General features: G+C 45.6%; 4 protein-coding genes across 5 annotated transcripts; all 4 read left to right on the top strand.

The window, feature by feature from the left end:
* Positions 1–16,432: 16,432 nt before the first annotated feature.
* On the top strand, positions 16,433–18,672 carry LOC127331974 (dirigent protein 5). The gene is made up of 2 exons (XM_051358217.2): positions 16,433–17,977; positions 18,400–18,672. Exon 1 carries the CDS (start codon positions 16,531–16,533, stop codon positions 17,137–17,139), a length of 609 nt encoding a protein of 202 aa, XP_051214177.1. The 5' UTR covers positions 16,433–16,530; the 3' UTR covers positions 17,140–17,977; positions 18,400–18,672.
* A 2,208-nt stretch (positions 18,673–20,880) lies between these two features.
* Positions 20,881–21,725, top strand: LOC127331975 (dirigent protein 5-like). Its single transcript, XM_051358218.2, has one exon. The coding sequence runs from the start codon at positions 20,965–20,967 to the stop codon at positions 21,571–21,573; it is 609 nt and encodes a 202-aa protein (XP_051214178.1). The 5' UTR covers positions 20,881–20,964; the 3' UTR covers positions 21,574–21,725.
* A 7,766-nt stretch (positions 21,726–29,491) lies between these two features.
* Positions 29,492–30,401, top strand: LOC127331976 (dirigent protein 5-like). The gene has a single exon (XM_051358219.2). The coding sequence runs from the start codon at positions 29,590–29,592 to the stop codon at positions 30,193–30,195; it is 606 nt and encodes a 201-aa protein (XP_051214179.1). The 5' UTR covers positions 29,492–29,589; the 3' UTR covers positions 30,196–30,401.
* Positions 30,402–49,454: 19,053 nt separating this feature from the next.
* Positions 49,455–52,423, top strand: LOC127331972 (ATG8-interacting protein 2). Of its 2 annotated transcripts, none has more exons than XM_051358214.2 (3): positions 49,455–49,581; positions 49,728–50,504; positions 51,884–52,423. In XM_051358214.2, exons 2-3 carry the CDS (start codon positions 49,743–49,745, stop codon positions 51,965–51,967), a joined length of 846 nt encoding a protein of 281 aa, XP_051214174.1. In that variant the 5' UTR covers positions 49,455–49,581; positions 49,728–49,742; the 3' UTR covers positions 51,968–52,423. The 2 variants fall into 2 exon arrangements, with proteins under 2 accessions (XP_051214174.1, XP_051214173.1); XM_051358213.2 differs by having other exon boundaries at positions 49,455–49,599.
* Positions 52,424–65,926: the final 13,503 nt, after the last annotated feature.

Raw genomic sequence — 65,926 nt, 5'->3', positions numbered from 1 at the left:
TCCCATTGCCATTTATTTTAAACTCTAGCTATAATTATAATATGTGCACAATCCATATTATGATGTACAAGTCAAACTTAACAAAGTGTTCACCAAGCACATGTTATAATTTTCAACCATTCAAACAGAGTGGTTCCTAAATAAAAGGAATAGAGATAAACATTTAAAACCATGTTCATTTTCAATTTAAAATGCATTTCACAAGAACACCAAATTAATCAATTATGAAATGGTTGTTTATGAACAAAACAATACAACAGGTAGCATTATCAAATTGTTCTGATATTAAAATATTTTAGAATCTGCAAAATATCACATAATTCAAATCAAGTTAAAACCAGTAAATAAAAAACAGAAAAAGAAAACAGAAATTTGAAAAAGAAAATGGAGGGAAACTTACCTGGCAGGCCGAGCAGCACCGCAGCAGCCCATCACCACCACGTCCACCAAGCCCAGTATCAGCCCAGCCCAAAGCCACTTACCGTGTGGACTGATGACCCACAAGTATAGGGGATCGCAACAGTCTTCGAGGGAAGTAAACCCCAATTTATTGATTCGACACAAGGGGAGACAAAGAATATTTGAAAGCCTTAACAATGGGTTGTCAATTCAGCCGCACTGGAAACAGACTTGCTCGCAAGAGTTTATCAAGAGGTAACAGTTTTATAGCAAGAGTTGAGTGAAATAACAAAGCAGAGTAACAAAGACAGCAGTAGTGATTTTAGTAAACAGCAGGATTAAAATACTGTAGGCACGGGGACGGATGAACGGGCGTTGCATGGATGAGAGAAACTCATGTAACAATCATAGCAGGGCATTTGCAGATAATAATAAAACGGTGTCCAAGTACAAAGCAATCAATAGGCATGTGTTCCAATTATAGTCGTACGTGCTCGCAATGAGAAACTTGCACAACATCTTTTGTCCTACCAGCCGGTGGCAGCCGGGCCTCAAGGGAAACTACTGGATATTAAGGTACTCCTTTTAATAGAGTACCGGAGCAAAGCATTAACACTCCGTGAACACATGTGATCCTCACGTCACTACCATCCCCTCCGGTTGTCCCGATTTCTGTCACTTCGGGGCCATCGGTTCCGGACAGCGACATGTGTATACAACTTGCAGGTAAGATCAATAAACAATGAATATCATGATGAAACAATAACATGTTCAGATCTGAGATCATGGCACTCGGGCCCTAGTGACAAGCATTAAGCATAACAAGTTGCAACAATATCATCAAAGTACCAATTACGGACACTAGGCACTATGCCCTAACAATCTTATGCTATTACATGACCAATCTCATCCAATCCCTACCATCCCCTTCGGCCTACAGCGGGGGAATTACTCACACATGAATGGGGGAAACATGGCTGGTTGATGTAGAGGCGTTGGCGGTGATGATGGCGATGATCTCCTCCAATTCCCCGTCCCGGCGGAGTGCCAGAACGGAGACTTCTGGCTCCCGAGACGGAGTTTCGCGATGTGGCGGCGTTCTGGAGGGTTTCTGGCGACTTCGACTTCTCTCCGTGCGTTTTTAGGTCGAGGCCGATAAGTAGTCCGAAGGAGGGCGTCGGAGGCCGGCCGAGGGGGCCACACCATAGGGCCGCGCGGGCCCCCCTAGGCCGCGCCGCCTTATGGTGTGGGGCCCTCGGGCCTCCACCTTAATTGTCCTTCTGGCTCCGTCAGTATTCTGGGAAAATAGGGCCTTCTGCATAAATTCCGAGGATTTTCCCGAAAGTTGGATTTCTGCACAAAAACGAGACACCAGAACAGTTCTGCTGAAAACAGCGTTAGTCCGTGTTAGTTGTATCCAAAATACACAAATTAGAGGCAAAACAATAGCAAAAGTGTTCGGGAAAGTAGATACGTTTTGGACGTATCAACTCCCCCCAAGCTTAGCTTATTGCTTGTCCTCAAGCAATTCAGTTAACAACTGAGCGATAAAAGAACTTTCACGAACACATTTGCTCATATGATGTATATATTCTCATGCTATGGCTAATACTTAGGCAGTTCATAATGAGATACATGCAAATAAGATCATCTAACAGCTATGTCAATCATGAAGAGGTACCAACAATTAATAATAAGCATCATGAATCATGCATATAAGCAAGATTGCAATGTTCATAAGAGAGTATGATAAAGTGGTATCTCGCTTGCCTGTATTTGATTGGCAAAACATAAATGCCCAGGCACCTCTGGAGTTCATAGAAAGACTAGAAGTAGTGATTGTCAAAGATAAAAGCATCAAAGTTATACCACAATCAATCATATTTTGAGACAAGCATATTATACTAAGAATGACAGTTGTGCTCTCAAGATAGTGCTCAAAGAAATAATGGAGACACAACATAGAAGTAAAAGATTGACCCTTCACAGAGGGAAGCAGGGATTAACATGCGCTAGAGCTTTTCATTTTTGAAATCAGGAATAAAATCATTTTGAGAGGTGTTTGTCGTTGTCAACGAATGTTAATGGGTACACTAACTACCTCGCCAACCGGACTTCCAAGAGCGGCTCCCATGAATTATTTGCATATTTATGTGGCACTCCTTCCAACCTTCTTACACAAACCATGGCTAACCGAATCCTCGGGTGCCTGCCAACAATCTCATACCATGAAGGAGTGCCTTTTTATTTTAGTTTTATTATGATGATGACACTCCCCCCAACCTTTGCTTACACAAGCCATGGCTAACCGAATCCTTCGGGTGCCGTCCATCAATCACAAACCATGGAGGAGTGTCTATTTAAGTTAATTAATTTGGGACTGGGAATCCCGTTGCCAGCTCTTTTTGCAAAATTATTGGATAAGCTGATGTGCCACTAGTCCATGTGAGAGTCCGTCAAAAGTAAATGACAAGGTTGAAAGCTAAACACCACATACTTCCTCATGAGCTATGAAACATAAACACAAATTGAGAAGCATTTTGAAGGTTTTAAAGGTAGCGCATGAGAATTTACTTGGAATGGTTTGAAATGCCATGCATAGGTATTTATGGTGGACACTCTGGAATAACTTGGTTTTCATGTGTTTGGAAGCACGAGCAGCGTTCCCGCTCAGTACAAGTGAACGCTAGCAATAGACTAGGGAGCGACAAATCAAGAGAGCAGCAACTGTCATAATCATGCTTGCGGCAAAATAAATTAATGGAGGCATAAAAGTGATACAAGAACTCTGAAGCAATATAGATCATCGAGGCTTAATTGACTTTTTGTTCATTCATATGCATGCGTGAGCATGTGCCAAGTCGATATAAATGAATTATTCAGAGGAGGATACCACAATGCCATACCTATTTATGAATAAAACAATGCAAGCAAACATCCATGACATGCTACTCATATTAATAAATTGGAGTTAAACATGAGAGATCATGAACTACTAGACTTTCTCAAATAACATATACCTCACATGAACCAACTAAGCATGCTCACATGGATGAGTATATGTACAAAAATGAAAACAAATAGAGTTCATACCAGCCCCTCACCACAATCAGATTGTCGTAGATCGTCATTATTGCCTTTTCACTTGTATAGCTTGGATAATATGAAACGAAAACCACGCTCCAGCCACCGAAGACCATTGAACTCAAGATGAACTTTACAAACCAAAGAAGAACAGCAAATATTTTTGGTGTTTTCGAATTAGAAAGAAGAACAAAAGGAAACAAGCAAACAAAGCAAAATCTTTTTGGGTTTTCTTGTAGCAAACTAGCAATAGCAAATAAAGCGAAACAAATGTAAGAAACCAAAGCAAACAAATGGTGAAGAGAAACAACAGAAATATTTTTGGTCTTTTTGTGTTTTGGAAAGGAAACAAAGCAAAAACAAGAAATAGCAAACTAGAAGAAACACAGAAAAGCGAGATGGCAGAAATCTGCCAAAACCTGACAGCAGTACAGAAATCGATTTTTACAAAAATCTTACGTTGCTCAGCTCGAAAAGTGTTCAACTAATGAAAGTTAGATAACAACCTGGGGAACCTGCACAAAAATTGGCAGCTCAAAATAACGTTCTGGCTGTGCGCACGAATTTTTCTAGTAACAGTCCAGAATCTGTTTTCAGGCAGCACTTCCCCAAATATCATCTCCCTCTCATTAGAAAACCACTCAAAGAGACTAAACAAGTATGTACAAGTATCCAGCAACCATAATATGCAAAGAATGAGTGATGCCGGTATACCTCCCCCCAAGCTTAGGCTTTTGGCCTAAGTGGAGTTCAACCCCAACGAGGGTCGCTGTTCCTCGCCGGTGGATAATTCATGGCGTAGTCATAGTAAAGTTCCTGTGCAGAAGAAAAGCGTGGAGGCTCCACATGCCCAACATGTTGATGCGAGGAACTTGCTGCATCGGACGATGAGTCGAGGTGTTCCTCGGTCTCCGTGTCGTCTCTTGCATGATGGCCTCCTCCCTCTATGTGTGCATCCAGTGCACCTTCTGTGACCGACCAATCTTCCCTGGAATCAAGGTTAGACAAAACAGGTGCAGGCAATCTTACTAGTTTCTCAGTTTTCTTAGTTATTCTCCAGACTTTCTTATAAAATGTCATCTTGTAAAACAGGTTACCCAAGTTGGAGGAATCAGAAACAAATTCATGTTTAATCATAGAGGCTATGTCAAGTTTTTCTATGGAGAATGGAATATCAAAATGATGAGGTTCTACATTATGAAAAGCTAGTAAACGAGAGGCGATGAGACCTCCACAAATTCCACCTTTCTCACGGTTAGTAGCGAGTCTATAAGCTATCAATGCCCCCAAATTATAAGTCCTACTACCTTGCAGTGCCGCAGCTAGAAAAGCTAAATCCGGGATAGATAGTTTACCGCCAATCTTTTTAGCAAGAACGCATTTAGTAATGAAATAGGCAAAGTAGCGGATAGCCGGGAGCTGAATGCTAGTAATTTTACCACTATCCTCTGAGAAACTCCTTCCATAGCAAATCATCTTGAAGAGGTTTAAGAGTTCTTGCGGCGATCCCCTTATCTTCTCGCATGATCCCCATTGCGGTACTCTAACTGCTGCACAAAAATCACTGAATGGCAAGTTGACAGCTTTATTGTAAATTTTATACTGAACCGTGGGGTTAGATCGCGACCAATTGAACTTAAAGTCCTGCACAAAAGACATAGTTAATTTTGCATATTGTCTTGGCTCTCCTTCAACAAAATCACTCAGCCCTGCTCGAGAAATTAGACTCCGAACATCTTCCAATATTCCCGCGCTTCTCATGAAATCCGCGCACGGGTAGTAAGAGGGGTATACTCCCTCTTCACGATTCACTCTCATAACTTGTTGGACCTCCAATTCTTGTTGGTTAAGTTGATATCTACTCCACTCCATTTTCTGAAATTTTCAACAAACAATATAAAATTTGATTTGGTGACATATAATCAAGGGGAACTACTATAGGAACTTGCTAGAGTACTAATCATGCATCAAAACTAGTTTATACAACTTAGAACAAGCATGCAAGCTCACTAAACATGTTACCTACAGCAGCAAAATATTCAAGATATACTCAACCAAACAAAATTCTACTTGGATAGGTGGAGGAGTCACATACCGGAGAGCAAATGTGCCAAATTTCAGACAGAAATCTGGGCTGAGCAAAGAGATCGAAAAATCCTGAGCTCTTGAGCAAAAACGCGAGTGAGAGAAACCTGGTGCGAGTTTTTTCGGGAGAGAGAAGATGCTGGGAGAAAGAGATGAGATAGTGGGGCAAGGAGGGGCCCACACCACAGGGTGGCGCGCCCCCCTCCTTGGCCGCGCCGGCCTGTGGTGTGGCACCCTGTGGTGCCCCACAGGTCATCCTCTAGTGCTCCCAGGTGCCTCGTCGAAAAATAGGACCAACGGTATAATTTTTGTGAATTTTTGAAAACTTTGAAAAATGCACATTTCTGGGTATTAAGTTTATTATTACTGGCCAGGAAAATTTTTGAAATCTCCAATTAACTAAGGAACTTTGCAAATTAAAAGTACTACAGCAACTAGAGCAAGTGGAGGAAGAAAGAGATGTTGTTTACCTCCTCTATGCATATAAAAAGTATTTGTTAACAAGGTTGATCAAGTCTTGCCACCAAATAAATTTTACATAGCATAAGAAGAAATAAACCTCAAATCAATCATGTTACCTTGAATTGTATTGATATGGATCCAATCACGAGAGTTTGATATTCTTCTTTAGGCTCATATATAGGACAATCAATAGTTCCCACTTTGATAGTTCTCACATTAGAAATAGTATTAACTCCACACGCTTTCTCAATCCTCTTGGGAAAATAAACGGTATGCTCCCTATCATCAACATTGAAAGTAACCTTTCCTTTATTGCAATCAATAACAGCCCCTGCGGTGTTAAGAAAAGGTCTCCCAAGAATAATAGACATATTATCATCTTCAGGCATTTTCAACACAACAAAATCAGTTAATATCAAGCAGTTAGTAGTAACTTGAACAGGAACATCCTCACATATACCAACAGGAATAGCAGAAGATTTATCAGCCATTTGCAAAGATATATCAGTAGGTATCAACTTATCTAAGTAAAGTCTCTTATAAAGAGAAAAAGGCATAACACTAACACCGACTCCCAAATCACATAAAGCAGTTTTAACATAATTATTCTTAATAGAACAAGGAATAGTAGGTATACCTGGGTCGCCCAACTTCTTTGGCACTTTGCCATTGAAAGAGTAATTAGCAAGCATAGTGGAAATTTCCTCATTGGGGATTTTCCTTTTGTTAGTAACAATATCTTTCATATACTTTGAATATGGAGGCAATTTAATAGCATCAGTCAAAGGGATTTGCAAGAATAAAGGTTTCATCCAATCGCAAAATTTATTATAGTGTTCTTCTTCCTTTGATTTTAGTTTCTTAGCAGGAAAAGGCATTTGCTTTTGAACCCAAGGTTCTCTTTCATTACCATGTTTCTCAGCAATAAAATCTTCTTTAGTGTACTTTTTATTTTTAGCATGCTTTTCAGGTTCTTCTTCAACCTCTTCTTTATCAGAAGCATCCTTTTATCATTATCTTTATCATGTTCATTACCACTTTCAGTTTCAGCATCAGAAATAGAAATACTATTAGGATCATTAATAGGTTCAGAGGATTCTACAACATTTTTATGTTTCTTCTTCTTTTTCTTCTTAGAAGGAGCACTAGGTTCAATGCGTTGAGAATCTCGTTCAATTCTTTTGGGATGCCCTTCAGGATATAGAGGATCCTGGGTAGAAACACCACCTCTAGTTGTTACTTCATAAGCATGTTTCTCTTTAGAATTATTCCCCAACAAGTCATTTTGCACTTTAGTGAGTTGATCAATTTGAGTTTGAACCATATGAAAATGTTTAACAAGCATCTTAACATCATTGGAGGTTCTCTCTACAATATCATGCAATTCACTAATAGCTCGAGAATTTTCCATTAAATTATTCTCTACTCTCATATTAAAATTTTCTTGCTTAACAATATAATTATCAAACTCATCTAAGCATTGTGCAGGAGGTTTCGAATACGGAATATCTTCCCTAGTAAAGCGTTGAAGGGAGTTTACCTCAATCATGGATGAAGGGGGAATTATCTCACATATATCTTCTATGGGAGGAAGATTCTTCACATCTTCAGATTTAATACCTTTCTCCTTGAGAGACTTCTTGGCTTCCCTCATATCTTCATCATTTAATTTAATTAAACCCCTCTTCTTTAATATTGGCGTTGGAGTTGGTTCAGGCGTAGTCCAATCATCATGATTCCGGCCTATTTTAGCCAATAATTCTTCAAATATTGCCCTGGAGTTCTTTTCCTGAAAACACAACCAGCACAACTATCCAGGTATGCCCTAGACTCAATGGTTAGTCCACTATAAAATATATCAAGTAAATCATGCTTTTCCAAATCATGATCAGGCCGAGCTCTAATAAGAGAGCAAAATCTCGCCCAAGCCTCAGGCAATTTCTCTCCATCTTCCTGGTCAAAATTATAAATTCTCTGCAAAGCAATATGTTGAGCACTAGCAGGAAAGTATTTACGGAAGAAAACATCAAGCAATTCTTTTGGACTTTTAATAGAATCAGGTGGCAAACTATTATACCAAGTTTTAGCGTCATCCTTTAATGAGAATGGAAAGATTTTAGCAACAAAGTAAGTACGCATCTTGACATCATCAGAAAACAAGCTACTTAGAGTAGATAACTCAATCATGTGTTCAACAGCACTTTCTTTTTCAGTACCACAAAAGGGTGTTTTCTCAACAATAGCTATATGAGATAGATCAAGAGAAAAATCACAATCTTTATCCTTAATGTTTATAGGAGATGTGGCAAACTTAGGATCATGAGACAGTTTATATCTAACAGCATGTTCTGCAAGCAACTTTTTAATTTTTCTTGCATCAGTAGTAGCATTGCATTTTTCAATAAAATCATCATTAAGCTTCACATAATCTTCATCAGGATCATCACTAAAATAATCAAGTTCAGGTGAATTAACAGGTGTAGTAGCATTAGGAGTTTCAGTATTCTCAATTTGTCTAGACCTAGCAATCGTAGCATCTAGAAAGGATCCCAATGAACCACTATCATCAAGCACAGCAGAAATATTATCAATATTATGAGAGTTTTCAGATTCAGCAGAAGTACCCGCATGTGAAGCATGTGGCGGTGAAACAAGTTTATCAATCACAGATGGTGAATCAAGTGTAGCGGAGGTACTCAGAATTGTACCTTTTCTTGTAGTGGATGGTAATATGGCGACTTTAGTATCGCGAGGTTTACCCATGATGGAGAATTTGCAGCGAACAATATCAATCCAAGTGAACTTCCAAATAAAGCTATGCTCCCCGGCAACGGCGCCAGAAAATAGTCTTGATGACCCACAAGTATAGGGGATCGCAACAGTCTTCGAGGGAAGTAAAACCCAATTTATTGATTCGACACAAGGGGAGACAAAGAATACTTGAAAGCCTTAACAGCGGAGTTGTCAATTCAGCTGCACCTGGAAACAGACTTGCTCGCAAGAGTTTATCAGTAGTAACAGTTTTATAGCAGTAGCAGTAGTGAAATAACAGCAGCAGAGTAACAAAGACAGCAGTAGTGATTTTAGTAAACAGCAGGATTAAAATACTGTAGGCACGGGGACGGATGAACGGGCGTTGCATGGATGAGAGAAACTCATGTAACAATCATAGCAGGGCATTTGCAGATAATAATAAAACGGTGTCCAAGTACAAAGCAATCAATAGGCATGTGTTCCAATTATAGTCGTACGTGCTCGCAATGAGAAACTTGCACAACATCTTTTGTCCTACCAGCCGGTGGCAGCCGGGCCTCAAGGGAAACTACTGGATATTAAGGTACTCCTTTTAATAGAGTACCGGAGCAAAGCATTAACACTCCGTGAACACATGTGATCCTCACGTCACTACCATCCCCTCCGGTTGTCCCGATTTCTGTCACTTCGGGGCCATCGGTTCCGGACAGCGACATGTGTATACAACTTGCAGGTAAGATCAATAAACAATGAATATCATGATGAAACAATAACATGTTCAGATCTGAGATCATGGCACTCGGGCCCTAGTGACAAGCATTAAGCATAACAAGTTGCAACAATATCATCAAAGTACCAATTACGGACACTAGGCACTATGCCCTAACAATCTTATGCTATTACATGACCAATCTCATCCAATCCCTACCATCCCCTTCGGCCTACAGCGGGGGAATTACTCACACATGGATGGGGGAAACATGGCTGGTTGATGTAGAGGCGTTGGCGGTGATGATGGCGATGATCTCCTCCAATTCCCCGTCCCGGCGGAGTGCCAGAACGGAGACTTCTAGCTCCCGAGACGGAGTTTCGCGATGTGGCGGCGTTCTGGAGGGTTTCTGGCGACTTCGACTTCTCTCCGTGCGTTTTTAGGTCAAGGCCGATAAGTAGTCCGAAGGAGGGCGTCGGAGGCCGGCCGAGGGGGCCACACCATAGGGCCGCGCGGGCCCCCCCTAGGCCGCGCCGCCTTATGGTGTGGGGCCCTCGGGCCTCCACCTTAATTGTCCTTCTGGCTCCGTCAGTATTCTGGGAAAATAGGGCCTTCTGCATAAATTCCGAGGATTTTCCCGAAAGTTGGATTTCTGCACAAAAACGAGACACCAGAACAGTTCTGCTGAAAACAGCGTTAGTCCGTGTTAGTTGTATCCAAAATACACAAATTAGAGGCAAAACAATAGCAAAAGTGTTCGGGAAAGTAGATACGTTTTGGACGTATCATGGACCGCTTTAAAAATCGTGCAAGAAGAAAGCCACCTTCTTCTTCTTCCCCGGCGTCGACAGCACGCCTGCGCCAGTAGGCCACGACCCCGGCGGCGATAAGGACGACCTGGATGTCGCAGGCCATCTCAGAACCGTGCCCAACTCCTCTCGCGTCCGTCTTATCCCTTCTGCATCAAGATTCACGCTCGAATGCAGCTCACCGTCGCCATCGCATCTCGGCCAGTATCGCCGGCGAGCCGACGAACCAGACCCTCTCTTGCCCTATAAATACTCCTAGAGCACCGCCAGGAAACCCTAGCACCTTGCCGCCCATCCATTTCTTCCCAGAACCTCTCTATCTCTCACATTCTTCCATGTACTGTCGCCGGCGTCGTGGACGAGTTCGACGGAGGAGACCACCCCTAGCTCCGTGCAGTGGCTCGTTGGAAGCGCCTGGCCGCGTAGAGCATCCTGGAGGAGTCTAGCATCGAGGGAAACCAAGCTGATGAAGAATTTTGCCGTTCCCTTTCTCTCGGGTTCGCCGGGAAAGGATCAATCACCGTCGTCTCCGGCGGTTATCGTCATCGCCGACCACACCGTCGTGTTCACGGTAAGCTTGCGCATCATTTGGACCTACCTTTGCTTCCTGGAACCATCTATAGCTCTCAATCGATCATTCGCCGGAGATCACCGCCGCAGGACACTGTCGCCGGCGTAGCTCCGGTGATCCCCTCGCCAAGCCACCACCACCATCATGTTCCTTGTATTCTTCTCGTTCGTTTAGTATCAACCGCGCATCCAGGGAGGCCATATAGCGGCGGCGCCACCGTGCTCTGGCCGCCGGCGGTTAAACGCCGGTGCGGTCAACAGCCAGGGGCGGAGCTACGTATGCCTTGCCTGGTGCACATGCACCAGGGTGAGAAAATTTTGTACGAACTATTGGGTCTAACTTATGCTATGTGCACCAGGTAAACTCAATATCAGTGCACCAGGGAACAACATTTCACACTTTGACACTGTCCAAACAAACATACATACCTTCCATTTCACCTAGCTTGTTGATGTCGTGCACCATGCTATTTTTTCTCTAGCTTCGCCCCTGTCAACAGCCCCAGTCCACTTTGACCAGTCGTTGCCTGAGTGGCATCCGACATGGCCTAGACCCCACCTGTCTGTCTCTGGGTGTGTAACCGAATCGGTATGTTTAGCCTTTTTAGTTAATTTCAAATTCCAGTAAATAGTTAAAACTTTGCAAAATTGTATAAAATTCATTTCAACTCAGAAAATTATGAATAATATATCAAAATGCTCACAAAAATAAACTCTATTCAAATAAAATATAAAACAAAAATGTGTGTCAAAATAAAAATTCACTTATTTTTATCTTTATTAATTATGTCTTTCTAATTGTTTAAAATGCAAATTGAATTCAATAATTAGTGAAGTTTCAAATTTAAATTTTAACTATTCAGTAACTAATTAAAATGTTAAGATTAATTTTCTTTATCATATTTGCATTAACTTAATTATTAGTGGTAATTCATAAACCCTAATTTGCAAATTACCATTTACCATTTTCTTTAAATAGTAATAACTCAAGAAAATACTAAAACCAATCTTAATTTAGTAACTTAAATATTGTGAACTTAAATAATTTTAATTTGCAAGTTATTATTTTTAAAACCTAGTAATAATTGTTAAACCCTTATCTCTGAATTAAACCTAATTAGGAGTTACCCTAATTATTAATTCTCGTGGAAGTTAATAAAATGCCAAACCATTAATAATTATGCTTCAAAGTAATTAGTTACCACACCTATATTTCCAATCATCATTTTAGGAGATGTACCATAATTTAGAAACCCTAGTTTCAATTTGAGTAAGACCTTGATCTCATTATTCATGTGATCACCCTAAATTAGAAGCAACTCTAAAACCCTAGTTACGTGTTACATATGATCATGTGAATTTCACCTTACATAGAGAACCTTATTATGTGACCAACAAATACAAGTCAGGATCTACCAACATAGAACCAATTCACATGAGTCATCATTTCATGTCTTTATTTCCAATTTAAAACCAATATGATTCACTAGTATCACCTAGGTATAAACCCTAACTTGTTAATTGAATTAGTACCATTAATTACCACTCCTATGTACCATACCATTAGGATTAACCTCAACCATCAAACCCTAGTTAAACCATGATGATAAACCCTAATACCAACCTTGTGTAGCAAATCACATCACATGCTTCTATCCAACTAAACCCTACTTAGGAAATGATAAGTCACTTAGCTTAGAAACCTATAAAGATTATTTGGTAAAGCAAATATGAAGCCATAGTAAATCCTAGTAGCTAATTTATAGAACCATCTGGATAACCATCCTTTGATATGATATCATAATCAACCATAGTAATAAACCTGCCCATACTTGTTGTATATAGAACCAATTCAACTTAAGCATCCAACTAGTTCCTATTAGTGGAACTAAATGAATTCAATAGTAAACCCTAGAAAGCCATAGCTCCTATGTATAGTAGTTCATATTCTTATTTAACCTGTTCTTCAAAAGTTATTCTTTTGAAGTACAAATACCAATCAAACCTTAGAAGCCCTAATCCTTCTTTGAAATACTCAATATTTCTTAAACAACATGTTCTTCAAAAGTTATTCTTTTGAAGTATAGTATAAGTAATCATCAACCATGACATGTAGAACTTAAAATTGACAACTGTTCTTTACATATTATTCCATCACTATTCTGTATGTGTATGATTGTTATGATGTCTTATATCACTTGGTTATGATGCTAATATAACCAAACCCTAATAAGAACCTTGTTTGAGAACCATTCTAAAAGTGCAACACACCCTAAAGAAATCTTTACAACTCATCCATCCTAAATCATCGAGGTTAGGTTACGCTCGGGACGATTGCATCTCATACTATGCATTATAGCATCTTTGCCAGTTCTTTAAACATTGTCCTTACCGGACGATGATGGTATTTCAGAATTTGGAGTTATCACGTATCGAAGCTTTTGCCTGCATAATCTTGCAGTCAAGAAAGGCAAGTTCATCGCTTGCTCATGTCATTTGAATATTTGTATCAAACTATATGCAAAGTACTATACTTATCACTCATGCATTGAAAAGCAAAGTATTATTTTACAATTATGAATATGACTATGTGGTGGGCAATGGAACCATGGTATGTGTTGATATGGTGGAGGTTCCATTGCATGGGTTATATCACCCTAGGATTAATTACCAATGCCGTCCAGTGATTCTAGCGCCGTACATATCGCGTTATCCATAAGATCTATAATGGCTCTGGGGAAGTCAGCTGTATCTTTTCCCTTCTGCACGCCAAAGGATTGGTAGAGCCGGCGGGGTGTTGGAGGCACTGCCGTAGGTTGGGATAGCCTTTTAAATCCCCATCCATTAGTGATGATGGCTCTACGATCTATGATGGATTGTCCGGAGTACACCATGAGTAAAGCCGTATTATCGGGGGAAGTCTACTGGAGGTGTGCGGTTGGACAAAAGGGTGGGTTTGCAGGGTCGCGGAGAAGGCAGTGATTGGCTTGGATCTTATACTGGGCCTCACACCAAAGGAAGTCTGGACGGGGACATACTCTCGGCCGGCAACATGGTTAAGATCTCTTGTGGGGTAAAGTAACGCACCTCTGCAGAGGGTATCAAGAATTGTGACTGTCACTCCCTGTTCCAGGAAGGGAACTGCGAACGCGGCAGGAAAGGAACTCCACGAAGTTCTAGTCAACCTGTGAAGACTGACGGGCATAGTTTTCAGAATAAAATAAACCTTTTGAAGAAATGATTACAAAAACTTGCATTGGCCTATGACTTTCTGGTCTATGGCTGTATCTAGTGCATGATACACCTATTTCCTAATATGAACTTGCTGAGTATGCTCGTACTCATTCTATCTCGTTTGAACCCCCTTTCTTAGATCAAGGCACCGAAGGAGAAACTACTGTGGAACTCGAAGACAAAGGAGTCAACTGCAACGAGATGAAGAATCCAATCAAAGAAGTCAATTGAGTCAACTTCTGCATCAGCTATAATGGAAACCTAGACTAGTAATAGAAGGGAACCTTTCCCTAATCCTAGCACCTAAGTAGCTAGATTTCTATAGCAAGCCAGTTAGCTCTTAAGCTTGAGTTAGCAACAAGTTAGACTACGAGTCGTTCTTCTGGAGTTTATTTGAAGTTTTACCTCACTGTAAGGTAGGAGGCTGTGTGGATCTTATGTAAACAGTTCGTGTGTACTTCTATAGACATACCTTGGACTCGCATATGTTTCTGTTGTACCACTCTGAGAGATGTAATATGAGTGGAACGGTGTTTCACTTGTGTTATGTCACCGACTTGTGTACTACACCATGCAGTGGTACGCTGGGTCACCGCAGCGCCGGCCCATCCGGCGCCAGTAGTAGGGTGCGCGACTGCGAGTAACCGAGGCCGGTGTAGGCCGCGCGACGGCGAGTAGGTACGGCCGTTGTAGTTTTAGGTTAACTCGACTAACCATCTCTGTAAAGATGGTCCTTTTGGCCAATCAATAGTAATGAAAAAATCTTTTGCTTACCTAGTCACTGCCGCCCGGGCCCGGATGTACCCAACGCGGACATTTTCCGCGACCGCCGAGCGTCCGCCGCGACGCAAACCTGGCGCATATTTGGGCCAGGTTTGCGTCTCCGCGGACGGCCCGGTCACTTTGCGTCGCCCCGCTGGAACAGGCCCCAGACGCATTTCCGGTCACGGCGGACGAAAACGGTCGCTGAGCGACCGTTTGCGTCGCGCCGCTGGAGATGCCCTAAGCAGCTTCCTTTTCATAGTAGCTGCTGCGCAGCTAGCTCTGTACCGGCCTAGCTAGCACATGAATATCAACAGTAAACATAACTCAAGTAGAAGAAAACATCTTGATATTCTACAATCAATCACCAGAACAATTTGAGCTGAGGCAATCTTGTTCCTAGAGAAACCCAGCAACATGCATCTGGGTTTGTTAAAAGGGCAACCGTACAACATTTCAGCATTACAGTCTGTCGCGCCAGTTGGTTTTGTGAAGTATCTAGGTTCACCTGCAGAAACAATTAAAATCAATTGCTTGAGAAAGCCATTTTTTTTGTAATGCTAGTCTTGCAACTCACGGTAGAGTTTAGGTACGTTGAGCTTGTCGACGAGTAAATATCATAAAATATCGCTTTGAAAGTGTAGTGTTGTACTTTTGTGGGCATATTGCGTGGTAAAGGTGCAGTTTGGTGAAATGTTTCCTAAAGTTGGTTAATATTTAAACTAGCGAAAATCCGAAAAGGGGCAAAATCGCATATTGCCATACATGCACGATTCATCTTCTCTGTATACTGGCCTAGTTAGCACATGAATATCAACAGTAGACATAACTCAAGTAGTATCTTGATATTCTACAGTCAATCATCACAACAATTTGAGTTGCCGCGATTTTGTTACAAGAGAAACCATGCAACATGCATCTTGGTTTCTTACAAGAGCAAACATACAAAACGCTTGATGAGAGCTCGAATCTGGGTTCTCTGAAGTAGCATCTGGGTTCTCTGCTAAGGTAATTAAAACGCTTGAGAAAGCCAAATTTTGTCAGAATGCTAGTCTTGCAACTCACGGTAGAGTTTGGGTACATTGAAGATTGAACTTGTCGAGGAGTAAACATCATAAAACTTATGCCTTGAAAGTGTAGTGTTGTAGTTTTGTGGGCACATTGCGTAGTAAAAGTTCTGTTTGGTGAAATGTTTACTAAAGCTAGTTACAGTAATATTTATACCAGCGAAAAGGCAAAATCGCATATTGCCATACATGCGCGATTGATCTTGTAGCCTTGCAGGGGAAGTTTTTCCACATCCAAGGTATGGCAAATTTGGTTCATAGCAGTTGTCCACGCCCATTATGACGCTGACATGGTACCAACCACCAAGACATAACATTTTGCACATGTCCTAGATTAGTCAGCTGGGACGGCGAACGGACATCAACTGAAAAAATAGTCGTTACTTTTTCCACTCGATGTCTATGCTCGGCAGCTTACTTCGACTGGCGACGGTGTGCTTTCTCTGAACCAATCCCATTATTATTGTGTGCTCCACGTCTCTATAAATAGCATGCAGATTCGAGCTCTCATCACAACAGCTGAACATCAACTAGCTCACCTGGGAGTGCTCTTCAGCTAAGCTTGTGATCCAGAGCTGCACTACTCGATAACAACATGCAAGGCCTCGCGCTCACGTCATCCTCCAGCAAGATCGTGCTCGCGATGTTCCTGCTCGGCTTGGCGGCTGGTGCCGCCGCCGCCGACGGCCGGAGGCGGCACGTCTCCAGAAGCCCCGACGAGCCGTGTAAGAAGATGACGCTCTACTACCACGACATCCTCTACAACGGGGTCAACAACTCAGCAAACGCGACGGCGGCGCCGGCAACGAAACCGACGGCACTGAGCACCGTGTTCAACCCCAACGGCACCTACTTCGGCATGCTGGTGGTGTTCGACGATCCGGTAACGGAGGACAGGGCGCTGCCAGTGGCCGGGGAGGAGCCGGCGGCACGCGCTCAAGGATTCTACTTCTACAACATGAAGGAGACGACCAGCGCGTGGTTCGCCTTCACCCTCGTGTTCAACTCCACGGAGTCTAAGGGCACCCTCAACCTCATGGGCGCCGACCTCATGGACGAGAAGACGCGCGACTTCTCCGTCGTCGGCGGCACCGGCGACTTCTTCATGGCGCGCGGCGTCGCCACCATCCGCACCGACGTCATCGAGGGCTTCTACTATTTCCGCCTGCAGATGGACATCAAGCTCTACGAGTGCTACGTCTGAAACTCTCATCGGACGTTGAAGGTGGAATTATTATGCTAGCACATGCGCGTGCCAATTAGGGAGTGAATAAAATAATGATGGCTTCCCATTCCATACATTTTTCTTTCACGGTTAAATTGTCATGTGAGTTATATATAGCTTCTTTTTATAACTTACATATAGTTCAAATGAAGGGTTTCTCGTGCCACCGTTTACTGTACCATTTCTCATCTTAAATCAATATCAACCAGAAAGACTAATCATTTTTCTTTTGAGAACTCTCAACCTTTATTCATGTATCATCAGGATGAATTTTGCTTCAGTGCCAGTTAAGATCGCAAAACCTCTAGTGGAGCAACAATCATCAACACATCCTACCCAGCCGGGCACAAAAAACCGAAACCGAAGACCGAAGCCGAAATAACCGGGACCGAAACCGAAATACAGGAAAATTCGGTGTTCGGTCATACGATCGGTCTTGCCAGGCAACTGACCGAAATATTTCAATACTGTTCGGTTGTGTCGAGCAAACGACCGAAGCGACCGAAGCGACCGATCATTTCAGCCCAGCAGCCCATTCGGCCACTTTTCTAGCTCCACTCCAGCCTCCAGGCCTCTTTTCACTCTCGCTTCGTTCCTCATTCGACCCTGGACAACACACAGCAGAGAGACCTGCCCTAGGGTTGCGCCGCCGCCCCATCCTCCTGGAACAGCGAGCGCCGCCGCCGTCCGACGCCCCGGCCGACCGGCCAGCACTCCAGGCCTCCAGACGCATCTCCTTCCCGCCGCATCTCCAGGTCTCCAACTCCGCGTCGGCCGGCAGCACGCCACCACAGGGATCCGGCCAGCAAGTGACACGGTAAGAAAAAACCCTCCCTGCATCCAATGTTCTTTAATCTGCTCCGTGAGACTGCTCATCTTCTAGTGTTATTGTGCTACTGTGCTAGTGTCTAGTAGATGGAGATCTCTGATCCGTATTCTATTTCTATGGCATGGTCTCCAACTGCAACTGGTAGAAGATATTAGATCCTCGCCTTGTCATCTCTGGATTGATCTCCATATCTCCATATTATGCATGTTCTATTTCTTTATTAGCTAGTGTTATACTGTTGTAAAATATACTGCTACAATTAGACAGTTAAACTGATGTATTTCGATTGCTGTAAAATATAGTGCTACTGGCTACTGCTAGTGTCTATTTGGACTAATATTTATGTTTAATTCTACTGGTTAGTTGTGCACTTGTTTACTCAGATGTACTTGTCTTCTGTCTGTTTGTAGATGGCATCCGAACCTGAGTATGTTCTTGAGGATGAGCTGAATGCACGTGAACTTGCCCTTGCGAAAGCCCGTGAACATACTGTAGATGCCCATCTAATTAACATACTGTAGATGCCCATCTTATTTACATACTACTCCTGCCCATGTTGTTTACATAAAATCATTCCTGCTGTGCTCCCATTTGTAAACTGCTATTTGTAAGCTGCTCCCATTTCCTGCTGTCTGTAACGTGTTGTGAACTTGTGAATTGTGATATACTGTTCAGTTTCCCCATTTGTGTGCTCCCATTTTTATGTACATGTGCTATCAGCCTGCCATGTTGTGCTAGTTTATTCTTCTGCTAGAAATTATGAAGTGAAATGCCTGAAATAATAACGTGTTGTGCTTCCATTTCTTGTATATATATATATGTTACACTTTCTCTATTTGGTCTATATGGTCATGACCGAAGACCGGACCGAAAAGACCGAAGACCAAATACAGAAAGACCGGAAAGACCGAATGTATTTTGGGTAGCATTTCTGGATGACCGAAATTTGTGAAGACCGAAAAGACCGGACCGAGCAAACCGAACAGACCGAACGCTCGGGCAGATCTGCATCTGTCTAAATGCCAATACCCACAAAAGGTGACTTGTGGATTGTCAAGCCGGTGTTCAAAGCCCATTTAACATAGCGCATAATACGCTTAACTGCTTCAGTGTACCTCACTAGGCCGAGCGAGGAACTGACATACCTTGTTGATAGCAAAAGAAATATATGTGCATGTCAAAGTCAACTATTCTAAACCACCAACAATACTATTGTACCAGCAAGAATCTTCAGTACCCAATGGTGAACTAGTATCTCGAGCAAACCGATCCGTAGGAACCAGTGGATTTGAAGGAGTACTAACTGAATGAGGAAGGTCAAGTGCATACTTACATTCAGTCAGTGTCATGCCCCCATAAGTGTAAGACGCTTCAAGTCCAAAAACTAGGACAACACACCAAGGTCCTTAATAGGAAAAGAGTCAGCAAGAGAGCGTACCAGATGGTTAACAACAACATGATTAGAGCCAACAGTGACAATAACATCAACATAGGCCGGCATGTAAATCTGAACATCATCGTGGGAGAAGATGAACAAAGACGTATCAGTCTTGGAGGAAGTGAAACCCAACTGACACAAATGAGCAGCTAAACGGTGTACCAAGCTCGAGGAGACTGCTTAAGCCTATAGATAGCACACTGTAACTTACATCCATGAGACGGGTGCCAAGTATCCTCAAAACCGGTAGGCTCCTCCATGCAAAAAAGTATTGCTAACATCAATCTGACGTAGGATCCAACCTATATACAACAAGAGAAAGAACCAAACTCACGGTTCCTGGGACTGAACGTGTCATCGTAATCAATACCATGCTGCTGAGAACCACGAGCAACGAGACGTGCCTTGTGCTTGTCAACCGATCCACACTTTGGAGATTTGAAAATAACTACTTAGATCTACACTTTTGTCATTTTTGTGTAGCTTAAAATATAATGTATTTGAAATTGATATTTTACACGTTCGTGGCATACATCCTTGATTATATGCTGATTTTTTCATAATTTTTTGAAACTCAAAAATATGATTTTTATTTTTATTAAAAACAAAATCACGGGTGCCTATGTGCACCAAATCTCTGTCGGAGTGTAGCTTCTCAAGGGAATCAAAGACTGACATGGCTAGCTAAAATAGCGATACAAACTAGGTCTGAACACATATGGCTAGAGGTGGGGTTGCTGGTCAACAAGATGCTCAAATCTCCTGGATGAGCGATATGGGCCGGACGCCACACCGGGAGGAGAAAAATGCTCAACCATCAACACTTAGCATTATAGCCTTCATCATGTGGGTTAGTTTTCTGAAGTAACATCTGAGTTCACTGCAAAATCGATTAAAAGCAATTGTTTGAGAAAGCCATTTTTTGTCAGAATGCTAGTCTTGCAACTCACGGTAGAGTTTAGGTACATTGAACTTGTCGAGGAGTAAATATCATAAAACTTATGCCTTGAAAGTGTACTGTTGTAGTTTTGTGGGCACATTACGTAGTAAAAGTTCTGTTTGGTGAAATGTTTCGTAAAGCTAGTTAATATTTATACCAGCGAAAAGGCAAAATCGCATATTGCCATACATGCTCGATTGATCTTGCAAGGGAACTTTTTCCACATCTAGGTATGTCAAATTTGCTCGGGTCATATATAGCAGTTGTTCACGCCCATGTTGACGCTGACATGGTACCAACCACCAAGACGTAATATTTTGCACATGTCCTAGATTAGCCATCAGGGACGGCGAACGGATACCAACTGAAAAAATAGTCGTCACTTTTTCCACTCGATGTCTATGCCCGGCATCTTAATTCTACTGGCGACTGTGTGCTTCATGTGAACCAATCCCATTATTATTATCTGCTCCACGTCTCTATAAATAGCATGCACGTTCGAGGTCTCACCACAACAGCAACATACACGACAGTGCTCTTCAGCTAAGCTTAGTGTCTAAGAGGTTGAGATCCAGAGCTGCACTACTTGATAACAAGATGCAAGGCCTCGCGCTCACGGCATCCTCCAGCAAGATCGTGCTCGCCATGTTCCTGCTCGGCTTGGCGGCTGGTGCCGCCGCCGCCGACGGTCGGAGGCGGCACGTCTCCAGAAGCCCCGACGAGCCGTGTAAGAAGATGACGCTCTACTACCACGACATCCTCTACAACGGCGTCAACAACTCAGCAAACGCGACGGCGGCACCGGCAACGAAACCGACGGTGCTGAGCACCGTGATCAACCCCAACGGCACCTACTTCGGCATGCTGGTGGTGTTCGACGACCCGGTAACGGAGGGCAAGGCGCTGCCCGTGTCCGGGGAGGAGCCGGCGGCACGCGCTCAAGGGTTCTACTTCTATAACATGAAGCAGACGACCAGCGCGTGGTTCGCCTTCACCCTCGTGTTCAACTCCACGGAGTCTAAGGGCACGCTCAACCTCATGGGCGCCGACCTCATGGACGAGAAGACGCGCGACTTCTCCGTCGTCGGCGGCACCGGCGACTTCTTCATGGCGCGCGGCGTCGCCACCATCCGCACCGACGTCATCGAGGGCTTCTACTATTTCCGCCTGCAGATGGACATCAAGCTCTACGAGTGCTACGTCTGAAACTCTCATCGGACGTTGAAGGTGGAATTAATATGTGCTAGAAGATGCGCGTGCCAATTAGGGAGTGAATAAAATAATGATGGCTTCCCATTCCATACATGTTCTTTCACGGTTAGATTGTCATGTGCGTGGTATATAGCTTCTTTTTATAACTTACATATTTTTGGTGTGGCAACATGTCCACTGATCTCTTTAATTATATATCATCATGGGAGGGTATAAGGGTACAATACAACGTACATGTACATATGGCGCAAACACTGTATACTGATTCTAACACTCTCGGACTCTCCTCAATTTAAAGTAGTACATACAAGATTTAGATTGGTCCTGAAGCGGGCTAACAACTGTCATGTGACTAGTTTAGTAAATACATCTGATCAACTGAAGAGATAAACCTCACCTCTAAAGTACCATCACCTACTCACTCACGCACAAATTGGAAATCAATCTAAATGTGCCTCGTGCGAGCATGGAACAATGAATTTGCAGTTAGGTAAGTATCCCCTCAGTTATTAAATAAACCATAAGATGGGGACACGCTGATGGCAAACTCTAAGTTTTTGAGCAAAGAATCTACTCAAATGGCTTCAACAGCGCCATTTGCCAATGCCTTATATATACTCTTCCTCTTTGTACTTGACCACGAGGCAGTAGGATGTTTCTTCAAACTTCGTGATACAAGATTAGACCCAACGAAGATCGCAAAACCTCTAGTGGAGCGACAATCATCAACACATCCTACCCAGTCTGCATCTGTCTAAATGCCAATACCCACAAAAGGTGACTTGTGAATTGTCAAGCCGGTGTTCAAAGTCCATTTAACATAGCGCATAATACGCTTAACTGCTTCCCAGTGTACCTCACTAGGCCGAGCGAGGAACTGACATACCTTGTTGACAGCAAAAGAAATATATGTGCATGTGAGAGTCAAATATTCTAAACCACCAACAATACTATTGTACCAGCAAGAATCTTCAGTACCCAATGGTGAACTAGTATCTCGAGCAAGCCGTTCCGTAGGAACCAGTGGAGTTGAAGGAGTACTAACTGAATGAGGAAGGTCAAGTGCATACTTACATTCAGTCAGTGTCATGCCCCCATAAGTGTAAGACGCTTCAAGTCCAAAAAATAGGACAACACACCAAGGTCCTTAATAGGAAAAGAGTCAGCAAGAGAGTGCACTAGATGGTTAACAACAACATGATTAGAGCCAACAGTGACAATAACATCAACATAGACCGGCATGTAAATCTGAACATCATCGTGAGAGAAGATGAACAAAGACGTATCAACCTTGGAGGAAGTGAAACCCAATTACCCAACTGGCCCAAATGAGCAGCTAAACGGCGTACCAAGCTCGAGGAGACTGCTTAAGCCTATAGATAGCACGCTGTAACTTACATCCATGAGACGGGTGCCGAGTATCCTCAAAACCGGTAGGCTCCTGCATGCAAAAAAAGTATTGCTAACATTAATCTGACGTAGGATCCAACCTATATACAACAAGAGAAAAAAACTAAACTCACGGTTCCTGGGACTGAACGTGTCATCGTAATCAATACCATGCTGCTGAGTGAAACCACGAGGAACGAGATGTGTCTTGTGCTTGTCAACCGATCCACACTTTGGAGATTTGCAAATAACTACTTAGACCTACACTTTTGTCATTCTTGTGTAGCTTAAAATATAAAGTATTTGAAATTGATGTTTTACAAGTTCGTGGCATACATCCTTGATTATATGCTGATTTTTTTCATAATTTTTTGAAACTTAAAAAATCTGATTTTTTAAAAACAAAATCACGGGTGCCTATGTGCACCAAATCTCTATCGGAGTGTAGCTTCTCAAGGGAATCAAAGACTGACATGGCTAGCTAAAATAGCGATACATACTAGATTACTAGGTCTGAACACATACGGCTAGAGGTGGGGTTGCTGGTCAACAAGATCCTCGAATCTCCTGGACGAGCCTGTTAAACATACGATGTAGTTTCGTATAGGCTTTGGTCTATCCCGACTCGTACATGACCTTGAGTGCCTTCCGTATTGTATAGGAGTTCTCCCTGTAAACGCTAGCACCAAGTGCATATATATATATGAGATAACGAAGCCTCGGGAAAATTATCCGAGTAGACTAAATCATGTTTTCTACATGGTATCAGAGCCAAGAGGTCTTGAGTTCAAGACCCTGCTCGCGCAGTATAAAAAAACAGAAAAAGATTCTGCGGCCTGTGCACCGATCCCACGCTAAAGACTAAAATAGCCTAGACGTGAGGAGGAGTGTTGAATATAAATATAGTACCTAGCCTCCTTCTATCAGATCGGTCTTTTGGTTGAACTGGCTAGTGCATCAATCTTATATGGTATCAGAGCTCCCTCTTCTGATACGTCTACCTGATCGATAGATCGAGAAACACATCCCCAGGCTGCCGTGCTGCCGCTGCCGGTTCTACCATCGCCGCTGCACGCACAAGCGATTCCCGCGTCGTTCTCATGGCTTCGCCGAGTTATCCTCAGCTGAATCTCGGCGCCCCGCTTACGGACAAGCTGACGCGGACGAACCACCCAATGTGGCGGGCTCAGATTCTGCCCGCCATCCGTGGCGCCCAACTTCTAGGGCTCCTGGACGGAACAGATGAAGCGCCGGTGAAGACGCTGGTCTAGGCTGCTGCCGAGAAGGATAAAGAGCCAACAACGATCCCCAATCCTGACTACGCAACGTGGCTTGCGAGGGATCAGACCGTGCTCCAATACATCTTCCAATCCTTGTCTCCCGAGATCATGACGCATGTTCTCCGGCTTGAACTCATTGCCGCTGTTTGGCAGACGCTTGAAGCTATGTTCGCCTCTGTCAGTCAATCCAAGATCACAAATTTGCGGGTTGCAATCACGAACACAAAGAAGCTCAACCTGACCACGTCGGCTTTTCTCACAAAGATGCAACGAATTGCTGATGAGCTTGCTGCCGCCGGACGTCCCGTTCCTGAAGATGAACAAGTCTCTTATATACTCGCTGGTTTGGGTGGGTCTTACAACTCCCTGGTGGCTGCCATTGGCATTAACACAACACCCATGTCTCTCAGCGATCTCTATGCTCATATCCATGCCTATGATGAGCGTCAGCTTATGCTTCAAGATCAGCCAGCCACAGATTTTGAGACCACGGCTAACCTAGCCTCCCGTCAGCAACGTTCCCGCAGCTTCAGCAGCGGTCGTGGTGCGCCTCGAGGTGATCGTCGTGATGATCGTCGTGATGATCGTCGTGATGATCGTCGTTCGGATCGCCATGAAGACCGGCCCTATGGTCAAGGCAGGGGAGGAGGTGCGCCCAGAGGAGGAGGACGTGATCGAGGACGTGGCCGCCGTCGCACCACACCATGGGTCAATGTGACGTGCCAGATATGCAACAAAGAAGGTCATCCCGCCAAGGATTGTTGGCAGCGCTTTGATGAAGACTATGAGTCCTATGAGGACAAGGAGGTTAATGCGGCCTCCTATGGCGTGGATACAAACTGGTACTCGGATACCGGTGCTACTCACCACATCACTGGTGAACGCAACAATCTAACTATGCATGACAACTACAGAGGCTACGACAAGGTTAACACCGCGAGTGGGCAAGGTATGGATATTACTCATGTTGGTAATTCAATAGTTCGTACCCCTGTTCAAAATTTTCATCTTCGCAATATCCTTCATGTTCCCCGTGCCTCTAAAAATCTTCTCTCTGTTCACCGTTTTACCTATGATAACAGAGTTTTCATAGAATTTCACCCCTTCTATTTCTTGATTAAGGATCAGGTCACGAGGAAAATAATTCATAGAGGGCGATGCGTTGGTGGTCTTTACCCTCTTATCTCATCATTGGTGTCATCATCTTCATCACAGAAGCATGCTTTTGTTGCCGTCAAGCTCTCTCAAGCGAAGTGGCATAGTCGCCTCGGTCATCCATCATCTATTATTGTTAGCCAAATAATTAGCAAGAATAAACTCCCATGTGTTAGGGATTCCACTTTAGAGTCAGTATGTGATTCGTGTCAGCGGGCTAAGAGTCATCTGCTACCCTATCCCGTTTCCACTAGTGTGTCGACATCTCCTCTACAATTAGTTTTTACTGATGTATGGGGACCTGCTAGTGTGTCTGTTGGTCGTCATGAATACTATGTAAGCTTTATTGATGATTATAGCAAGTTTACATGGATATATCTTCTCAAGAAAAAATCTGATGTGTTCAATGCCTTTATCAACTTTCAAAAACTTGTTGAGCGTAAACTTGGCAAGAAAATTTTGACCGTTCAGTCTGACTGGGGAGGAGGATATGTAAAACTTCATAGTTTCTTCCAAACGCAGGGCATCGCTCATCACGTCTCTTGTCCCCATGCACATCAACAAAATGGCTCTGCAGAGCGCAAACACCGTCACATTGTTGAGGTAGGATTAGCTCTTCTTGCTCATGCTCATATGCCTCTTAAATTTTGGGATGAGGCGTTTCTCACCGCTACCTACCTCATCAATATGCTCCCAAGTAGAATCATCAACAATGACACCCCCGTCAATCGACTCCTCCATACTAAACCACAATATTCCTCTCTACGTGTGTTTGGATGTGCTTGTTGGCCTAATCTTCGACCATACAATAAGCGTAAGTTAGCTTTTTGCTCCACACAGTGTGTCTTCCTAGGCTATAGTCCTCTTCACAAGGGAGTCAAATGTCTCGAGGTATCTTCTGGACGTGTCTATATATCTCGGGATGTAGTATTTGACGAGGCTGTGTTTCCCTTCAAAACACTTCATCCTAATGCCGGTGCTCTTCTTAAAAACGAAATCCTCTTGCTTCCTCCGAATCTTCTCAATCCTGAACATGGGGAAGAATTTATTGATGATACACACATGACTAATGTCTCTACTAATTCTTCCTCTAGTCCTTCGTGTGTGGTTCCACAGGTTTTTGCCAGAACAATGATGCAACATGGTGAAGATTCTATGCAAAGTGCTGCTCAAAATACTGCAAACAGTGATTCAGAAGGTGCTGAACACGGTGCTGATTTTTCCTCTGGATCGCGAACTCAATCTGCCTCGAATCATCACCCTGGGCAGACCAGCAGCAGGAGCCGTTCAGCGTCTGCAACCGCGGCCGGGTCGGCTGCCCACGACGCATGCACGCCGAGCGATTCCCGTGGTGCCACGCTCGCGCGGTCCCCGCCAGGCAGGACAGTGGGCGGATCCTCTGCGTCTGTTGACTCCGCATCACACACCCGAGCCATGCATCAGGCCACACCGGAGACCTCCGGATCCCCTGCGGCCACTCCGGGGTCCAGCGCTGTCAGCCCAGATTCTCCTGATGTCAGCGACGGGGGAACCGGATCTTCTGTTTCTTCTTCTCCTGTGGCTTCTCCTGTGCAGCAACCGCAGCAACCCTCAAATGTTCCACCTCGACCGAGTACACGGGCGTCGAGAGGTATTGTTAAACCCAAAGAGTATAAGGATGGCACTGTTCGCTGGATTTTGTCAGCCACTACAGATGAACCTGCTAATCTTGATGATGCTCTTAATGATCCAAATTGGAAAGAGGCTATGGATATAGAATATGATGCTCTTATCAAGAATAGAACCTGGAATATGGTTCCACAACGACAGGGCACCAATGTCATTGATTGCCGTTGGGTTTACAAGATTAAACGAAAATCGGATGGATCTATTGATAGATATAAGGCGAGGCTAGTAGCCAAACGTTTTAAGCAGCGTTATGTCATAGATTATGAGGATACCTTCAGTCCAGTAGTTAAAATTGCTACTATTCGACTTGTCTTGTCAATTGCCTGTTTCTAGGGGATGGAGTTTGCGACAGTTAGACGTCAAGAATACGTTCTTACATGGTGTTCTAGAAGAGGAGGTTTACATGAGACAACCACCTGGGTATGAGAACAGATACAATCCAAATCATGTTTGCAAACTTGATAAAGCAATTTATGGACTGAAACAAGCACCTCGAGCATGGTATTCTCGGTTAAGTTCACAGTTACTAGCTTTTGGCTTTGTTACTTCAAAATCTGATACATCACTGTTTATCTATCGCAAGGCTAGCGTTACTGTTTTTATGCTCATTTATGTTGATGATATCATAGTTGCAAGCTCTTCACAAGCTGCAACAGATGCACTACTCAAGGATTTGAGTAAGGAATTTGCATTAAAAGATCTTGGTGACCTTCACTACTTTCTTGTAGTTGAAGTTCAGAAGGTTGATGATGGACTAGTTTTGAGGCAAACAAAGTATGCACAAGATGTTCTTGCAAGAGTTGGTATGGTAAACTGCAAGGGTTCTTCTACACCATTGTCATCCTCAGAAAAAATCTCCGCTCATGAAGGTGACTTGCTTGGTCCTGAAGATAGCACCAGATACAGAAGCATGGTAGGTGCGTTGCAGTATCTTACTCTTACTAGACCAGATATTTCATATGCTGTCAATAAAATATGTCAGTATCTACATGATCCCACTACTCTGCACTGGACTGCTGCAAAACGCATCATGAGGTATATCAAGCATACTGCTGGTGTTGGACTAACGTTTGCCAAGTCACGGTCTACACTGGTTAGTGCCTTCTCTGATGCTGACTGGGCAGCTTGTGTAGATGATCGTCGTTCCACTGGAGGTTTGGCAGTTTTCTTTGGGCCCAATTTGGTTTCCTGGAGTGCAAAGAAACAAGACACAGTGTCGAGGTCCAGTACAGAGGCTGAATACAAGTCTGTTGCTAATGCCACAGCTGAAGTGATTTGGGTACAATCCTTGTTGAAGGAGCTTGGAATAAAACTGACCCAACCGCCATGTTTATGGTGTGATAATTTAGGAGCTACATATTTATCAGCTAATCCTGTTTTCTATGCAAGAGCTAAGCACATTGAGATTGACTTTCACTTTGTCAGAGAAAAGGTGATGAACAAGCAGCTGGAAATTCGGTTCATTCCTTCAAAAGATCAAATAGCTGATGGTTTCACTAAACCGCTTCCAGTTCGTAGCTTTGAGCAATTTAAGCGTAATCTCAACTTGAGAAGTTGTGATTAAGGGAGGGTGTTAAACATACGATGTAGTTTCGTATAGGCTTTGGTCTATCCCGACTCGTACATGACCTTGAGTGTCTTCCGTATTGTATACGAGTTCTCCCTGTAAACGCTAGCACCGCAAAGTGCATATATATATGAGATAACGAAGCCTCGGGAAAATTATCCAAGTAGACTAAATCGTGTTTTCTACAAAGCCGATGGTGCCGATATGGGCGGGGCGCCACACCGTGAGGAGAAAAATGCTCAACCATCAACACTTAGCATTATAGCCTTCATCATGCGGGTTAGTTTTCTGAAGTAGCATCTCAGTTCACTGCAAAATCGATTAAAAGAAATTGCTTGAGAAAGCCATTTTTTGTCAGAATGCTAGTCTTGGTACATTGAACTTAATTGTCGAGGAGTAAATATCATAAAACTTATGCCTTGAAAGTGTAGTGTTGTAGTTTTGTGGGCACATTACGTAGTAAAAGTTCTGTTTGGTGAAATGTTTCGTAAAGCTAGTTAATATTTATACCAGCGAAAAGGCAAAATTGCATACTGCCATACATGCTCGATTGATCTTGCAATGGAAGTTTTTCCACATCTAGGTACGTCAAATTTGCTCGGGTCATATATAGCAGTTGTTCACGCCCATGTTGACGCTGACATGGTACCAACCACCAAGACGTAATATTTTGCACATGTCCTAGATTAGTCATCAGGGACGGCGAACGGATACCAACTGAAAAAATAGTCGTCACTTTTTCCACTCGATGTCTATGCCCGGCATCTTAATTCTACTGGCGACTATGTGCTCCCTCTGAACCCAATCCCATTATTATTATCTGCTCCACGTCTCTATAAATAGCATGCACGTTCGAGCTCACACTACAACAGCAACATACACGACAGTGCTCTTCAGCTAAGCTTAGTGTCTAAGAGGTTGAGATCCAGAGCTGCACTACTTGATAACAAGATGCAAGGCCTCATTGCCACGGCATCTTCCAGGATCGTGCTCGCGATGTTCCTGCTCGGCTTGGCGGCTGGTGCCGCCGCCGCCGACGGCCGGAGGTGGCACGTCTCCAGCAGCCCCGAAGAACCGTGCAAGAAGATGACGCTCTACTACCACGACATCCTCTACAACGGCGTCAACAACTCAGCAAACGCGACGGCGGCGCCGGCAACGAAACCGACGGCGCTGAGCACCGTGATCAACCCCAACGGCACCTACTTCGGCATGCTGGTAGTGTTCGACGACCCGGTAACGGTGGGCAAGGCGCTGCCGGTGGCCGGGGAGGAGCCGGCGGCACGCGCTCAGGGGTTCTACTTCTACAACATGAAGCAGACGACCAGCGCGTGGTTCGCCTTCACCCTCGTGTTCAACTCCACGGAGTCTAAGGGCACCCTCAACCTCATGGGCGCCGACCTCATGGACGAGAAGACGCGCGACTTCTCCGTCGTCGGCGGCACCGGCGACTTCTTCATGGCTCGCGGCATCGCCACCATCCGCACCGACGTCATCGAGGGCTTCTACTACTTCCGCCTGCAGATGGACATCAAGCTCTACGAGTGCTACGTCTGAAGCTCCCATCTGACGACGTCGTTGAAGGTGGAGTAACAGTGTAACACATGCGCGTGTCAATTAGGGAGTGAAGAAAATAATGATGTCTTCCCATTCCATACATGTTTCTTCCACGGTTAAATTGTCATGTGCGTGATTACAACGTAATGACACATATATATATATATCACTCTGTTTTATAATATAAGGCGTTTTAGCATGGAACAGAGGCAGTGTCTTCCTTTTTACTTACATGTGTATCGCTTAAATAAAGGTTTTTCTTCAGTTCCATGCAGGATGTGCCACCGATTAATGTACGGCATTCTTTTGGCAATCAATATCTTTTATATTTAAACTAGCAAATAGTACATGGCCAATATACTACAACGATTATAAAATAAATTCTATTTTTTTATATCTTCGAACTCTTTGTTTTTCCAAGACAGAATCTATTACTTTTCTGAAGGAAGCCGTAAAAAAATGAAATAGATATCAAAGCACAGACCTGTAAATACCCGAGGGGTGTTCTCTCAACTACATTCATGTCCTTCCCACGCCGGCGACCCGCGGGCCGACTAGGGGAAGGCGCTGGTGCCCACGAAAGGTAAGGGTTACTGTAATCTGTACTACTGCAGCAAAACTTCCCATATTGCTTGGCTAGCTGGATTCGCCCAACGTAAAAATGGCCGGTCTTAAAAGGATTGTATCATAATATGAAGCATCCATGGCCGGTCCCAAGATTTCGGGTGTCCAACCAGCATCTCAGTAAACATGAAAATCATTACAAAAATATCTTAAAATCTATCTTATACACACTCTAGGGCATCGAAAAACAATATTCAAATCAAACTACATACTCCCTCGATTCCGGTTTAATCGACGTGACATACGATACATACATACTAGCTGGCAGCTAGCTGCCTTGCTACCATTCACGTCGATTTAATCGGAACAGAGGGATTATTTATTAATTCCATTTGGATTATTATTCCGATTTGGCATTTTAATATTTTTATTTTTGTACATGCAAGACTCGTAGAACAAAAGTTCAAATATTGTGCCTGTTGCAAATTACTTGTAATAACACTATTTCAAACTATAGGTGTTAAAGCTATGAAAGATACATGACCATCATATATATTCTCATTGTTTCATGAGATGTAAGCAGATGCTTTAAACACTAGTTGAATCCAATGACGATGTTGCAACAAATTGATTTAAACCTGAATTTTGGTAACACATGGTTCAAATCAGCAAGGAACACACCTGGAATTTGGATCGCTAGACAAAAAATCCGAAGAAAAGATAGATGAGCATAGAAGTTCAGTCACAATTTTTGGGGAAGTCCCTGGTCACAGAAATTGGAGACTAATCGTGTTAAATTAGTGCAAAGATGATAAGAATACGATGAAGTATCAGCGAGAGAAACATTTACCTTGAAGAATCCACACCAACTAAACATCTCCCTCTGTACCTTGATACCGAGAGGGCAGTGAAAGCCAAAAGATACAAAACAAAAAATGCGACCTTACCTTGTCGTTCATAATAGACCAAAAAATGGTTAGTTTTAGAGCGTGCACTTGCGCTGACAATAACGTCGCTTGGAGGTGAATGGAAAGAATAACAATTGCGACCTTACCTTCTTGTTCATTGATGGCGGCTAACTGTCCGGCCAGCGAGGTATGTTTTTTTTTTTTTTTTTTTGAGAAATCCCAGTGAGGTACGTGAATTGAATCGATGCTGCTACTTCACTTGGGCCTTGACTAGTGGACTGCAGTGAGTGATTTCAGCAGTCAAAGTGGGGCCAGGCCCAATGGATTGGGCTGCTCTGAGTTCTTCTAGATTGTTTTTGCGTTGTTTATTGCCAACATGGTTGGGCTTATATTCTAAAACAAAACATGGGGTACCACTAGCTGGAGACCGACTTTGGCGAAGGAAAATTTCATCCTGCACAACGTCCCGCTCGCGCGAGTAGAACAACAGCAGTTCTAGTACTTACGTCCACGCACGTATATCCACATACGTCCGACCGCGCGCACGAGAAAGTACAAGTACAAAAGTACAATCGCACACACGAGAAAGTACATGTACACTCATGCCAACGAGCAATTACAGGTACAGATGTACAGTCACGCACACTAGAAATTACATGTACAGAGGTACAGTCAAGCACACGAGCAAGTACTGGTACCGAAGTACAGTTGCACACATGAGCAAGTACAAGTACAGAAGTACAATCACACACACGAGAAAGTCTATGTACAGTCGCGCACACGAGAGTACATGTACAAAAGTACAGTCACGCACATGAGAGCAAGTACATGCACAAGTACAGTAGCGCACATGACCAAGTATAAGTTCAGAAGTACAAGTAAAGTAGCGCACACGAGTAAATATAGTCAGTGAGTAAAGGGAAAAATCTCCATCAAATACACTAAAAACAGAAGTACTTATCAGTTGAAGCACGAGTACTATTAGGTACACACCACGAGTAACCATACTAGTATGAGAAGTACGAAAAAAGTATGTCAACACCTATCAACACGGGGATCTAGTTTTGAAGATCTCGACGCAACGATCTCAAAAGTGAGAACAGTTCGTAATTTGGACCTACGGTTCTCAATATATTTTCATTTTCTTTTCTATCCTCCCTCATCGCCACCTTGCTTCCCCTTGCGAGACGTGACGAGCAGAGAGACAACTTCCCAGGAATTTTATGGCACCACAGCGTGCCACTTGTCGCGTGCGGAGCGAATTGCCTTGCCTTCGCGAAGATCGTTCTTTTTCTAACGATTTCGAAATATGGTCTAAACTTACGGTACTCTAACTCACATGTTTGCCTCCTCCATTGATCTATCATATTCGAGTGTTCTTCCTCTGGCCTCTAACCACCTTTCATGGTGGCATCAAAATCATATAGTAGTGGTACATACATATATTTGGTTGCGGGAGTGTGGTGACCCTGCATAACACTGCATGTTGTAGTATGCTAGTCGTTGATATAACATTCACGAAGTAACAATCCGCAAATATTACATCCTTCAGAGTAGTACAACAGAACATAGCAGGTCCATAACTCATTCATTTATTATTACAAACCATATGTACATATCATCACGGAGTTCCTCCTGGGTCTAGAGAGGAATACTCCTGGGTTCGAGGTGAACCCAGCTTAGCTTACAATATAGAAGTCTTAGCAGGTCATACATTTATTCTCCTTGAGCAGCTAAGTACTAAGTGTTCATACTGCTCGGTTATTACTACTACTCAACGATCCTAGGATTGTTCTCCTTCGGAACCGTTCCCGGCTCCGTAGACTATGAGATAGTCTACACCATCTACACCTCCGGAGAGGTCTGGCTCTTCATAGCAGATGTCTTCTGCTCCTTCTTGGTTGTCGATGTCCTCTTCAAGACGATTCAGGCAATCTAACCAGGGGATTTAAGAGTGGTATGAGTACGAGCATACTCAACAAGTTCATTATAGAAAAGAGGTGTTTAATGCACTAGCTACGATATCAGACCAGAAAGTCTAATACCCATGCAGGTTTTGATAATCATTTCTTCAAGAGGTTGCTTTTATTCAGAAGAACTATGTGCGTCAGCCTTCACCGGTTTACTAGAACTTCATGGAGTTCCTTTCCGGCAGCGTTCGCAGTTCCAAACCCGGAACAGGGAGTGACATGTCACGATTCATTACACTCTGCAGAGGTGTGTTGCTTTACCCATAAGAGATCTTAACCATGGTGCCAACCGGGCAGCTTTCCCGTCCACACTTCCTTTGGTGTGAGGCCCGGTATAAGGTCTTCGCCAATCATATTCCTCCGCTACCTCGCACACCCACCCTTTGTTGCAAACTCTGACCCTGGGTCCTCGCCGGTGTTCTTGTACCAATTAAGGATGGCCCCGACCACGACAACAGTTCTAGACTAACTACCATGAACTCGTTCGCCGGGAGATACAACCCATCATAGACCGCATTACCATGGGGACTTGGGGATCCCCAACCACTCCACTTGCTCCTCGGCATACAAGTGACTACGGTTACTACCGTGGGGACTTAGGGCTCCCCAACCACTCCGCTTGTCCCTCGGGATACAAGTGACTACGGTAAGCGTATCCGTTGATGTACAAGAGGTGGAAATACGATTGACTACTCCGTCCCACTCCAGATCTTATGGTTAACACGAGTTTTACGGCACAAGAATCACTGGACGACATTTGTTGTTTAATCCTAGATGGATATAAACCCATTGCAATGGAACCTCCACCATGTCAACACATTCCATGGTTCCATTGCCAACCACATAGTCATATTCATAGTTATGAAAGTATTACTTTTGGTTTTCATGCAAGAGTGATAAGTATAGTACTTTGCAAGTAATTTGATAAAAATACTCAAATGACATGAGCAAGCGATGAACTTGCCTAAAGACTGCAAAGTGTTGCAGTTCGATGGTGTGGACTGACCCTTGTCCTCTGTTGCTGAAAAATAGCATCATTGTCCGATAAGGGCAATGGTTAAAGAGGCAATTATGCATGATTCAGCTTTTAGGGTTTGTTTCCCCTTTCCCGATGCTTTATTATTTCATGTAAGAGTTAATTACTAAGAACAATTTCGGGATACTCTGTTTAGAGTAAAATACTACCTTGAAATGTTGTCAAGGTGTTTTTAAAGTCCAAAAGTATTTATGGACTTATTTTTATCATTAAAAATACAAGGTTTAAATTTTAATAATTAATTCCTTGCACTTAAATGTGACTCATTTGTTTAATTGTCTCAAAAATTCCATTTCATATTTTATTATGATAGAGAATTTTATTCTAAGTGGTTTACATATTTTTACTTATTTGTTTAGAGCCATATTTATTTTATAAAATTCTGTGAAAGTTTTTAATTAAATGGGCATTTATGAAATGTCCAAAATGCCCTCGGGCCCACCTGTCAGGGTGAACCCAAGTGGGTTGGGCTCAACCCCTTCGGCCTGGTCCGGCTCACTCGGTCGCCCTCACTTCTTCTCCTCTCCGCGTCGCCTCTACGAACCCTAACCTCCCCGTGCTCTGGCGACTCGCGGTTGCCGCCGTCTCCGATTTACCCTCGCTGCCTCCGGCCATCTCCGGCGACAAGATCGTGTGCGTTCGCCTCGCCTTTCGACGGTGCACAAGATCGTCCGCGTTGATCTGGATTTGGTGGCCTTCCTCGCTCGCCCCCAACCCGGCTGTGAGCTAGGGTTTGTGGTGCCCATGGCGATTCGGCGCTCGCCGGCGTCCCTGGCGAGGTGGTGATGCCGTCTGCCTCGCGTGGTGTGCTGGAGCGCTTGCGCTCAGCGATGCTTGGCTTGGCCGTGGCCAGGCAGTGCCGCCATGGTGACGTCGTGGTGCTGCTCCAGGTATGCCCCTATCTCTATTCCTTTCTTCTCCTTCTTCATCTAGCTTGTGTTGCGGGTGCTCCTCCTCATGGAGAGGCCATGCCGTGCTGCAGCTTCAGCTCTACTGGCTACTGCTGCTTTGCTTGCTGTTGTTGTGTGCCTATGGCTGCTGCTGCTGCTTGCTTGCCATGCTCTGCCTAACTCTATTGCTGTGCTGGTACTGGTGCTCTCCTCTCTCTGGCTTATGCATGTGTGCTTATTATTATTGCTGTTGTAACTCATGTGTATTTGCTCATGAGCATCTTGTAATGCTCATGGACTGCTAGATTGCTCCTGTTATGCTTCTGGTCATGCTACAATTTATTCAATTGCTTGCTTGCTGGCCCTGGTTGTTGCTATGGCTTAATTATATGTGTGTGCCATACATATATGTATCCCTGGTTTGATTACTTGAGTAATCATTGCTTGAGCAAGGTCAGTGATGTGTGCTATTCTTGTCTAGCTTGATCCAATGGTACATCATGTATTTGATGTGCTTCTGGATACAATTATAAATCATTCATTTGATTATCTGTGATGCAACGGTTAATGAATTGTGGCTATGTAATTTATATGATTCATGGATTGGTGCTAGGTTGGGCTCTAGCATGTACTTGCATGCTCTGTCAAGCCCTGATGATCATATGATCAGCAGTTGCTTGATGGTTGTTGGTTGTGCTTCTGTCTGTGCCTTGTGGTGATGCTCTCTGTATCTGTGTAGCATCTCACCATGTCCTGGTGACTACTAATGCTTAATTAAGCATATACTGATGCTTGCAGTGATCTTTTGGCTCATTTGCAAGTGTTCCAGTTACTAGTTGCTTGTGTAATTCATTTATCTGTATAGCTTGTCATGATTTAATGGATAAATGAGATGAACTGCTTGCAGTAATGAATCTTATGATTAATTTACTTGAGCTAGAGGGATGCCAACCCTTTGTTGGGGACCCTAGCCCTTCTTTGAACCCATTTGGGTGATGATAAGTGTGCATGACTTGGTGGTTTGGATGATTGTGTGGTTGAGGTGGCCTCAACAGCAATACCTTGGTGTTTTGGTAGCTCCCACCTCTGGTGGCTTGCTGTGAATGGATACATGGTTACTGGGTGATCATATTTGATTTCCAGTAACTTTTGATGTTGAAAAATACTTGCAAAAAACATATATTTCTGCATATCTGATGGTTTTAAAAGGGCTAGTGTAGTCTGGGTATATTTGGGTAAGTATCTGGGATAGTTTTCCTTCCTATTTCCATTTGGAAGATGCTACCACTTGTCTGGTTGGCATAACCATGGATATAGGCTTTGATTGATCCATGGTCCTTGCCATTTCTACCAGGTTACACTTGGTCTATGACCAAATGATGATCAAAACAGGGTTACTCCACCCTTTGTGTGCATGTGTGATCATGACTGTGCAGTTTGTGAACAAAACCATCTGGTTTGTTCATGATGATGTGTATACCTCACTCCAGCTCCTAGGTTTTGCTGTTGTAGAGGATTTGCTTCTGGTTGATGTTCAAAGCTTGCCCTGCTCCTCCTTGCTAGCTTGTGATGATTCCCTCCTTGTGGCTTGCTCTACAGCAACAGTTCTTGGTGGAACTGTTCTGGATGGTTTAGATGGTTTGGAGGGTTTTGGTGTTCTTCCTGTTCTACAGGTTCTTGCTGTTCTTACCCTTGGAGATCCTGTCGATGGATTTCTAGGGTTTGCTGGTGAAAAGCTTTTATACTGTCCCACTCCTTGCTCCTTTGATCGACAGCAATACATGTATTGGGGTACTTCACCCCTGGTCTCTGTGTGTGTGGAGAGCATGCAGCTAGCCTTGTGAGCTGCTTGTGCATGCTCCCAGGTTGGGACTTGGGCTTTTGCTTGGTTCCCTCGGTAGGCTTGGTATTATCCACCAATTATCCTTTATTTTCACTAATCTGCCAAGTGGCTGGCCTAAAATTTCATTTTCTTGTGTTGTTTTTGTTTACAGGGATCAAAGAGATGATTAAAAGAAGCTAAATTAAGTGTTGATCAAGAATCACTTGAAGAATTAACTTGTTTAGTTTAGAATTCTGTAATTACTTGTAATTTTCCTTTTCTATTTTTTCCATTTATTCAATTTCTGTAATGTATTGTAATATTCATAATCCATTTGGAATATTGTAATTGACAATGTAAATTGCGTGATAATCAATAAAGCTCAAGTTTCTCTAATGAGCTTTAAATATGTGTGATATTATTTTATATGTTTGATTGTCTATTTGTTTAATGAATTTGAATTATGATATATTCATTTGATGTTTGAATTTTTGAAATTCAAACATAACTTATTTGAATTCAATCCTGCAACTTAAATTTAGATTCCATGTTCCCCTCTCTTCTCGAAAACCCTAATTGAGTTCATTGAGGTCCAAGTTTATCGCACTCTCGAAACCCTAACCCTGTAAGGTGTCGAGAGAGTAACTTGTCCCCCTTCGATGCAGTTTTCTTTTAAAAGCGTGAAGTTTCCCAAGATTTTACGATGCAATGCACATCCCTTTCTAAATTCTACCCCTCGATCGTCACTAAACCTTGGACATTACAGGGAGGGCCCTTGGTCTCGGGGGCCTGAGGCGGCCGTCGCTCCCCCCAGGGACAGGCATGGAAGAATCATGAAAGTGTGCAGGGATTTGACGAATGATTGGCCGCATTGAGCAAACTTGTGGTTTGTACATCATACAGACATCCACCATTATCTATTAAGATAATGAAACTTATGTTGCACAAATTCAGTTGGGTTATGTATAAGAGTAATCTTACAAAACATTATCAACCCCAAGTTTTATATGTGCCTGAGCAGCAGGGTGAAAGCTCAGTATGATGAGACTTAGAGAGATTGAAAGTTCAGAGCCTACTTGTGGCGTGGGAGTGGTGTGGGAGTGGCACACCACTTATATGGCGCCGATGATTAGTGTTACTAGTGACGTGCGGTCCCATGCCACTAGTAAGATATGCTAGTGGCGTACAAATGATACGCCACGACTAACACTTAGAAGCGTGCCATGCCACTAGAACTAGGCACTATGCCCATAACAATCTTATAGCTATTACATGAACATTCTCATCCAATCCCTACCACCCCCTACAGCCTAAAGCGCGAATTACTCACACGTGGATGGGGGAATCATGCATGGTTGATGGAGAGGCGTCGGTGATGATCTCCTCCATTTCCCCATCCCAACAGGGTGCCAGAACGGAGTTTCTGGTTCCCGGATTGGGTTTCTGGTGGCGGTGGAGCAGCGGAACTCTTTCTGGAAAAACGTCGAAACCCCTTCGGTTTTAGGGTCGGAGGCTTAATATAGTCGGGAGGAGAGTTCGAGGGGGTGGCTGAGGCGGCCAGACCACCCCTAGGCGCGCCTAGGGTAGGTTTGGGCCCCTCGTGGCCCCCTCCGTCTCGGCTTCTGGCTCCGTGGCTGAAATATGGATTTTGCGATATTGTCCGGGAATTTTCCTGAAAGTTGGATTTCTGCATAAAAACGAGACATTAGAGAAATTCTGCTGAAAACAACGTTAGTCCGTGTTAGTTGTATTCAAAACACACAGTTTAGAGGGCAAACAACATAAAAAATGTTCGGAAAAGTAGATACGTTTTGGACGTATCAATTGGCTTAATGCATGTCGGTTTATTCAACATATCAATGCAATTTTTGATACCGTTGCGCCACCCATTTGGGTCATCTCCCTGACCCATCTCACCCTGATCACAATAAATTGCAAAATTTATTTTCACCTTTTTTTCTACTCCTGCCTTGACCATATTATATATCCTCTTACTCTACACCATGACAATATGCCATCATGTGTGTGTATTAGTGTGTGTCTTTTTTTAAAAATCTACACCAAGATTGGCATTGAAGACTGTCCTCTTACTTTTCACCAAGATTGATCAGTGAAGATTGACCAGAAATGCAGATTGTCCTCTTACTCTGCATCGGGATCGACATTGAAAATTGAGCAGAAAAAATGAGGAAAATTGCAGAATATTGGGTAGGGAATCAATCATGATGAACACCAATCGACACATATTGGAAAAATCTACGGCCTGAAAACAGTCCCGAATTTTAGCCTTGGTGATTTGAAAGTTATGATATTTCTAATTAATTGCTATAATATTTTACATAGCAGTTAACAAGAAACATCACCGGGTTGTATTGCTCGTGGAACACGGAGCATGTGAGCCTTGCTACTCGTTGGTGTAGGAAGCTTCAGACCATCCAAACCATAGGTGACATATACAAGTTAGATTAGTGTAGGAATCTATCTTCTAGCCTTTAAATGAATATGAATTAAATTAGGACGAAAGTATAGGAAGGAGTAGCTCACGCAAGAAGGTGCAACCAGAAGTACTTCGCCTTTTGATTTCACCGGTACCACATAGTAAATGCACCTAAAATTCAATATTTTTTTACCCTAAAATCAATGAAAGTGATCAGTAATCGTGAAGCTGAAACACAAGCTCTCATATCCACGGTGGCACAACATAAATCATGAGGTCTCCCAATATACAAGCATTCGAATGCATATTTACCTGATGGATACAAACAATGTTGATTTTCTCATTAACTGCTATAATCACTTACATATTTCTCTCTCGGGTAAGCGTTTGATGCCTATACAGATATGATACTATACATATTTTCGATTGTTTATGCACCCGATCGTCCAACTCAAACAGCGTTGCGGCACGACCAAATCCACACAGAGCCACCAAGCGTAACAAAATCCGGTAAGGATTCATGACTACAATGTCAAGGCGATTCAATGATTCACATACATGACGACTGACATTCTGTACTTAGGCCCATGCTGCCAACAACGAAAGAAAAATTGCGGTACAAATATATACATTGATATGAGAGAAGCGACACGGACCATAAAGCATGGAAGAGTCGATAACGGCTTGTCACACCGTCTGAGTTGTACTTCCTTACCGCACCTTGTTGGCAGTGTGATGCAGCAACATGAAGATGCCGCAATGTGTCACTGGAACACCTCTAGCGATCACCCATCCATGAATCCATGTGGGTGCAGTGTATCGCATTTGATCATATACCGATCAAATGCTAGGCGAAAGAAAAAATATGTACAAAATTTAGAGCTACCTAAAATCAGGCATCATGCACTTTGAGATTGAGAGCGCCCCGCGTGGTTCATTAGGGTTGGTCCACGCTAATAAGATTTTGGATCAGGTCTCATATAGAAATTCTCCGATCCATAACTTCCCAATTTGCGAGCGAGATTAAAGTATCGATGCATGCAAAATAGAAACTACTCCATGCAGGTTGCTGGAGGATATTTTTTTCCTTTTACGTCATAGAATAAAAGGATGAGAAGTTAATTACCGGTGATTTTTGAGCGCTAATAATTAAGTTTTTTTATAATGGGCGAGAGATTGTGAGAAACGTTAATTTTTTTGGCAAGTATTTTAATGCTTGTGCAGATTTGATTGATATCGTGTCTGAGATTGTTTCCTAATTAGATCCGACGAAAGTGGAGACCGTGAGATTGATTGGAAAAGGCGACGCCTAGGAGACGCTTACTCACGCTTAAGCACTAGACGATGGACAAAATAAGCGGAGACCGTGGAGATGCTCTTACAGTTTTTCCAATCAGCAGTGCAAAGTATGCTAACTCGTCTTTCAGCACCCAATTCATCATACTATGTATATTGATATGTGCATTCCCTGCTGCCTAAGTCGTTTGTCATCTTTATTCACTTGGCAAATCCACTCTGTATAGTTCAGAATCACTTGTTTTATATTCCAAAATGTACGGAAAGTCGTATAATTGCTGTTTTAGATTCAACTTCTCCCAATAATTCCTCGTTTTGCGTGCTGGGCTGGCTTTGAACCTGTTATGTGCATGCCCTGCTGCAAAAGTCATTTTTCGGTTAGGGCAGTCCATTGTGTACATAGTTCAGGACCACTCATGCTAGATTTCAAAATGTACAAAGAGGCACACCATTAGCTGGTTTTGTGCGGTGTGTTATTTTCTTAGAATACAATCACTGATACGGAGTAATTTTCTATTGATATTTGATAATGTACGATATTGATGTACATGAATTATCTCAGGTACTTGTGTATAACATCTGATAACATTGTGGCATTTGACTGTTTAGCTCTCTAAGGGCATTTCCAACGGGGTGACGCATATCGGATGCCTAAAAGTGATCACGCGCATCCGTTTGCGTCGTTCTGCGTACATATTTTAACCATGCGTTCGTTTGCGTCTGGGTGTGCTCCCAGCGGGACAACACATTTTTGTTTTTCAAAATATTTAAAAAGCATAATGTACTACAAACTATACAAACTACAGTTGGTAGAAGCCTAAACTGCTTGTTGCCCGACGGCCCGTCCCCGTCGTTGCGGCCCTCCCTCGTATGCTTCTCCGCCGCCAGCCGTGCGACCGCTAGAGCTCGGTGCGCTGCCGCGTCCTCTAGCAGGCACCGTCGCAGCGTCTCGTTCGCGGCATCCTCAACCTTCTCGATTGTCTTGAAGGAGTCGACTAATGCCCTCTGCTCCGCCGCCTTCTCCTCCGGGGTAGGCGCATCAGAGTCATCAGAAGACCATGAGATGTCGGAGGAGTCGTCCTCTGCGGCGGCCGCCACCCTGCGGTGTTCCATCTCGGCGTCGAGCGCCACGTGGGCCACCCGCTCCCCCTCTGCTTCCTTCTCCGCGTCAGCCAAGAACTTCGCGTCCTTGACCGGGTCGAGGAGGTCGTTGGTGCTGTCGTCGTCGTCCAACTCCTCGTTGGAGCTCGAAGCCGGGGGAGGTGGAGTCGGAGGTGGAGGTGGTAGTGGAGGCGCGGCAGCCTGGCCGCGGCCGGCGCTGCTCATGGTGGCAAAGGTGGAGGTTGAGCGGCGGCGGCCCGTTGTGCGGCGGCTAGGGTTTAGTGTGGGAGGAGATGAGATGCGCGCGCCCCTGTTTATATAAGCTGATATGGATATCCAGGCCTCGCACACTAGGATAACCACTGATATGATAATTAGGTCTAAGGTTGTACCCGTATTTTATCATAGTCTTGTTATTAGAAAATAATAATGTAGCCAGGTCATGTGGTGGGCCAAATTAGGGTTTTAATAGAGTCTATTTGACTTGGGCCTGTCCAAGTCGAATTAGGTTAGGCCCAATAAGGGCTGGCCGGCCACCCCACCCTTCATATAAGGTGGAGGTGCGGCTAGGGTTAGGTTTAGTCTAGTTTTTATTCTTAGATCATGTAGAACCTTGGGTTCAAGTTATCACCATCCCCGCGGGGTTGGCCCTATGACGGCGTCTCGGACGTTCGTCTAGTTATCCAATAAAGATGTGTGAGTTCTTGAGTTGTCAAGAGTAATCATATGTGCTTGAGTATCCTTGAATCTGTCAAGGGGGTTCAAGATCTATCGGTCCTATGGATCATCAAGGTGCATCGTGAAAGATCGGGAAACCAGTCCCTCATCATGTGGTATCAGATTGCTAGGTTGATCACGGTCCAGATTGGTTTGTTGCTCAGTTGTTTCTGCTCGATTGCTGTGGCTACCATTGGGTACGTCGCCTCCATGCTGTTGGTGAAGATCAAGGAGGAGGAAGTGGGCAGCAGAGTCAAGTTCCAACGGCCTTCGTTCATGCGGAGGTGGTGGCTACAAGGGGGAGGAAGAAAAGTGCTGCAGAATCTCTGCCACGACAGGATTTTCTGCCGCGGCAGGGAAAATCGCGAGGAAGACGATCGGATTCGTCCGGCGGCCGGCGCCACGACCCGGCAGACCGGCCCTACAGCCGGCTAGGCCGGTCACACGGCCGGCGGACCGTCCAGCAGACCGGCGGCTTCGGCGCCCAGGCCGGCTGGACCAGATGCCAGGCCGGGCAGGTCCGGCACAAACCGGGGCAGGCACTGACGCCAACCGGGGCGACTAATGCGAGTCGGGATGGTGCGCCCGGTGCCTCGGCCGGTCAACCGGGCCACAGGCCGGATGAACCGGCTCTCAGGCCGGTTGGACCGGGTCCCTGACCGACCCGTTCAGCAGGATCGGCGTCCAGGAGGAAGACATTGGTGATCCAAGAGAGTGCGTACTCGGGTGTGTTCAGCTTATTTGGATTCATAGCGGACAGGAGTTTGTTCTGTTTGTTTTGGGTGATATGTATGGTGCACTTCAGTTGCCTTTGGGAGGATGCTTGTGTCTTCAATCAGGTTGATGGCGTCGAAGACCAAAGGGGCGCCAAGGTCAAGACAAGCTAGTCGAGAGGGAGGATGAGGTGTGGAAGACTGGCGAGGCTTGAGTATGAAGTTCGGCGATGTTCTTATCTGACGCTACCCTTTTTCTAGCAGACCCTCACGCGTTGGGGACAACGCTTCTTGAAGAAGGGGAGAGATGATATGGATATCCAGGCCTGGTACACTAGGACAGCCATTGATATGATAATTAGGTCTAAGGTTGTACCAGTATTTTATCATAGTCTTGTTATTAGGAAATAATAATGTAGCCAGGTCATGTGGTGGGCCAAATTAGGGTTTTAATAGAGTCTATTTGACTTGGGTCTGTCCAAGTCGAATTAGGTTAGGCCCAATAAGGGCTGGCCGGCCACCCCACCCTTCATATAAGGTGGAGGTGCGGCTAGGGTTAGGTTTAGTCTAGTTTTGATTCAGATCATGTAGAACCTTGGGTTCCAGTTATCACCATCCCTGCGGGGTTGGCTCTATGACGGCGTCTCGGACGTTCGTCTAGTTATCCAATAAAGATGTGTGAGTTCTTGAGTTGTCAAGAGTAATCATATGTGCTTGAGTATCCTTGAATCTGTCAAGGGGTTCAAGATCTATCGGTCCTATGGATCATCAAGGTGCATCGTGAAAGATCGGGAAACCAGTCCCTCATCATAAGCTGGAGGCAGGCGACGTCCGCGGCACCACGCGAGACATTACTTCTTGCGCAGATGTAGGTGACGGCCGCGCACCACGCGAGACATCGCCATTACGCAGCCGCAGACTGCCGAAGCGACGCCTGACGCGGCTGAGAAGACGCATCGAGATTGGGTCACCGTGCATCGCCTCGCTGGAGCTGGTTCTAGACGCGAGAGGACACTTTGCGTCTCCGCGTAGCATCCGCAGCGACGCATTCAATACGCATATTTAGGTCAGGTTTGCGTCGCTGCGGACGGCCCAGTCACTATGCATCGTCTCGCTGGAGCTGGTTCCCGGCACATTTTCGCCCGCGTACATAAACGATGGCTCAGCGTGCGTTTACATCACCCCGCTGGAGATGCCCTGATGTTAACTAGAGTAGCCTTGGGGCTGAGGATAAAGGAGGGGTAGATCATTCACACGTGGGCATGTGGTGCTAGTGATGACTGATGTTAAATTATAGATAGCTAGGTGGGGCAAGTTAACAGTTCGCATATGAAAACGAAAGGTATATGATATTGTATGAGGCCTGCTGCCTGTCACGTGACCATTCTTCTTGGTGTGCCCTGTTTCATTTGCAGATTGATTTCTGGATGACCGGCTCTCAGGACTTAAAGGGCTTGGCAGTGCCCTGGGAGAGCTACACGTGGAAGAAATTTTAGAATCTAAATATTTAAATATTTAAGAAAAGATGTGGAAGAGTTGTTCGTACCTGACGCCGTCGAGGATCTTGGCCGCCTTGCGGCCCATAGCCTTCTGCATCATGTCCTCATCCGTTGCTCCAGTCCCATCCTCTGCCAATGCATGTTGACCACTCCGCCTGATCTGCAGCTTATGTGGGGGATGCGTTGGTTGAGAATGTAGAGGAGGCAACTCCACTCCAGGAACCGTGTGCTTCGACGACCGAGGCGAAGGAGGGTTAGAGCGTGACGTGGACCCCTCCTGACCCTGGTCTGATAACGCATGCGGCGAATCCATCGGTGACACCGAAGAAGACGTCCGAGGCGATACATCATGCCCCTCCGTCGCCTTGGCCGCCGTGGTAGCCGCATGTGGCTCCCACAATGACCGAGAAACAGCTTCTCCTGACGGCGCTCCCTGCTCCGTCCGAACCTTTGTAGCAGGCTGGGGGCCAGGCGCAGACGGTGCAACTGGCACCGCCGTGGCAGCCTGCTCAAGCAGAATAGCGGCCACGTCCGAGGCGTCCGCCCCTCGAGCTGTCCCAGCAGCAGACACATAGAGCGAGCCCGAAGGTGGTGCAGCAGCAGCTGCTGGCCCACCCAACCCTGCAGCGTCGGCCTGTTCGCAAGGTGCCGCCTCGGCCACCATCTAAAGAGCCGCAGCCACCGGGCCGCACAGAGCAGCGTCATCGGCTAGGACGGTTACCCCCACCGGTGCTGCATTGTTACATTGGGAAACCGTCCCTGGCGCGTGCTCTCCACCTGGCGGCATCGCGACGGAGGTCGAGTCGAGCGAAGGAACATCCGTGGCTGCGACTCCCCACCCAAGCAGAGTCACAACAGCATCAGTAGCGGCCTCGGAAGGCGGAGTAACAACCTCAAGAGAGGGGACTGGTCCTGGCGGAGACGTACCAGTAGCCTGCACCATGCCCCCTCCCGCCACCGAAGTCACCTCCGCGTCGAACGTGTAGGCCGACCCACCAGGTGTCCGTGATGAGCCTGACGTAGCATGCGTCGTCGATGAGGAAGGCAACTGAGACACCGGGCGGGTTGGCCTTGCATGAAGCTTCGAACCCGCGAGGGAGAAGCCGGTTGGGATCCCTCCAACGGTGGAAATGGCGCAATCAACGATGGCTATGTAACTCTCACCCTCGCCACAATCTCCTTTCCTCTTAGAGTCGTCAGCGTATGGTTATACGGCGTAACCACCCGCTGAAATCCCGAGGCCGCATCAGTCATAAATCCACTAGCAGGTGATACGCGTACATCACGCGTCCGTTGGGAACCCCAAGAGGAAGGTGTGATGCGTACAGCGGCAAGTTTTCCCTCAGTAAGAAACCAAGGTTTATCGAACCAGTAGGAGCCAAGAAGCACGTTGAAGGTTGATGGCGGCGAGATGTAGTGCGGCGCAACTACACTGATTCCGGCGCCAACGTGGAACTCGCACAACACAACCAAAGTACTTTGCCCCAACGAAACAAGGAGGTTGTCAATCTCACCGGCTTGCTGTAACAAAGGATTAGATGTATAGTGTGGATGATGATTGTTTGCGAAAAAAGAGAACAAGTATTGCAGTAGATTGTATTCGATTAAAAGAATGGACCGGGGTCCACAGTTCACTAGAGGTGTCTCTCCCATAAGATAAATAGCATGTTGGGTGAACAAATTACAGTTGGGCAATTGACAAATAGAGAGGGCATGACAATGCACATACATGATATGATGAGTATTGTGAGATTTAATAGGGCATTACGACAAAGTACATAGACCGCTATCCAGCATGCATCTATGCCTAAAAAGTCCACATTCAGGTTATCATCCGAACCCCTTCCAGTGTTAAGTTGCAAACAACAGACAATTGCATTAAGTATGGTGCGTAATGTAATCAATAACTACATCCTCGGACATAGCATCAATGTTTTATCCCTAGTGGCAACAGCACATCCACAACCTTAGAACTTTCATCACACTGTCCTGCATTTAATGGAGGCATGAACCCACTATCGAGCATAAATACTCCCTCTTGGAGTTAAGAGTAAAACTTGGCCAGAGCCTCTACTAATAACGGAGAGCATGCAAGATCATAAACAACACATAGATAGATTGATAATCAACATAACATAGTATTCTCTATCCATCGGATCCCAACAAACACAACATATAGCATTACAGATAGATGATCTTGATCATGTTAGGCAGCTCACAAGATCCGACAATGAAGCATAATGAGGAGAAGACAACCATCTAGCTACTGCTATGGACCCATAGTCCAGGGGTGAACTACTCACTCATCACTCCGGAGGCGACCATGGCGGTGAAGAGTCCTCCGGGAGATGATTCCCCTCTCCGGCAGGGTGCCGGAGGCGATCTCCTGAATACCCCGAGATGGGATTGACGGCGGCGTCTCTGGAAGGTTTTCCGTATCGTGGCTCTCGGTACTGGAGGTTTCGCGACGAAGACTATATGTAGGCGGAAGGGCAGGTCAGGGGGCGACGCGAGGGGCCCACACACTAGGCCGGCGCGGCCAAGGGCTGGGCCGCGCCGCCCTAGCGTCTGGCCACCTCGTGGCCCCACTTCGTATCATCTTCGGTCTTCTGGAAGCTTCGTGGCAAAATAGGCCCCTGGGCGTTGATTTCGTCCAATTCCGAGAATATTTCCTTACTAGAATTTCTGAAACCAAAAACAGCAGAAACAAAGAATCGGCTCTTCGGCATCTCGTTAATAGGTTAGTGCCGGAAAATGCATAAATATGTCATAAAGTATGCATAAAACATGTAGATATCATCAATAATGTGGCATGGAACATAAGAAATTATCGATACGTCGGAGACGTATCAGCAGGCTGGCGCGACATCAACATCCATAGTTCCATCATGAGGTGCACTAGCTGGCGGTTCGGTTCTCATCTATCCTCGCCCAAACCATACTGACTATCATCACTAGCTTCCTTCCAGAAGAACGGTCGAAATCTAGGATTTGGAACATACTGTGGTGATTCCCTGCGGTACCTCAACCTGTAACCATTCAGCTTCAGCGAAGCCAGAACCTCCAGAAAAGGAGAATTGACACCATCCGCATCGTTCTCTAATGCCGAGAAGTCACGTATATCAATCAGAATACGAACTGTACCTTGGCTTCTGAGGGAGACAAGATCCACATCCAGAGTAGAACCAATAAGCGATCCCACTGCCCATAGACCGTGGACGTGTCTGACAGTATGGGGAACCCCATCAACATGTATCCACGCCGGCTCCATGACAAAGAGTGGAGCAATGTCCTCTCTCTTCTAAGAACTGGCTGACACCTATGCTTTAATATTCGGAACCCCCATCTGCATCCCATTAATCCTCGCGAGATCTTCACTAGATTATTTTTTATAGTGCAACCTTCTACCTGTGTATTGTTGGCATGTACCGATGTAAGTTACTTGGACCCACAGGAAGAACCAGTTTCTACCTGTGTATTGTTGGCATGTACCAATTTCTGCTTAACTAAATAATGAAGTTCTGTTTGAACATGTGTTCTATGTCACAACCTGTTGTTGTCGACCAACTTTTATTCTGGCAATGGTGATGCTGCTGCTGCTTATGACATTTGCGATGATGCTTCTGATTGTGAAGGACATGTTTCCATCTTAGACAGAGAATGGGCCCACAGGCAAAACCAGTTTCTTAAGGTATACTCCATGATTGTTGGTCAACCATGAGGCTTTCGGTTTGTCTGTAGATGGGATAGGGATGGCATAACTGAAGGGCAGAAGGATGCCACCCAAGAGGGCATTTTTGGTGATACCTGTGCCATACACGAATGAACTAAGAAGGATTTGAAATTTAAAATATTCCATAAATTTGAAAAAAAAAGTGTCTCAACTTTATCTAAATTTGCATTATCTACACGCGTCTATATACATGTGTATATGATAAAGTTAAGAGATACTTCTCCGGGCGTAGCATACTAGGAATAATTTTTTACAGTAAACAGTACGGAGTAGGAATAATTCACCGATTCAAGTATTTGTCAATCAACTTGTCTACATTCCTTGCACGACTTGCCTGTGTTTGCTTGCGTGCATCTTTGCAATGGTGGCTTGACAGTTTCTTGCTTAGGGTAACTTGAGCAAGTTGTTGAACTTGAAGCCGCTCGAGAGAGAGATCGCGCGCAACTGCTTTGACCTAGTGTGTACTGACTTATTAGTTGGTCCCACCTTGAAGAGAATGACCTGGTGGACCCACTCACTATTTGGCCCCACATCGCGTAATAAGTTTGGGCAACCACCCTGCCCACGCCACGCAAAACCGTCCCTATCCACTTCTCCTCTGCTTTTCTTGGTTGCTTCTTCTTCTTCTTCTTCTTCTTCTTCTTCTCCTCCTCGTTTGCTGCGTTCTCAAGCCAGGCATCGATCCTCCATTGATCTACAGGTTTACTCTTCCCGGCAGGTGCCCTCAACTTTCTTCACTCTTGGACATGATTCTTCTAGTCAGACAGATCGATCGATCCATCGATGTTATCTATCCACACTTCTGAGTTCTGACAGCGCCTCTGTTTCTTTTCTTTCCACTGACAGCGGAACATCCTGACGATGGCCGACGCCGACAACTACTCCAGTGGTGGCGGTGGCGGGAGCGGCTGGGAGGTTGTGTCGCTCACCGCGTCCACCTACGCAGCAGCGCCAGGCCCAGTCCCGCCACTCCTCCTCGACTCCCAGACAGAGCTTTCCCCTCCTGTTGATGCTGCTGCAATCTTCATGTCCCAGCACTTCAATTTGCCAGCAGACGCACTTCTTGCCGATCTGAACGGTCCACGCGAAGAAGAGGAACCCAGCCCTGCCATGGTGGATGACGACGCTGCCGGCACCGAAGATCTCAACATGCAAAGCGACCGCCAGACAGAGATGCAGGATGATACCCTGACAGGTTCAGAATTTCTGGGTGATGGGAATGGCCTGCAAGAAGGAGGAGGGCTCGTCGGTTCAGTCGTTGAGGAACGGCTCTCCACCATTCTCTGCCCTCCCGAGGCAGCAGGTTCAGATATCCGAACCACAACTCAACACTGTGCTGCGACGGATGTCAATTCTGCTTCCCCGCCTGCTGCTCATGTCGTTCCTGCAGTATCTGTTTCTTCCGGAGTTACGCCTGTTTCAGCAAACAGGGGCCCTCCCTCGAAGATCCCCTGCGAAGCTCATGCGTGGTGGAACAAGACATTCTCGTTTCTGCGCAGCAATTCCAAACAGTCGCTCACCTTCCGCTTCGTCTTCGTCGCCGCTACCATTGCTGGGCTGGCCTTCCCGGGGCAGCGCGACAGCAGGTTGCAGCTCAGGCTCGAGTTCAATGTCGACAGCGAGGTATACCCTGAATCTCATCTTCCTTAAGAAAAGTGACAGTATTACAGTAGTACATTAATTCAGTATTGCTAGATGTTGGACAGCTCATTCATTTCGTTTGATCCAATTCAATTTCCTGCAAGTGAGCGTGGCATCTGTGTAGTTAAAGAAACCACGCATCTTTATGCACATCAGGTTGCTTGTTGACACAAACTATTGGCACTAAACAAAGGAAACGTTTCCATTCAAATTCAATGTGTTGAGTACTAGCACAGTAGCAGCCCAGCACCCATTGAAATGACACTGATTAAACCGCATGTTTATATTGAACCAACAAATTAAGTGATCACTACTAGTTCAGCATGGTAGTATCATAAATAATCGGGAACAATGATGAACTTGGTGCACTTTGTAACAACGTTTACTCCGACCCGCCATGTGTTAGGAACTCAGAAAACAAAGCAACCGCTATATGTGCTAGTCTAGGTTAGATGTTTACAGGTAAATTAGTCAATTACACATAATTAGGCTTTTAATGATTACAACTTCCAAACTTGCAAACAGCTAATATGGTACTGTAATATTACTGCTAAGTGCTAATCTGAGTGGGTCATGCGAATTGCAAAATCTGAGGAGAATAGGGGATCAGGGGAATAAGTGGTGAAGAGCAGAAGAGACCTAGAGTCCTGGGTCTTGGCCATTGACGACGCGCCGTCGCAGTCCCCTGCAGGATGCAGTTCAAATCGGATCGTCGCCGTCGCTGCCGCAGGCCGCTGCTCAACCGTTTTCTGCCTGCTCTCCTTCGCGTCGGATCGCCTAGGGTTCTCGCCAACCGCGTGTGCATCTGTTCGTGTTCGTGCGAGGCTACAAGACTGGAGCCAGCAGAAAATGTGTTCGTGGCTTCGTCTGAGAGCGACCAGAATTGGGTTGGATGGGCAGTTGTATGGGCTATATGGGCCATATGAGTAGTAGTAAAAAGAAGTTTGCTCAAAATATTTGGTATTCAAGTGAATACAGGGGAATACCCCCAGCGCCGCCAATGACACTATGCCACAGCATTTTCATTGGTTGCGGATGAATGGACGGACAGCGCTATGCACATTGTTCTTTGCCAAACATTAGGATCACCTGTTGGATCGATCTACTCCCTCCGTTCCTATTACGCAGGGGAGAGAAGTCTAATGAACAAATAACGTATTGGAAGAAGTCAATTAAATCCGGACAGGGGTAGTATAAACAATTGTATCACATATTGAATCTTTATATAGATGATTAGTGATCTTGTATCATCATTCTGACCAATGACAAGTAACAGCTATTGTTACTCAACCACTATTGCCTTAAATTTGCGGTAGGGAGGATAACACTAATATAGTTACGGTGTGGCTATTTCGTTGCAGAAGATGAGTTCCGCTGTGAGGGATCCACTTGGTCAGGTGAAACTCAACATGCTTGTTGGTGGCAGCCCTGTCGCCCAGGGGTAACTAAAAAGCTGCATGTAAGAAGTATGGTGATGCTGTCACCGATGATGAAGAAAAATTTAGTATGGTAAACAAGAAGTTGATGATGACGAAAAAGTATGATGGTGAAGATTTTTAGCTAGCTGTTCCAATGTATTTAAATATCTTAGTGTGTTCCTCTCTCCAGTCTGTTAGTAGCCAATGTAGCGAATGGTGTGAGTACATTAGTGTTGCTCAATTAATTCTCTCTGTCTAGAATTACTGCAAATACTGAAGTGCAATTAAGCAGCGACCTAGTATCACTTAGTCTTGCAGGTGAGGTGTTTGATAAGAGTTGGTTGAGTATCCATCAGCATCAAACATTTCATTTGCTTTAGGTACTCCTGTTTTGTCTGATACTATGTAGATCGAACGCATATATGTTCAACTTTATTAAGCGGTGGCGTATTTATGTACCAAAAATTAATACTCCCTCTGACACTAGTCTTCTTTGTAATGGATCCCCGATTATGTTGTCAATCAATATATGTGCAGCCTCCCTGAAATCCAATTCAGGGCACTCGTGCATATGAACCCATTGTTTAAAAACATATTTCAAAATGTAAAAAAAAAACCCAGAAAGAAATATTCGCATGTACATCCGGATATTCTATGTTCGCACACAAATTTTTAGGAAAAAATAATACTTTTTGTGTCTTGTGTAAAAAGAAAAATTTCCATGTTCATGACTATTCACAGGACATTTCTTTCTCTATTTTACACAGCTCACATAAATTATATTTTCTTAAAACTTGTATGCGAACATAAAATGTACAGATTTTTAACAAGGTTTTTTAATATTTTGGAATTTATTTTTCATGCATTTCTTCATAAGAGGTTCATGTGCAACCCGTATTCTCTCTCAATAGGGGTGCGTTTGGTAGGCTGTGAGCCCCCTGGCTCGCATTGGTCCAGAAGAATCCGGCCCGTTTGGTTGCCTGGAAGCCCTCTGCGTTGTGGCCCAATCGGTTCTCAAAGCACCCCTGTGATGGGCCCTGGAGGAATGCCCGAATCGGCAGTTCCCAGCGGGCCTTGTTGTGTGATTTTGCACGCCCTCGTGCAACGGTTGCACGCGTGGAGAATCACGGAAGACACCGCGTTGTCTTGGCCCTCACTCCCCACTCCAATCACCGGTTCCCTCCCATTACTCTCCCTGTCACATCAACCGCCGCCCAATGGCCTCCTCCGCTTTCTTCCGCTTCAGCTCCAAAGGGTTCCCGCCATCCACCCGACGGCGACGAGGTCGAACGAGGCCCTCCGGCGCATCGTCCACGAGTACGAGGCTGGCGGCCGTGATTCGGCGGCACAGATCGACACCGGTCGCATACCGGTGTTGAATCGGCCATCGCCGTTCGCTACCAGGCCCGCCGGCATGGCAACTTGCAGCGCCGCCATTGCCGCTCTTCACGCCGCAGGGATTCCGTCAGTGGATCCCTCAAGTCTGGGGGTTTTCCAGCCCTGCCACATAGGGTTTTCATCCTCGAGGGAGGCGGCAATGGAGGCAGGTGCACCGGGCTCCAGCAGGGAGACTAACCCCCGCCGGGGTTCGCGTCGAACCCGATGCACCCGCTGATGCCATGGGGCATGCCGCAGGCGGCTGCTCCGAATGGCGCGCCGTGCTTCGCGCCGCCACCGTTCAGCCGACCACATGCTCGTCGGCAGCCGACAACTCCCTCAGCGCCCCGCTTCCCGACCGCGGCTCCGGCGCCCTCCCAGTCGACGGGTGCTCCTGCTCCGCCTTCGCCTCCACCTGGATTTGGAGTGCGACCTTCTCGGGAACATGCCGGCGCCGGTGCGCGGCCTCCTCCTCAGCCGGGGCCGCTTTCACATCACCCCATCGTAAGCACTCTCAATCCCTCCCTATCTGATAGATGCTAATGTATATGTGGTCGATGACATTGCAGGTGCTCCGATTGATGTGCATGTAGATAGGATTCATGTCAAACGGTGCATGTGAAGTGTTAAGGCCATGACAAGCTCAAGCTCCATCACAGACTTGACCTTGTCATGTCCGTGACATGCAGACCTTCACATTGCTTGACATTGGCATGCCAAACATCATGGACTTCACATTGGCAAGCTCCATGAGGGACTTGACAATGTCAAATCCATGATGGAGCTTGACATTGGCAAGCTCCATGATGGACTTGACAATGTCATGTCCATGACATTGCTTCACATTGGCATTCCAAACATCATGGACTTGTCATTGCCATGCCCCATCATGGAGCTTGATATTGGCAGGTCCATGATGGAGCTTGACATTGGCATGCTCCATGATGGACTTGACAATGTCATGTCCATGACATTGCTTGACATTGCCATGCTCCATCATGGACTTGCAATGTCATGTCCATGATAGTGATTGCCATTGGAATTGGCATGACGATCTTGTGATTTTCATGGCCATCATGGAGTTGATCCCTGTCTCTGGTGCTGACAATGCAAGTATGGCTTGCATTCTCATTGCATCTGCAGAACTGGCTCTTCCTGGAAATCTTCCCAGAAGGGCCCATACTGGACGCAAGGGACATAGACGTCCGGGTGCAGTTTCGTGACCCCAATGCAGGGTTCATGGAAGCGCACCAGCAGATCACCGCGACAAGGGTGCACGTCGGCCGCCTTGCTGATCTGGGGCACGGTCCCAAGGCGTGCGTGCCGGTGTTCTTCGTGCAGCTGGAGAGCCACGACCTCCTTGCCCTTGCCATGCCGCCCTACATGGAGCAACACCTGATCACCAAGTACAAGCTAAAGAATAATGGCCCGCCGGTGAAGGTGTGCTTGTACATGGACGAGCACTGCGAGTGGAACGTGTTCATCAAGAGATGGAGCGACTTTGCCGCCAGGCTTACCCTCCACGTCGACGACGCGATGGTCTTCACCCCTAAGGACGACGACTTCAAGGTCGACGTGTTCAGGAAGGAGACTTTGTGCTCCAACATCTTCAGCTGCAGGAGGCATCGTGAGGGCCCTTATGCTGATCCTCACCATTAAGGTGCTGGTGCTAGCTCTCTGTCTCTGGTGCTGTCTGATCCTCGCCGTCAGTAGTTGTGTTGGCCTCTATAGGAGGTTGTTAAACACTTGCTTTTATGCATATGTGACTGTCATGTTGGCCTGTAGAGGATGTTGAACATTGCTTTTGTACCTGAGTAGTCTGCCCCTAGGTTTAATTACGCATCTTACCGCTCTGATGCTAGGATTAGGTACTAAGTACCATGTTCGTTGTGTATAATTGTGTGTTGTGCTAATGTCTGTGTCTGAGCTCTTGTGTGATGGTAAGGTCACCATATTTGAATGTGCTGAGGAGAAGCACAACCTGGATGCCCAAAAAGGCAACCAAACACATGTGATGTGGCTGAATAGAGATGGAATTAATTATCCATGCATCCAAACAACATGCACTTTTGTTCAGACCCATGCAACAAAGCCTTCCAAATACTGTGCCGAAAGTGGTCGGTGGCCCGTTCGCGACGCGCAGGGGCGTTCGTCTCGCTCGCGAGTGGTGCAGAAATTCGGCCCAGCCTACAACGCGCCCAAGGCTACGAAGGTGAAGGCTGTATGTGAGGCACTTCCGCTTTAAAAATGGCGGAGGCTCGGGGCGCTAGCAACCTCCGGGTCAGGCGTGCGACACGTGTCCGTCTGGTTGACACATCGAGGGGCAGGGTAACATGCGTCCTACATGTTTCTTTCCAACAACACATCATGGGTGGGTCCCACACACCCTTCTCTCCTCTAATTCTCTATCGTTTTCTTCTACCGTCTTCCCGTTCCTGTGAACTTTCCTCTGCCACCGCCAGGGGCATAGATGGCCCTGCCAATCGCCGCTCCCGTATGCCCAACAACCCGCCGCGCACCCCTCCGCCGCTGACAACCTCCATTGTGCCACCCTGTGACCGGGGCTCAACCGACGACCTTCACCCGCGTCGCCATGTGACCGGAGCGCCGTCGCCTACCTCCACCGCGTCGCCCTGTGACCGGGGCGCCGTCGCTTAACTCCACCGCATCGTCCTATGCTCGTATCCTCCACCGCTGACCTCCACCTCACCTCCGTGAGCTCAGCCCGCCGCTGGCCACCATCTCCGTGACCATGCCCGTGTCGGCCCATAGGGAAATCCCCCTTTCCCTCCACCTCCGTCAGCTCGCCCCGCCACCACCTGCCGGCCACCAACTCTGCGACCAGGTCCGCGCCACCCCATGGGTACATTTCCCTCATCCTCCGCCTCGGGCTGCCATCTTCATAAGGGCATCTCCAAATATGCGGCATGTTTGCGTCTCCGTGGACGCTGCGCGATCGCGCCTAGCGTCCGCTCGCTTCCCGCACGGGCCCTCCTGGCAGCGACCCTGGTTCGATCGACCTCGAATTAAAGCACAGCAAGCGCGCGAATGTCAACCGCCGGAGTGGTAACCGCACCGGTCAACCCGCCAACCGCTGGAATGGAGCGCCGAACCACCGCGGAAGAGCAACCGCCGGCCTCTTCGTTATACGCGCCGCCATTAATCCCCGCAGAATATAACCCCTGCGTCTACTGTAATTCACGTCGAACCGCCTTCTTCTTGTTGTTCTTCTTCTTCTTCTAATTCTTCTCCAACACCGGCATGCTATGAGCGACTACACCCTACCGTCGGACTCGGAGAGCGAGGGCAAGCCGCCCGGATGGCTGCATTAGTGGGAATCCCCTGCGACACCAAGCGATCCAGGCTCCACGGCCAGCGACCCTGCCTCCACGCCGAGTGAGGAGGAGGAGGAGGACGGAGGCGCCAATTGCAGCGACGGTCAGGAGGAGGACGGAGGCGGCGCTGGCAGCGATGGCGAGGACGAGGAGGAGGAGGAGGAGGAGGGCAGGAGGAGGGGCAGGAGGAGGGGTAGGAGGAGGAGGACTCTGATGCCAAGTTCGCTCGGCTGGAGGCGTAGGAGGCGGAGGACGACAAGGCGGCGGCAAGGAAGGAGGCCAGGGCCCGGGCAAGGGCGCAGGCGCGGGCGGCACGTCGTCGTCGTCCGTTCACCGACGACGATGACGAAGACGACACTTCGTCCGACTCCAACTCCTCGACGGATGCGTCGTCCTCTAGTTTCTCTTCCGACGAGGCGGTGACAAGCAAGAGGCGCATGAGTGAGGACGACGAGGCAGGGCCTTCTAACAAGAAGGCCAAAAATTAGTTTTTAGTTTATATATGTTTTTAAATTTGTTCTTATTTGTATGTTAAATATGTTTAAACCTTTTCGATTGGAGTAATCTATTCGGTGAATTGTTTATGGCTAATCTATTCGATTCGAGCAATAAGACATCTACTTGTTATCGCGTTTAAACTTGCTCATTCAACAAAAATGAAAAGAAGGAGCATGAAAAAAAACAGTTGTAGGTCCAAAAAGCGTCGGACCGCTGGGGGTGGCCCCTGACACGAATGGACATTTCACCCCTCGCGGTCATTTTGGCGTCCGCCTGGCGACGCAAAAGGACGCCCGCGGACAATTTGGGCGTCCGAAATGCGTCGCCCCGTTGGAGATGCCCTAAGGGCAACGACGACTGCTACAATAGGCGGTGGCATCTGCCCTTGGTAGCACTCGCCGTCGCTCATTGTAGAAGCAATCATTGCATGTTGTAGCAGCGGCTGATGCCCTTGGTAGCAGCAGTCGTCACCACTTGTAGCAGTTGCAGTCACCTGTTGTCGCAGCCACGACTGCCCTTAGTAGCACTCGCCTCCATCTGTTGTAGCACTTGTCGCCGCCTGTTGTAGCAGCGACCGATGCCCTTGGTAGCTAGCAGCAGCAGCCTCTTGTAGCACTTGTCGCCGCTTGTTGTAGCTACGACCGACGCCCTTGGTAGCACCCTCCGCTGCCACTTGCAGCACCCATCCATTTTTTGGCAAAAAGGACCACCTTTACGAGTGAATTATCAAAAAGGACCACCTCCGAGTGAAATTGACAAAAAAGATCACCTGCGCCGTGGCGGCAAGCTCCCCCAAGCGACATGTGGCACATGCCGCCACAGCATGTGGCGGCACGTACTATTCACGCACCGACAAGCGACACGTGGCACATGCCGCCACCACCCGTGGCAGCAGGCACTGTTCACATGTTGTGGATGAACAGTACGTGCTGCCATAGCCTGTGGCGGCATGTGCCATATGTCGCTTGGGGGAGCTTGCCGCCACAGTCTGTAGCGGCAGGTGCCACGTGTCGCTTGGCAAGCTTGCCGCCACGGTGCAGGTGATTCTTTTTGTCAATTTCACTCAGAAGTGGTCCTTTTTGATAATTCACTCGTGGAGGTGGTCCTTTTTGCCAAAAATTCGCACCCATCGCTGCACAACTAGAAACTACAATGCATCCATCTTGTAGAAGTGACGACTCGCCTCCTGTCCTATAGCAGCATCGGTGCTAGCGAGTCCCGTCACCTCCACTTCCAGCATCGCCCACGATGGATGACTCATAACTTGCACCAGCCATAGGCAGTGGCAAAGTAGTTCACTATGCTACAATATTATAAATCTTTTGTTGCAAATGTTTTGTGGTTCTGCTACTTCAGTATATTTTTGTTGCTACAAGGATTCTGACGATGTCTTCGGTGAGATCCACGTCTGACGGATCAATTTTATTTACTCCCAGTTGAGTCATTTCTTTTTCTTCAATGAAACAAAAGCGGGACTTTTTTTTGCTGCGATGCAACATAGTCTGAACAAGTTACAACTCTCCTTCAATTTTAGTCGAACCATTTTTTTACTTCAATGAAGCAAGACTTTTTTTTGCTTCAATGAAGCAAAAGTGAGACTTTTTTTGCTTCAATGTAGCAAAAGTAAAATTTTAAAATAAAACTGGACACAGAAGTCTAAATTAGTTGGTCTTTCTATTTCCGTGCCCTCGGTCCTTAGTTGTGCTCAGTTTTCCCCAGCCACTTAGTTTTTCCTCAGTTTTCCCCAAGCCCTTGTCTAAAACCTCACAAGGAGCTCAGACAGGAGGAATCCCGTTAAGTTTGCCGTTAGTGGGGCCGCTATTGGTGCCCCGCAGTGGACACGTCTCCACTTATCCAGATTATCGTGGGACCCAGAACTTGTCCATGTTAGCGCGTGATGTCTACGCCCCCTCCTTTTCCTGTAGACAGTGTTGGGCCTCCAAGAGCAGAGGTTTGTAGAACAGCAGCAAGTTTTCCCTTAAGTGGATCACCCAAGGTTTATCGAACTCAGGGAGGAAGAGGTCAAAGATATCCCTCTCATGCAACCCTGCAATCACAAAGCAAGAAGTCTCTTGTGTCCCCAACACACCTAATAGGTGCACTAGTTCGGCGAAGAGATAGTGAAATACAGGTGGTATGAATAAGTATGAGCAGTAGCAACGGTGCCAGAAAATAGCTTGCTGGCGTGTAGTTGATGGTGGTAGTATTGCAGCAGTAGTAACGCAGTAAAACAGTAAACAAGCAGCGATAGCAGTATTTAGGAACAAGGCCTAGGGATTACACTTTCACTAGTGGACACTCTCATTGATCACATAACAGAATAGATAAATGCATACTCTACACTCTTGTTGGATGATGAACACATTGCGTAGGATTACACGAACCCTCAATGCCGGAGTTAACAAGCTCCACAATTCAATGTTCATATTTAAATAACCTTAGAGTGCATGAAAGATCAATTCGACTAAACCAAGTACTAACATAGCATGCACACTGTCACCTTCATGCTATGTAGGAGGAATAATACACATCAATACTATCATAGCAATAGTTAACTTCATAATCTACAAGAGATCATAATCATAGCATAAACCAAGTACTAACACGGATGCACACACTGTCACCATTACACCGTGCAGGAGGAATAAAACTACTTTAATAACATTGCTAGAGTAGCACATAGATAAATTGTGATACAAAACACATTGCAATCATAAAGAGATATAAATAAGCACTTCACTATGCTCTTCATAACAGTGAATAAGTATTCTGTGAAATATAGCCTAAGAGACCCACACGGTGCACACACTGTCACCTTTACACACGTGGGACAAGGAGTCTCCGGAGATCACATAAGTAAAATTCACTTGACTAGCATAACGACATCTAGATTACAAGCATCATCATATGAATCTCAATCATGTAAGGCAGCTCATGAGATTATTGTATTGAAGTACATAGGAGAGATATGAACCACATAGCTACCGGTACAGCCCCGAGCCTCGATGGAGAACTACTCCCTCCTCATGGGAGACAGCAGCGTTGATGAAGATGGCGGTGGTGTCGATGGAGAAGCCTTCCGGGGGCACTTCCCCGTTCCGGCGGCGTGCCGGAACAGAGACTCCTGTCCCCCAGATCTGGGCTTCGCGATGGCGGCGGCTCTGGAAGGTTTCTGTGGGTTTCGTCGAACGCATCAGGGTTTTCGCGACGGAGGCTTTAAATAGACGAAGAGGCGGCGCAGGAGGGCTGACAGGGTGGCCACACTATAGGGGGGCGCGGGCCCCCCCTTGGCCGCGCCGGCCTAGGGTTTGGTGGCCCCGTGCCCCGTCTCTGGCGGTTCTCGTGTGTTCTGGATGCTTCCGGGCAAAATAGGAACCTGGGCGTTGATTTCGTCCGATTCCGAGAATATTTCGTTACTAGGATTTCTGAAACCAAAAACAGCAGAAAACAGGAACTGGCACTTCGGCATCTTGTTAATAGGTTAGTTCCAGAAAATGCACGAATATGACATAAAGTGTGCATAAAACATGTAGATATCATCAATAATGTGGCATGGAACATAAGAAATTATCGATACGTTGGAGACGTATCAGCGCGCCAGACCCACAGCTTACCCAGGTGACTGTAGCAAAATGGGAGCCCGAGCCAACCCCGCGCCCATGCCCGTGCCATTGCTTCCCCTTTCTTTCCCCGCGCCCCATTATTCTTCTTCTCCGCTAGCGGCAGCCCTTCTCCGGCAGGCGGGTGATTTATAGTTTCTCTTCGACCTCCCGTTGTTCATGGCCGCAGTATGGACCCGTGCCTTTGACAAGATGCCCTGACTGCCTACGCCAGGAGCCTCTGAAGCGGTCGATCTGTAAGAAGGACGACAACGGCAACCGTGGACGTGAGTTCCTTGCATGCGAGAGCTTGCCATATAGAGATGTGGATAAGGTTAGATCTCGCTCCAATTGCTCTGTTTTCTCTAGATTTTTTTGTTATTCCCTTGAATTTGGGATTTAGGGTTCACGTTGTTGTTTTCAGATCCTGAAGAAATGCAGGCATTTTGAGTGGATCGATGTGTACGTTCAGATGCTTCAATTGCAGGAATCAATTGGCGCTATTGGGGAGCGCAATTTGGGACGGGGGGGACTTACTGTAGAGAATGCGGCAGAGAGAGGAGCCGTTCTGATTAGGGTCCTTCCGATTATGCCTAATGCTCCCAATGCAGAACTGGTGGAAGTGAAGGGAGAACTGAAGAAAATGAACAAGCAGTTAACGCAGCTGATCGGGTTGAAGAAGCAAGCTAATCTGATGGCTGGTTTTTTTGTTGTATAATTGCGATCGGATTCTTATCATTGCTCATCAGGCGCAAGAATTTTTTACAAGAGATCCCTTGTTACAAATCCATTATTCAATTACATGTACTTGTAGTTGTTTTTAAAGTTAGTGTGTGCATTCACCAAAATTACCAAATAAATAAAAATACGTGTTAGGGAATATAGGAATGCTAAAGATAGTTGATAATTGTTAGAGGGGTGACAAATATGTATGTCTCATGTTTATACCAAAATTATACCACTTTTGGACGTTTCAAATAACCAAAACTATATTCCCTAAAAGAAAAGGAATGCTAAAGATAGTTGATAATTGTCAGAGGGGTGACAAATAATGCATTCATCGAAATCCCACAAATATGTATGTCTCATGTTTATACCAAAATTATACCACTTTTGGGACGTTTCAAATAACCAAAACTATATTTCCTAAAAGAAAGGAATGCTAAAGATAGTTGATAATTGTTAGAGGGGTGACAAATAATGCATTCGCCGAAATCCCACAAATATGTATGCCTCATGTTTATACCAAAATTATACCACTTTTGGGACGTTTGAAATTACCAAAACTATATCCCAAACTATATTCCCTAAAAGAAAAAGGAATGCTAAAGAAAGTTGATAATTGTTAGAGGGGTGATAAATAATCCATTCACCAAAATCCCACAAATATGCCAAATATATATGCCTCATGTTTATACCAAAATTATACCACTTTTGAGCCGTTTCAAATTACCAAACTGTATTCCTAAAAGAAAAGAAATGCTAAAGAAAGTTGATAATTATTAGAGGGGTGATAAATAATCCATTCACCGAAATCTCACAAATATTTGTATGCCTCGTGTTTGTACCAAAATTATACCATTTTTGGGATGTTTCAAATAACCAAAATTATATCCCAAACTATATTACCTAAAAAAAGGAATGCCTACAAGAGTTTATAATTTTTAGCGCGTGAAAAATAATACAAATAGAGGGTGGAAGCTAGCCACCGACAGAGAGAGAGGGTGGTGGCCCCGATCAGAGAGAGAAAGGGGCTATCTTGCCCGTTAGATCAAACGATCAACGGTCGGCGGGCACGATCCGCGTGACAAGGGCTAGACCAATCAGGGCAAGGTTGGGTGTCCCCTGTGAGAATTTGTGAAGGAAGATGGCAAAACTGAGTAGTATCAAGAAGCCAAGGGCACGTGAGTAGTAAACATACTATGGGATTCAAATATGAGATTTAAAAAATGGAAAATGTGTGTTTTGTACAATGAAACCCATCTTGGCCTACCTCAAACTATTTGCAATACAAATATACATGAGTGTGAAAATTATGACCTCATTCAAACAAAGTATGTTTGGGGAAAGCTGTTTTGGGAAGGGCTTATTGTGGAAAGCCATGCACCTTCATAGCTACTAGGTGATTTGAGAAGTGTCAATTTGTGGTAAAACTTGATTTATCTATGATTTTTATGGTTCCCAACATGGCAGGTCGCGTAAGAAGACTCCATGAGTAAGTGCCACTATGATTTTATCTTTTTTGGAAATTTTTGCGCATGAATGACTCAATTAGATAGCTTAATCCCATTTGTTGACTCTATGTTGACCAGCCACATGAGGGTAAAACTGAGTATATTGCACTAGCCAGTATTAGCACTCAAGGGAAAAACTGAGCACACAAAAAATGCGAGTATAAGACTCGAGGGTATACCTGAGTATATCTAAATTTCGAGGGTTAGAATCAAGGACGCGTGTTGCGGTGCAGAAGTAGAAGACGTGCAATTGTTGACATGTAGGACACGGGTCGCGGTGCAGAAGCTGAAGACGTGCAATCGTGTCGCGGTGCAGAAGTCGAAAACATGCAGACGTGCAACCGTGCACGCGTAGGACGCGGTGGCATTTACGACCCCTCGCCTTTATAGATGCCTTTCCTTGTTCGCCTCCTCCCACTATCTCACTGTCACTGTCACTCCCTCACGCAATGCCGCCTCTCACGTCCCATCATCTTCTCCAAAGAAAAAAAACCTCTCCCTCTCCTCTGCCGGCGATGGACAAGCAGAATGCGAATCCATCCTCTGTCCTCGACATCGTCCCCTCTAAGCACGGCGCCTCCGTATTCGGCGCCGTCCCGTCTACGACCGTCGCTCTCGCCGGTGCATTGGCGGCTCTCGCCGGTGCATTGGAGGCTGCCGCTGGTGGCGGTCAGATCCCGCCGGAATGGGACCCCTACGAGGAGGTGCCGTACGATTGTCCAGCGAACCCCTACGACACCTGCATGGAAGACCCTTGGAACGAGGTAACTACGGTTTGCTCCCTTGTTGTTCCCCTTCCCTTGCTTTTTCAACCCTATTTTTGTTGGTTCCATGATTACTTGCCGATATGTCGGTAGGATGAGTATTGGGTTAATATTTGCGCTGTTTTTATTCCATTTTGATTCGATCCCTTTTTGATTTATGTAAGTAATTATGGGATCTCAATCAGTTAAGATTTGGGGTTCGGCCGTTCGGTTAATTTATGCAAGTAATCACGTGATCTCAATCAGTTAAGATTTGGGTTCGGCCGTTCGGTTAATTTATTCAGATCTGGAATTTGTTTCTTTGCCTATGATGAATTGTTGAGCACAAATTTGTACAGAGCGGGTTCAACGAACCATTGCTCTGTACAAATATATTGTGCATGAGCTTTGGTTCGCTAACCCCGTCTGTGTAGATATATAATTGTGTTCAATCTAACTGAGGTTGCCTCTGTTTTTCCTAACTTTGTTATGTTGCAACTCATTCACTCATACTTTCCGTTTGATATGGATTAGGTGTCTGGCAGCGACGTCGGCAGCGACGAGGAGGAACAACACACCAAGGCTTGGCAGGTGCTGTGGAGGCTGCAGGTCAGCCAGTTCGCCTCCTACTTCACCAAAGGTGTCTACAAGTGCCCCTTCTGCACTAGGAGACTCGGCGGCACCGACTTCAACTGCCTCCTCACGCATGCCGAGGACATCGGAAGGACCTTCCCCAAGGAAGGACTCCTTTCGCGCCAAGCACAAGGCGCTCGGCATTCACCTCTGCAACTTCCAGCGGGTGGAGATCGCCGTCGGGCGCATGCCTCTGCTCAAGCCCAAGGTGCCCAAGATCAAGGGACAGGGGAGCAAGAACTGGAGGAGCAGCCATATGGAGTAGGCGGAGTCCAGGACGTGTGCTGCTGCTGCAAAGCAGCTTTTTATTTTGTTGTTGTTAATATGTTGGTGTTGTCAAGAACCTAAGAATCTTATTTTGGCTGCTGTATGCAGCTTATTATCTACCTAGTATCTATCCCTATTATACTATACTTGATTGTTGGGCGCCCTTGATTGCTTAGATGTTTTTAGAGTGGACTGCATTCAAACTAAAAAGAGTGAACCTACACACTAAAACCTAGACTAGATACAAACTAAAGTAGATGAATTAAAGAAAAAACCAAAACATCTTAGAGTGTGGATTTGTTGCCACCCGGTGGCAATGCCCCCCACTGGCTGTCGTCCGATTACTTGCTAGAGATTCGGTTTGCTCTGCCAAATGGCTGTCGCGTTACAGTAAAAACTTAATGAATGCCATTGTAAACTGAATTAGGACTTAATTATATGTTGATGTGCCAGACAACCAACAGATACGTGCAGCGAAATACCCGACTAGCTCTCCCCTTATGTCAGATCTTGCACATGCAAATTTGCATTAAATAGAAAACATGCATGGCGCACTGATGCCTAGCATATGCATGGCGCACTACGCTGAGTATTGCATGCATGTCGTGATAAGATGTTCATTTCACCAAAACTTACGTGGTGACACGAATTTTAGAACACACGCACACACACATGTGGTCAAGCACTATTGCACTAACCAACTGATCCACTCCACTAGCTAAGCTGCATGCACATCGTCCTCTTCTCTACTACTCGGTCAAACTAGTCCATTCATGCAGTCTACTAGCACTAACACAACGGTCTGGCCACGCACAGAACTCGACCAAACTGATCCATGCACGTAGCCTGCTAGTACTACCACTTGACCAAAATTAGCAATATGATGCATGCATACACTACATATTGATTGTGGAAAGATACACTACACATTGATGGCTGACAATCTGTCCACCGCGCGCACTCTCCCAACCGGCAGTGTCCCTGATACGTCTCCAACGTATCGATAATTTCTTATGTTCCATGCTTATTTTATGACAATACCTACATGATTTGTTCACACTTTATGTCATTATTATGCATTTTCCGGAACTAACCTATTGACAAGATGCCGAAGTGCCAGTTCCTGTTTTCTGCTGTTTTTGGTTTCAGAAATCCTAGTAAGGAAATATTCTCGGAATTGGACGAAATCAACGCCCAGCATCTTATAATTCCACGAAGCTTCCAGAACACCCGAGAGTCACCAGAGGAGGGCCACAGGGGGCCCACACATGGTGGCGGCGCGGCCCAGGGGGGGCGCCGC

The sequence above is a fragment of the Lolium perenne genome, chromosome 2 (assembly GCF_019359855.2).
Source record: "Lolium perenne isolate Kyuss_39 chromosome 2, Kyuss_2.0, whole genome shotgun sequence".
Taxonomy (NCBI): Eukaryota; Viridiplantae; Streptophyta; class Magnoliopsida; order Poales; family Poaceae; genus Lolium; species Lolium perenne.
The sequence above is the reverse complement of the archived record's forward strand: the minus strand, read 5'-3'. Positions and strand labels throughout refer to the sequence as shown.

Coding starts and splice junctions, on each gene's coding strand:
- LOC127331974 (XM_051358217.2), top strand. CDS start 16,531: ATGCAAGGCCTCGCGCTCACGTCATCCTCCAGCAAGATCGTGCTCGCG.
- LOC127331975 (XM_051358218.2), top strand. CDS start 20,965: ATGCAAGGCCTCGCGCTCACGGCATCCTCCAGCAAGATCGTGCTCGCC.
- LOC127331976 (XM_051358219.2), top strand. CDS start 29,590: ATGCAAGGCCTCATTGCCACGGCATCTTCCAGGATCGTGCTCGCGATG.
- LOC127331972 (XM_051358214.2), top strand. CDS start 49,743: ATGGCCGACGCCGACAACTACTCCAGTGGTGGCGGTGGCGGGAGCGGC. Junction 50,505..51,883: donor AGTTCAATGTCGACAGCGAG/GTATACCCTGAA, acceptor ATTTCGTTGCAG/AAGATGAGTTCCGCTGTGAG.